At 39.9% G+C, this 60948-nt stretch overlaps 2 protein-coding genes across 2 annotated transcripts in view; one reads left to right on the top strand and one right to left on the bottom strand.

Moving 5' to 3' along the window:
- Positions 1-239: 239 nt before the first annotated feature.
- On the bottom strand, positions 240-42375 carry ccdc9 (coiled-coil domain containing 9). Its single transcript, XM_084716298.1, has 16 exons — positions 42284-42375; positions 37541-37595; positions 37224-37328; positions 34461-34610; positions 30864-31223; positions 30317-30400; positions 29009-29173; positions 28689-28870; positions 26728-26789; positions 24377-24421; positions 19834-19954; positions 18681-18831; positions 16621-17134; positions 14988-15164; positions 13400-13555; positions 240-898 (listed from the first exon to the last, which is right to left on the bottom strand). Exons 1-16 carry the CDS (start codon positions 42373-42375, stop codon positions 783-785), a joined length of 2535 nt encoding a protein of 844 aa, XP_084572424.1. The 3' UTR covers positions 240-782.
- Positions 42376-60560: 18185 nt separating this feature from the next.
- Positions 60561-60948, top strand: part of bbc3 (BCL2 binding component 3) — an 11585-nt gene continuing 11197 nt past the window's right edge. The window contains exon 1 of the mRNA XM_084717547.1: positions 60561-60919. The gene's annotated coding sequence lies outside the window, so the exon portion shown is untranslated. The remainder of the gene's footprint in view (positions 60920-60948) is intronic.

Below are 60948 nucleotides of genomic sequence, written 5' to 3'. Positions count from 1 at the left end.
TCCAACATGGCTTCACTGAAATGGACAGGAGGTCAAAAAAGAGGCTATTCTGGTGTATTTTCTATCTTTTATGGGTCCTAGACTGAGAAAAAGAAATTAAATAGCATTTAAACTGGCTTTAGATTATTGCATCTATCAGTGAGATGAAACCACAGTGGAAAAGACCTGCTGGTTTTGCCTGACTGGAGAATCATTTTTACATGAATAAGAGAATAAGAGCACGTTACCCTCTGCTCTTATTCTGAAGGAGAAGTTTCCGGCGCCGCTCCTCGCGCCTCTGTGCGACTTGACGCGGCTTCGGACGAGGAGGGGCTGAAAGTACGCAACACCCGACGATTGGGTCATAGTTTGAGAGAAACGTCCCGCAGCAGAAGATGGGAGAGATGCGGTCTTCATCTTCCTCGGATTCTCTCCTCCAGCATGAAAATCTGCTCAGCAGCTGCTCGCTGAGGCCATAAAACAGACATCAACACCAAAAGAAAAAAAAAAAAAAAAAAGATTTCCTACACAGATGAGTCACAGGCTGCAGCCATGAACTGCAGGCTGTGCATTGAGAGGGGATTTCTAACCTTCATTATGTGCTGTTAACGGGGGATGAAAAGAGGAGCTGGGGTCCATTCTTCTTCCTCCTGTCCTGCAGCAGCCAAGGTCAAAAGATTCAGACACAACAACAAGGCACTCTGGGTATTCAGTATGTGCACGGGGCAGAATGGTTTCATACTGCCTGGTGAGCAGGACATAAATTCATGTGTCTGAACAGAGCAGCAGCAGCAGCAGCGTTATCAGCACACATATTTCACAGGATGTAATCTGCACCTCAGCAGCAGGCAGTTTTTAATCCAACATGGATGCAGAAGAGCTTCAACCTGACAGAAGATTATTTTTATCTGTTTCACACCTACAGAAGAGAGAGAAAAAAACAGGTCTGCAGGTCTTCATTAGAGGAAAACATTTATTGGCTAAATGAGAGAAAAAAAAAACAACAAAAACTGATGTGTTCTTTACATTTCATGTGGGTACAAACATCAGGGCTCTTCTCTCTGACGGGACATTTATCTCATCAATGGCTTCGACGACATTAAAAAGCTACAATTTCTGATTCATGCTAGTCCTGATAATTTATGAAAACAGCTGCACAGCACTCCAAAAAAAGGCAAACCTTGTTAGTTCTCATGTATCAAACAGGAAGACGTCGTAGAAACAGATGTACATCGAAATATCTACCGCCTTTAAATACAATCAGTCATCGAAGCTCAGGAAAACAAAACATCCATATGCAATAAAAAGAAAACATAAAAACAAAAGATTTTTTCTCATAGCTCAGAGGCTACATTCTGCACAAACACCCGACTGTGGAATGTTCATTTTTCCCCATTTAAAAACTGTACATATTGCAGTTCCATTCAGCCCAAATGCATCATTTTTACTCCTCCGATAGAGAACACAAAAACATTAAAGCATCCCAGTTATCTGCGTGTTTTCAGACGCTGCAGGCGAGTCGCTACAGCCGACATGATTCTGCAGAAAAACAAAGCACTAAAACTCAAAAACAAACCAAACTAAAGCCCTTGGTCTGCTGAGGTATGAGTGAAGGGTTTCAATCCAAAGGAAACTGTCCATTAAAAAAAAAAAAACATCCCAAAGTCACTGACATAATAATTCATGTTTCTACACTTTAAACACATTAATGCACGTCTGTATTTTAAATATGGGACAATTATATCCTCCAGACACGTCTGCTGGAAGGTAACTTTGGTGTTTTTCAACCCTGTTTTCATGTCTAATTGACTGATGGTGACAACAACAGGTCCAGTATTGAGTGAGACAGCTGCAGGCTGCAGAAGTGAAAATGGGCTGCAAAGTAATCCTTTCAAGCAAATGTGAATCGTCAAAGCTTGTTCACTAAAAGTGCTTGTTTCTGCCACCGACAGGTTCAGATTGTTATTCTAAGCGTCTAATAGCAGTATGGAAAAGATCCCCACAGAGAGAGAGCTTATCGTTACAGTCGGATCCTTTTTGTTTAACCTGAAACAGCTGTTTTATCGCTCTTGCCAAAGCCACCAGACTCCATTTAAAGAAACGCTAATTTTAACATTGCAAAACACACTTTGTTCGGGCTCGACAGAAACAAAATAAAAGTCACCAAAACCATCTTGGTTCGTCTTTGCACTGTTCCAATAATTAACAGCTCTGATTAAATGAAAATAATCCCTTAATTCACAATTTTAGATGTAAAAATTAAGTGTATTTTATGATGATAAAATAACTTTCTGTAAATCTGTATCTGTAAGTCTGATGGTTTTAGTGACGGCGATAAAACAGCTGTTTCTGGTTAAACAAAAAGGACTTTACTCTTTAACAAAAAAGTCTAGCTCTGCTGAGATCCTTTGCATAATGTTGTCTAGGGCTGAATGATTTTGAGAAAATATCTAATTGTGATTATTTATTTTAGAGGTAAAGATAATTTTTACATCATTAGTCTTATTTTGGTTGAAAAATATGTTAAAAATCACTGTGGTTTTTCTTGCAGTAATCTGTACCAAATAATTTTTTTAAAGTCTGCAGAATCTAATTTGTTGGACAGGACATCTCTGCCTTGTGACATTTATTAATTAATTTAGCCTTTAACAAACACTGCACCTCCTGCGTAAAAACTGCAGAAAGCCATATTGCAATTTCAATAAAACTTCTAAAATAACAATCTGAGTTCGGCATGAAGAAAAAAAAAAAAAACATGGGAAAACAGGATTCAGGTTGAAAAATACCCAAGTCACCGTTTAACAGAAATGCACATATTTAAGATAAAACCACTAACATCTTCTTGAGTAGGCCGTTTTTTTTGTTCCTTTAAGTCATTTTGAAATGAGACCCTTTGATTTTAAAAAACAAACACTCCATTTAAGAGGCAGCGTGTCATCTTAAGAGGAGAGGGGAGCTCGAATCAGACGGATATGACAGGTTTCTCTGTAGAACTGATGATTCACAAGCCATCAGGATCACAAAATGACAGCACAGTCTGCAGCTCTGAAAATATCAAACCTTGTCTGATTATGAAGCAGAATTACATAAAACGGCAAACAGGCCGACTGATCTGAAGTACATAATTGGTGTTTTTTTTTTTTTTTTTTGACAGATATTTTGAGATGAGGAGGAGATGTGAAGAACGTCACATGGCGTTCTGTCAAAGTGCCCCCTGGAGCAGGACACCTGATCCTAGAAGTTAATCGGGGTGAGAGCGTCAGACAAACGGCTGCATGTGTGTTGACAAAGTCGTGCGGCAGCCATCGGACCCACATGATCACTGAAGTCAAGTTATTCTAAATACACACACACACACACACAGACACACAGCAGGCCTGCACAGCTGGCTCTGACGCAAAACATAAAATAAATTACACTTTAAAAAAAAACCCATCATGATCACCTGCAGTGCAGCTCATGTAAACAGTCGAGCTAAAGGATTCTTATTTCTGAACGATCTTTAGAGTTTCCACGTCTTTAAAAGGATGATATAAAAACAACAAAAAAAAACAGCCTCAGTAGGGTCTGATATGAAACAAACCAAGTAATTAAAAGCCACAAAATAAAACCAAACAGCAGGACAGGCTGGAGGGTGGAGTCCCATCTCTACATTATGGAGACTAATGGAGCTGAGATCACTGTGATGGTAAAGTCACAAAGATGGCCGCCAGAGTCCAGAGTGAGTTTGTTTAATCCAGTGTTGTTCTGTAGGAAAATGAAGTCTGAGGATGTAGACGTGTGGCTCACACTAACAGTCTTGTCTTCAACACTGGAGCTAATTAGACAAAAGGGAAAACAATTGATGTTAAAGGGGAACTAAAGGGGATTATACACATCGAATTCTGTTTCCTGGTGTTGGTGAGTACTACTTCATGTGAAAAAAAGTTGTATAAAAGACTTCTGTGTCTACTGCATAGACTGTATAATAAGTGGACGGAGCGTCTGGGTCTGAAAAACAAAGCAGATTCTTTCTAACGGCCAGCAGGGGGCGACTCCACTGATTGCAAAAATGAGTCTGGTTTTACGTAAGCTTATGAGAAAACGAGCCGACTTCACAGCTGTTTTATGACCTCGGTAAACAGTTTCCTCGTGAGTTTATGGTCTCAGTTCTTTGTTTCAAGTCTTCTTCAACACAGCGTGATGTTTTTTTTAAATTTATGGTCCCATTTAGAGGGCAGAGCAGGACATGCTTTAGGGCGGGGCTACCTTGTGGCCGACAAGTCGCTCAACTCCGGCAACGCTTATAGTTTGCTGAAAAACTTTATCTGTAGCATTTAGGCTCAGTGTCCTGAAGATGGCCAGAGTCGAAACGCATTGGTCTACAAATACTTCTTCAACGAACTAAAAGTGTTGCCAGTTTTCCTTTTGTTGAGCCCTTTTCCTGTTCTCTGTGCATCGTGTAAGAAGGTGAATTAGAGCCAGAAACACCCACTTGCTTGTTCAGTACTGACAAGTCGCTTCCTTGGCGTGTCCTCAGGCTCTTGTTCAGATCCAATCAGGGTGGAGGCGTAGCAATGCACATCCTCTCCAGCTCCACCCTCTTGTCTACTTTTGGCTAAAAGAAAAAAAACCAAAAAACTAAAACAATATGGCAACGGCCACGCTCTAAAATGATCATGATGCCACTGTGGCTCCGTCCACTATTTATTATACAGTCTACGGTCTCCAGAGGGAGCTGTACGAGGTCGGAAAAATGTCCCCAAGTGATTCCACCGGATAAAATCACAGAAATCAGCCACGTCTGTCCTGTTCTGAAGACAGCAGAGTGGACACTGACACCAAAAAGATGTGGACCTCCAAACTGCGTAGCTGAAAGCCTTCTAAAAAAACGGATATCCGGGCTGTTACGGCTTGGTGTTGTCATTTTTTTTTCCTACATACAAGTTCTTGGCCTTGCAAATCCAGGCAACAGACACCCTGCCTCTTTAACCGGGAGGGACTGAGCAGAGATCTGCCTGTAAGCAGTCAGCGCTGCAAATCATGTTATTGTTATTATCACCTAAAACACCTCGTATGGCTCACTGAGCTGTAATCACTGGCCTAGTTAATTTCACTAAAGCAGAAAACCTCGAGACTCCACTGTGAAAACAACATTTTGAAGCTTTTTCAATTTTTAAAACAGTGACTGACTTTTTTTTCTTTACAGAGTGAGAAAAAACATGGCATCCGAAAGTCTTAAAAACAGCTCAGAGAGAGAGAGCTGAAGAGAGGCCGGTCCATGGCGGGGATGAACAGTCCTCCATCTCCTCTTTGTGATATATATATATATATATATATATATTTTTTTTTTTTATTTCGATGTGTGATGGTCGCTGCAGTGATGAGTAGTGTGATGCTCTTCGTCCATCTCATCCTCTCCGTCATCCTCAGAAGTGAGTCTGTACCCGGCAGCTTCAGCCTGTAGATACAAACACAGGGGAGGAAGTGGTGGTGCAGGGGTCATACACACTGGCCAAGGACGTATCTGTGTGTGTGCGTGTGTGTGTCATTATGTTATCATAAATGTGCACATTAATGGAGCGAGTAGCCCAGAGGGAATCCGGCATAATTGCCGTAACTCTGCCTGTTCAGCTCCTCTGCTGCTGAGCAGGAGAAATGGTGACATGCAGAGTGCCTGATAATCAATACTGGATCATGCAGCTTTAACGGATGTGAACTAACACTTTCCTGATCTTTAAGTCACAGCCAACAATCTCACATCCTTATAATACAACATGTTCCAGTCAAACATACAAAACAGAAAGAAGATTTAATTTCCCCTGCTGGTTCAAGAACACGTAGCTTCCTGAAAAGATGAATATAGAGGAAGTTATGACGTGACATTAAAAGAATGTGACTTACGTTGAAAACATTAGTCAATGAATCAATAATCACCCTGGTGGGAATACATCTTAAACATGCAGGAAGTGAGTCTGAAGAAAGACAGTTGATTGTTGAGTCTAATTCTCAGTAATGACAACATGATGCTGAGACTCAACATCGTTCAGCAGACCAACCCAAACTGTCCCCAGAATCGCTTACTGCACCTTTAAAGCGCCGAACATGAACCACAACATCCCCACTTTGTGTCTGACAGGGATATCTGTTGCATGTTGCCACTCATCTCTCTCCTTCTACAGTCATTTCCTGTCTTCTCTGTAATCTCACTGTCCATTGAAGTCATAAAATGCCCCGCCAAATAAATAATTCATCAACATAACAGTAACTAACAACAGTTATATATTACTATTTAATTTTAACTGTAATTTTAACAGATGAACTGAGTCATTCATCGAGCTAAACTTAAATATTTGTTGCTTCCAGTTTCTCAAATGTGGTGTTTTTCTCCTTTTACCAGTGTTATGTCACTGCAAGTCTTCAGGATTTGGACTCTTGGTTGGACAAAATGAGCCATCAGGATTTAGGAAGTTGTGATGGACACTCTTTGGCATTTCTTTACACGAAGGAAAAGTTTTACATTTTTGAAAAACTGCTGACCAGAAGACGGATACCACTCCTGTCTGTCTGATTACGGCTGCAACTAAAGACTGTTTTCAATATCAATTAATCTGTTGATTGTTTTCTCAACTAATCGATTAGTTGGTTGGTCTAGAAAATGATCAGACTGACCCAAAGATCCTCAGCTCACTGTCATGGAGAACTTAAGAAACCAGGAAATATTCACATTTGAGATGCTTAGATCAAATAATTTTAACATTTTTTCTTATAAAATGACTCAAGATCAGTTATCAACATAGTTGGTAATTAATTGAATAGTCTGTCTGCTGAATATGAAGCTACAGCCAGCAGCCTCTTAGCTTAGTTTAGCAAAAGCTGGAACAGTCTGAACTTAATAAAATCCATCTACCAGCTCCTATAAAGTACCTAAAAGTACCTTGTACCTAAAAACATGTTCTCCTGTTTGTTTTCTCTGAGGTGTAAAAAAACAAACCAAACAAAATAATCTGGGGTTCCTGCCTCCTTCAAATGGACTGGATATTTACCATGTTTACAAGGAAAGTCCATTTTAAAATGGACATTTTCTCAAAGCTCAGAGTTCACGAGTTGTGGCATCTTTACTGATGTTTTTAGACATGGCGAAGGCTGTGGACGTTCATGTTTCCCTGGATGAAGTTAATATATTGTCATTTTAGTTGTATAGAGTTTGTCTTTTTCATGTTATGTTCAAAGCAAATGTTGATATTCTCATACAACCCCATCTTTTCATTAAGCTTTTGCAATCCCTGCATCATCACACATTTGCTCGCTTGCTAAATTGTTAGCTTCAGTGGCTTCTAGACGCCGGTTGTTTTGGCGTCCATGTTGGCGTTACATATCAACAACTTTCTTTTAACCAGTAGACCAAGTATGTCGTGTACATGTTATAACCACAAGCTCATGAGCTCCACTTGAAGGCAGTAAATGTGCCAGACTGTTTCTTGGTTGGGATCAGGAAGCTTCCTGTGAGGTCTCTGCTGCATCAGCCCCCTCCCATCATAGGAAGACTGCGACACTGACTGCAGTTTATTTTTAAATGTGTACATTTCAATTACCCTCATTATTTAAAACACTTTATGGTACCTTTCTCCTTTTAATATCCAGTTGAGACACTACACAGCTCTTTTTTCTGTTCCTACAGTCTCTCTAAGTTAATAGCTAAGAAAGCCTTTATGTGTAAAGTAGGGTTGGGTGATTGAATATATTGTCTATCAACGATGGGCTGAATCCATTGGCCGTTAGTTTTTTTTTGGCCAATTTTTGGGGTGATATTTGTCATTTTATTTTGCTAATGTAATGATCTGCAGAGTGACAGCCTCTGCTCTGCACCGCACTCTCATCCAGCGGTGCAGTTCACACCCACTCAACCGGCCATGAGCACACTGAGGTGGGTGAGGAGTGAGAGGAAAACAGCCTGCAGAGTCAGACTCTTTATACTCTTTTCATACGGTGAATTAAGGATTCAATTCAACCACACCAGAGTTGATGATTACTGGAAGAGTGGACAGATCAACAAAGACGGTTTTGGTGAGTTTTACATGTTTTTCTGTCATAATAATAACAATAAAATGACTTTTCCGAGGAGTTAACGAGACAGTTAAGCTTATCTTAGTTTGGTTAAAGAATAGTTTGGTTAAGGAATCCGAATTCAGAAGGTGTACAGGTGGATGTCCCCGTTTAAAAGGGAAAATGAGTGTGAGAGACAAAGATATCGCCAATCGCAGATTAATGGGCTGACGATGGTTGTTTGGAAAATGTTAAAATATCACGTCTAATATAATGGAATAATCTACACGAAAATATCTGATTCATATCATCTTTCCACTTGTTGAAAATTGCTCCTGTCTTCTTATTATGGCATCAGTTGAACATGTCCATATAAACACCTCTATAATTGTGTTTTATAACTGAATTACTTTAGGGTTAGGGTTAGGATTTTAGGGTTTTAGGGTTAGGGCACTTTATATTTTTCTGTCATATGAATGAACAATCCATTTTCATGCTCTATTTGAAGTATCAACTCTTGATTATTATTGTTTGATATTTGTTTTTTGTCACATTTAGTATCATTAGAACATATAATGATCTTGTTTTTTTTTTGTTTTATTCTGTTAAATGTTTTCTCTAATTATGCTCATACTGTATTATTGTCATTGAGGACCTTCCTGAAAATGAGATGGTCACCTAAAGTAGATATTCTCAATAACAAATTTCCAACTCATCGTTCACAATGCTTTCATTTTCTGAATTTGTCTTTAAGACTGTAAGATCACAGGAACAGATTTAGTGTTTTTTTTGTTTTTTTGTTTTTTTAATCGGGGCGTTTGCTGGTACTTGAGTGTTTCACGTCACTGATCTCCATCCACAGTCAGATCCTCCACTGTGGAGTCTCACAAACATCACAAGATTTAATTCAATCAGACTTCAAACGGTCTCCGTTCTGTCTGCCCTATCATCTGTCCAGCAGGCTGCGGCTCATTTCCTCTCAAAAGCCTTTTAAAAACTTAATTGTGCCTCTAATTTCCCTGGTTTCCTGATCTACACCCTGACACCAACACACACAATAACACTGACACACAATCACACCAGCAGCTGTGTCTGTGCAAACACACACAATGCCCACATGAGCTCATCTGACTTCTGCTGTTTATCACAAATGAGTCACCAGGAGGAGAAGTGTAAATGCAATCAGTGGCTTTTACACCACAGAATAAAAGAAGACAACAGCAATCTGTCCGTACAATGACAAGCTGCCATTTCCATGATCTACTGAACATCAGAAATTAATTAAAAATAATTTCAACATGTTTCAGCCATATTTTTTTTATAACACTAATATGGTAGAATCCACAGTAGATCAGTACATGGTGTGATAACCATCTATTTTCATTCTGGTATACAGCTGCAACCTCAGACTCAAATGGACTCAGTTTATAGTCCTGCACCTAACAATACTTTCATTATCAATTATCAATCAAAACAATCTCCCAAACCCCCTTATGTTATGTAACCAACAGTCCAAAACCCAAATATATTCAGTTTACTGTTATATGTTACAAGGAAAAACATCAGATCCTCATAACAGAAGCTGAACCACAGAGTGTTTTGGCCTTTCTGCTGCAAGATGAAACGATTAAAGAGACGTTTAAACCCTTCCAGCATCCTTTTGACCTTTTAACAGCAACCTAAATTAGACCGGAGTGGTCACTCCCTCACAAATTAGTCTACTGCATCTTCAACATCCCGAATGATCACATCTCATTTGTTTTTAAACTTTAATGAAGACATAAGGCTGAAATGTGTCAGCTTCATTTTAATTCTCTACTTCAGCGTTCAGGACAAGCATGGAACAGCACTGGGGGTATTTTTAAGCCAGATATATGGTTGCTTTTAACTGTGCGTTCACATGTCGGCTGCCTCGTGTATTCTGTCGAGTGGACCGCTGGCTGTGCACGTCCTTAGAGATTAAAGCTACACCTTTCCAAGAGGCAACGCGCACACGAATGGTAGGGTGTGTGTAGGGGCAGTATGGGAATGTAACAGGGGTCAGAGGGCATGTCGCAGTACCGTTTTAGAAAACCTTTTCTAACGTGATTAACAAGGGCAGGGACTTTCAAAAAAACACTTGGCACGTGATTGGTTGAGCCATTTATCATGTCTAACACGGGCTAACGTCAACCAATCAAATCAAACTCTTGCCAAAGTCTGTTGGGAGAAGATCGAAAACATCTTTTCTTTGCTCTTCACTTAATGAAAAAATACTCTCCAGTTCTCTGTAGCAAATGAAGATTTTTTTTAAGTCTGCAGAATCTGATTTGTAGGACAGGACACCTCTGCCTCATGTCATTCATTCATTTAAAAGTTTCTGACACACATTTTGCCTTCAATGAATACTGCACCTCCTCCATATTGCGATTTTGATAAAACTTCGATTAATCGTGCTGCCCCACATAGCTGCCAACAGTCCCTTCTAGGATTCTGATTGGCTGCACCACTTTTAGCGCAGACACAAATGGAAAATTTGTAACCTGGTAAGATGGATTCACGTGTGATCTTGTGATCTTGCAAATCCAGCTGCCTGGCAAGGTAACAGCGTGATATGAAAATGAACTAAATAGAAAACTCCTTGAGTATTGCCAGGTTAAATTGTTTACATCGGGCTGGGGTTGCAAAGTCTATGCATTTTCCTGCTTATTTCCCAATAATTGAAAATGCTTAAAATCAATTAATTGGTTAATCATTAATAATTACAATACAAAATGCACCTAAAAAAAATCTCCTCAATTGAATTGTTTCCTCATTTGCACATTTCAAATATCAAATGAGGTGCAATTACTGTTATTTCTAGACTATTGATTTATTGATTAGTACATTTTTAATTGGCCAAGTTCTTAACAGCGATTAATCAATCAGTGATTAATCATTAACATCCTTACATCATGCAAATTCATAAGTTATATATCGTCTGAGTTATCTAGTGGAATCCACCAGTAAGTACATACACCAGTATGTGAACAAATCTGTTCATGATGCAGCTGGTCCAGCCTTAAAGAGTCAGGAAAGACAAATTCTTGATTCTTGTCTTTTAGTTGTTTTTGGATTCTGGGATAAATCCTCACAACCACAGATCACCTTTCCATCTGATGTTTGTACAACGTGGATCTAAGCAGCACGTCAGATTTACTTCTAAATGGATTTTCATACGACAACAAGCCAAGATTCAAGATCCAAGGATTTATTGCCATATCAACCACAGCTGGCAACAAGTTGATCTAAAATGATGTGGTTTCCAAAACTTTGCCATTTGCCAGAGTGATAACACCACAGCCACAGGCTGAGTGGCTGTAAAGAGAGCATCTAATGACCGGGCTTCCTCCAGTCTGTGGTTCATTCTCACTTTTAAACCACTGTGTGCAGAAACAACCAATGGACAGACAGATCAAGTGCAGATGTAACTCAATGAGGCAGAAAAACACTGTTTCTAAGCAGATTGAGTGGCTCTTATTCCCACTGGTGGCTCCCGTACTGAAACTGTAGCTACACACTAATGAATCCTGGTACCAAGAAGAGGTGCTTTGGATCCAAGTGTTCACTGAGTAGAAACGTCATGTGGCATTATTTTCAGGAAGTGTTTGTTGGCTGAATCTACTGCGTCAACCTCAATAACAATAAAGGCTTTTTATGGGTTGGCATGAATAAAAAACAGCTTCACATCCATTAAGCATTTCATCAGGGGAGATAAAACACAGTCATGTTCAAACGGGACTGTAGCCAGGATTTTAGAAATACTTCCCCCTAGACATCATCACTAAAGTCTTCTTATTGCAACTATTTCTGTTTTTCTCGCCATATATATTCATTGAACGGCTAAAAACTATTTTCTGTAAATTTTATTTACCCATTACAGAGCCGTCTCCACACTACAGACACTCAAAGTGAATTAAAAAATAACAATATAAAAGATATAAGACCATATATGAGATTTTTATTGTTGGAATTAAGTTGCAATGTCCTTCATTAAAGGAGCAATATGTACCAACTGTGTGTCCAAAAATGAGTACAGCAGTTCAAATAGTGAGTTGGAGTCACAGATGGTATATTAAATAAACTTGAGGAAGCTCAGGCACTTATAGAGGTGATTTCCTTACTTTAAAAAATGTTGAAGTGCTTTCACTCCTTGTCCTAAAAATGCATCATTCTTCAGATCGATTCCCTGCTCTGAGGGACTTGATAAATACGGGTCCTGATTTATGAAACGCTCTCATTTGGCTCTGCTCGAAAACATTTTGCCATCCGTGTTGGCCGAGGCATCACCCTCCCAATCTGTGAACCGTGTCAAGCCCAGATTTGTTCAGGACATTTAAGAGTAATTTTTGCCAGCAAGCACATGATTCCTAAACATGAAAGGTTTATCTCATTAAGACCGAGATACAGTGATATATTAAGTAGCAGTTTGTGTAAAATGTCTTAAAATATACATATGTATATTTGGGGCTTTTATGGCTTTATTGGTAGGACAGCTGAAGACATGACAAAAAGGGAGGAGAGAGAGTGAGGGGACAACATGCAGCAAAAGGCTGCAGGCTGGGATCAAACCCTCGGCCACTGCAGAGGACTCAGTCTCAGTACATGGGGTGCATGCTCTACCATTCAAGCCACCAGGGCATCACTGTAAAACTTCTGATGTGCAATGATGCATCAAATAAGGTCTAACGGATTAAAAACACAGGGCAGTTATTTCCTCAATAGTAAAAATTCATTTTTTTTGTCATTGTCATTATCATTTGTCATTTAATTAACACACTTGCATTAATGGCAGGAAAACTGAAGGAGTGAGAATGAGAGGAGTTACACCAAGGTTTGGTAATGCAGGTAGCATCATGCTCTGCAGTGCTGCATGCATTTTCATCACAGCCACAAAAAGATAAAAACAAAAAGGGACACAGATGAAAACAGGAGTAGACGACAGATAGGGGCAGTATACACCACAGGGAGTAAATACAAGAGACCATTACAGGAGGTAGAGTTAGTACATTCAGTCCATTACAGAAGGAGCAGGAAGACAGCCAGGAAGAGTCTCAAACAGGAAGTGGGGTCCTGATTGGTTGGAGGGGCAGTCATGCTGTGACAGGCTCGTGTCAGATCCAAAAACCAGGCAAAATGCTGTGCTTGTGTGAGTGTATAAATATATCTTTGGATTTGTCATGCCACCAAACAGCTCCACCATGATTTATTTATGTGGAAGGAACACAAAAAAACAAAAGGCTGAGTGAGATGAAGAAATCAAACGTACAAAAGCAGAAAAATAAAAACAAAGAGCAAAGCGTGAGCGGACATTAGACGTGTGCAGCGGGTTTCTTAAAGTAAGTCACTGTCTCAAAGTCAGTGATATGGACCGCACCTGAGGACGTCTGCTCTGAGGTCTCCGCCGTCTCTGCTGTTGGAGAAGGGCCGGTCTCAGCGGGCGCCGTGTCGTCATCTTTCCCTCCTGCTGGTTCAGAGGAGCTCTGTTCGGCCTCCAGGATGGCCGGAGAGGGAGGGGAGTCCGGTCTGTCTGCTGTCAGAGAGAGAAAGGAAAGTGTCTGATCTATTCATCTGATCTCTTCAACAGTTTTCACCATCCAAAAACATGTCTGTTTTAAAAAACTAATGAATGTTTTGCTCAAAAGGAATTTTGGCTAAACTCGTTGTTCTGTTAACAGTGTGGCTCTGGGGATGGAAATGTTGGTTTGTTGCTGCAACGCTTTTGTCCAAACTTACAAAATCTCAACAACCATTGGATGAAGCGTCATGAAATTTTCTTCAGACATTCATGGTGCCTGGATGAGTGAGCCCACTGATTCTGGTGATCCCCAGACATTTCCTCTGTCTACCATGATGCCTGCACTTGTGGCTCAGAGTGAAATATCTTGACAACTAATATAAAACTTTGAAACACACTTTCATTTTCCCCTCAGGATGAATTATATTAACTTTGTTGATCCCCTGACCTTTCATGTAGTAACATTTAACAATAATTAATTCAGCCAATATTTTGGTTTATGACCAAAAAACCTGCCAAAAAGATGACATTTCCATCAGCCTTAGTTTTACTTCGTGTTTAGTGCTGATTATCCTACTAATTTAGCATTTAGCTACTCCTGAGGGAACTAATCTGTCTCTTCGACTGCTAAATGTTGAGTCTCTCTGATGCGCTTTTCTCTGAAAACAATGCCATGAGCACGGGGAGAATAAACCAAAACGGTAAACAACACAATAACAATACAGCCACTTTAACATTAGCATATGAGCGCTGTCATTGTCAGCATGTTATGCAGCTTTTCCATACACATGCGCTGGCTTGGCTTGACTCAGTTTGATTTACATCTCCATTACAACAGGGCTACCTGCTTGATATGCTCTTGTCTTGAATCAAGTGGTTGTAAAATAGTGGATAAATATGTTACATTTCCTATAACCTCTTCACAATAAAAGTCCCCTCTTATTTTGTCATTCAAAAGCTTTAATTATGAAGCAGCAAAATCAGGAAATGTGTTTTCCTCAGCACTAATTTAACACAACTCCTGAGCAGGTGAATGCGAACATGAAACAGTAAAATAAAGCAAGTACCTGAAAGTACAAACGGCTCAGTCAGAAGCTACAAAAGTACTGACAGCTGAAAACACAATGACTTTTTAAAAAACTCCTGTCTTTCTGCTGTCCTGCACAGACAGGAGAAGAGTCTCACAACACACTTGTTTGAGGGAGAAAAAGGAGGGTCATCATAGGACGAGACGTCTGCAACCTGCCTCTAAGCTCGTTTTGGCCTGACTCCAGAGACGGGCCATATCAGCTGCGCTTCGACACAGCGTTGTAAAGGTAATAAGAGGTTATAAGAGGTAATGGAAATATAATCAGCACAGAACGGTTTGACTTAGCATTTAGTTCAATGCACTACTGTGCTTTAGCGTCTTGTTTTTGTTTTGTTTAATTTCTAAGGTTTTGATTACCTTGTGACGGAGCAGCAGCTGTATCCTGGTCCGTCGTCACAGCCGCTTCACTGACCTCAGAGGGGGTGGGGTCAGATGGCGATGAAGTTGGGGAGTCTGCAGGAACAGACTCTGGTTCTGACACAATCACAGTTTCCTGGGGTTTAGTCTCTTCTGAGGCAGAGGAAACATCTACGGCTGAATATTGAAGTCGGAAAGAGGGGGGGAAGGCAGGGGAGGTGAAGATTGGGGGAGGAAAGGATAAAGGAAGCAGAGAGGAGAGAGAGAAGAGGCAGGGATGGAAAGAGTACAAGGCAGGGAAAAGAAAAAAGAAAGTCGACATGAGACAAGATAAAGCGCAAGGAAAGTCGAGCAGAGAACACGAGACAAGAAACCAAATCAAAGAGACAGAGAAGAGGAGAGCTTCATTTCAAACAGCATTTCTCCTCTCTGACCAACTTTCAATCCCGACATCGAGACAAATCCAGGAGACACATCAGAGGACAAACAGAGACAGAGCAGAGTGATAGAGAGGACTGATATCAACGAACAACAGAATATTTATCACTGGATTCTGACTTTGTTGCACTACTTATTGATAGTATTGATAGACTGTAATCAGACCAAAATTTATGTTCTAATTATGGATGTGCACTATTATTTATCTAGTCATTTAAACACTGCTACCTGCAAGCTGACACTAGAAATAATAGTAAAAAAATGAATGTTTTATTCATGCACAACACTGGTTACATGTTGTGTCTGAGATGTTATGCTGTCAAACGCCGCTAGCCAGGGCTGCAGGCTGGATTTAAACCAGTGAGGTGAAAATAGGACAAACATGACATGTAAGTCAGTGCAGTTTGGCTGCATTCTGATCCCAACAATTAAAATCAGGTTGTGTCACAATAAGCTGCCATGTAACCACTCAACTGGAGCGATGTGTGACCACAGGCTGCTGGTGTTAGCAATGCTAATGTTAGCCACACTCAGCAAACCAATATGACATCATTTACCGCCTGTTTTCTTACTTTTGCACTAGCTAACTGGTATAAATTTAAATTTCATTTTAAGGATGTTAATCATAGATTGATCACTATTAAGAATTCATCCAATTACAAATGCATTAATCTACAATTAATCAAAAGTATAGAAATGGCAATGCATACAATTAGCTTTTTTCCACCCAAACAATTTAAGTTCAAGTTCACTTGAAAGACATTTAAACCACGTCCTTAGCCTGAATCTTTACTGTAGATCCTTAGCTTGGAGCCATGTCCACTGCACACCGTCTGAACTGGGTGTGTGTCTGTGTGGTGTGACAGTGTGAACTTGGCATGTCGGCCCTTTAGTAGACTTTGATTACACCAGACAAGCAGTATGGATTCAATATGGAGATTCTGCAATGCTGTTTTCCTGTGAAACTCCTGGGTGAACTATCCCTTTAAGAGGCCCTGAATTACTTACACAACATTGTCACATGTGCATTATTAACATTATATCAATACTTCATTAAAATAAAATCCTCGAGCAAGACACTGAACCACAAATTACTTTAGGTAAAAACACCATATAAACTCAGTCATTCTGTATTTCATTCTATTGTAGTACTTTGAATTTGTTTGAAAAAGTTACACATCTGTACGTATCCTACCTGTGTCCTCCTCTTTCTGTGGTTCAGCTGGTTCACTAGAGCTGGCAGCTTGGCTCTCTGTCTTTTCCTCCTGCTGGTCCTTCTTTTGGGGTGGGCTGGCGTCCAAGCTGGGGGGTTTCAGTGGGCTCTCGCCTCCCATGCTGCTGCGGGGCGACAGCATCTCCATCTCCTCCCCCCAGTCTGACACGGGCTGGTGGCTGTCCAGCAGAGAGAAGGGGCTGAGGGGCTTGGTCCCCTCCGGTGACTCCTGCACTGCTGCCGGCGGGGGGATGTGGACCTTTGGCCGGGGGGTCCGCTGCTCTTTGGGGCTTCCTGCTGACGTTGGTCGAGAACGATGCGCGGGAGACGTAGAGGAGCTGTCTTTGCTCTTGGTGGATTTCTCTTTCCCCTTGTCTTTCTTCTCATCGTGTTCTGACTCGCTCCCTTCCTCCTCTGGTTCGGCATCTTCATCATCACTGGCATCCTCCCATTCCTCGTCATCCTCCTCCTCTCTGTCTTCGATTTTCTCCTCCACCTGAGAAAAGAAGAGCGGATTACTAGGAAAAGTCAACAGTTTGCAATCAAATACCTGCAATTACTGATTTTTTGTTCACTTGGGGGCAGTGAAACGAGCTTCTGATAAGGTGAACCTATTAGCCAACAGCTGCCTTTTTACACATTCAGCATTTACAGAGAAACATTCAAAGTTGTGTTTCTGGCCACCTGGCAAAGCCAACACATACTGTCTGTTAAAACTACTACAAGGGATTTTCTGTTATGAAACAGTATCAGTGTAACATTGATGCCTCTTTATGACCAACATGAGCAAACGAGACCATCAGTGAGACCATTTCTGTGCAGTTATTCTTGATGCCTGCTGCTGGATCTCCTCGAAACTAAATGAAACAATTTACAACACACAGACAGAAAGAGACTATTTTTACATTTTCACCTGAAAAAGTTAGATTAGCCAGTTAGAAAGAAGCAGCTTTAAGCAGCTTTAAGCTTTCAAGTTTGGTGTCTAACAACTTCTGACTGACTTTATAGAAGCTGAATACTCCATTATGTTCACCAGCTAGTAGCTAACTTTGTCTGTCTCCTGTTTGTTGCTGGGCAGGTGGAGTGCAGTGAGTTTTTAGAACTTTTTTTTAACAATATCTGAGTCATGAGATCAAACCAAAACAGTAAATTATCCAGAAAAACATAGACGTGATAATTCATCACCATGAGCGACTCACTCCACACACTACTAGGGATCCATATTTAATATAAAAACATTGATTCGAGCTGTTAGGTGAGTATCCTGAAGTGATTTTTAGGAACTGTTGGCTGATTGCTCTAGGCCCTTTAACAAAGCCTGCTAAAGTTGTGAATGTTGCATCATTATTTCACCTCATTGTCCAGTATACAATGTACAAAAACGGGACGGGGGGACATTGCTCTTCCGCCTTGAAGCCGGCAGCGGAGGCGGTGACAGAGCTGAATCAACAGCTGTATAAAATGGGGGAGGCTGCAGGACGGGACAGGTGTGAGACGTGTTAATGATTTAAAAATCACTGACTGCACAAACACAGTGTTTGCACCATGTTTGCATCACGTCGTATACAATGCACGTAAAACTTAATAAATGTGCACAGCAAGAAAAGCACCTTGACACTGAGTTTACCCGCCATGACTATTATTTAGAAAGGAATGTGGCTGCCTGACACGTATGTTATAAATCACACTAGATGCCGATGCTGTTATGCTACATATGTTTCCAGAACACCAGTATTTTATCTAAAATCACACATCAGGGCAGCATTATTCCAGCATTGTTTGGTTCAGAGTAAAATAGCAGTGCTTAGGTAATGACAGGTTTTCTTTACGGCAGTATTGTGGGATCTCTGTTCTAAAAGGGATTCTGTTTCTTTGGGTTAGTGCTCTAGATGCCTGAATTCTTGGCTGAGAGTTTCTGATATTTCTCTTAAAAAGAAAAGGAAACTAAATATAAACATGTCCAGTTAAGTTCCCTAGCTGATATCCACCTACTGCACATTACTAGTGAGGCTGCATTATTAATCCAGATGAAGCTCCTCTACCTTCTGTGTTGTCGGAGGTTTGGACTTTTCTTCCTCCTTCTCCTTCTCCTTTTCCTTCTCCTTCTTTTTGGGCATCTCCTCTCTCTTTGTCTTGTCCTCCTTTTCCTTTTCCTCCTCTTCTTTCTCTCCCTCCCAGCGGTTGTCATGCATGCTGTCAAAGACATCCAGATGTGTCAGGAGTTCAGTGCACATCAGCATTGGGAGCAGAAACCCTCAAACTCAAAAAAACTTAATATTCTGTAGTTTCCCCACATACTGATGCATTTTGAGATTTAAGAAATATAAATCAAGTAAGAACATGTTCCAAAAACACCAACATTTTAGCCAACATGATGCCAGAATAAACAGAAGAGTTTTTCTGTGTAATTGTAAGACTTGGGCACAGCACCTAAGTGTTTTTTCATACCGCCTAAAAGCCAAAGGAACAGGAAAAACTCTGCTGAGACACACTGTACTGTCATTTCTGGTCGCATTGCTTCTGCCCTCTCGCCGTCTGCGCTCTGGGTCAGAATTTCACCGTGGGCGGGGCTCAGGCAGACAGTACACAGACACAGCGACAGTGAACCAGGTGAAGAGAGGATAACGTGTAACTCTAGGCTAACACAGGTGTTTTTCCCAATGAATGCATAATTCCTGCCAGAAAGTTTGGGAGAATAAGTTCAAATGGACTCGTTTCAAAGCTGCACTCCACAGCTCTGGATTTGGGTTTAAGCCCAATGAGAGAGGAGAGTCCATTAATGTGAACGAAATGGTATGTCAACAGTTTAAAGACAGTGAGAGCGAAAAGTGGCAGCACAAGAAACCCATAAACCCAACTCTTCATACCCCTGTGCCAAGTGTTTCATACTTCTCTCATATTTATACACTGTTTTTCGTTGACAGAGCCTGAAAGTCCATTTTATGTATTGTTCTCGTTTTGTGGTTGGGTGGATGTGTTATTAGGGTGTACTTGCTTTATTATGCTATTATATTAGTATATCAGTGGAATAAAAAGGTCTTCAATTGACAATATTATTAATACCCAGAATCCTAACACATCAGGATGTTCTTCTAGACGGTTGGCTGTGATAAGCAAAATAAATACCTTCAACATGCTTCAAGTTCTACAGAAGACTCTGTTGCTGATAGAGGACGTACTGATGCTCAAACTTACCTGTAGCTCGGTTTCTGTCCTCGGCCTCTCCCTCTGCCCCGGTCTCCTCGGGGTCCCTGGGTCCTGCCCTGGGACAGGAAGTCGCCAAAGGTCGGACCTTTGGGAGGCCTCTTGCTGTCGTCTGGAAGAAATATTGATGGTGAAAGTCAGTCAATCATTTGTTTTGTAGTACCAGATCTAAATAAAGGTATGGTGAGTCAGAGAGAAGGGGGTGGGGAGGGCGCTGACAGAGGAGAAAAAGGGTGACTGATGAGTGTTTGTTGTTGTGACAGTTGCTTCTCAAATGATCAAGATCATACTGTATATCTTACAGCAAGTGACACCAATTTTAGGATCAATACTTAATGTTAAAAGACAAATACAGAACAATTTCTGCATTCAATTAATGTCATACAAATCATGTGCTGTACTGATCCAAGAGTGGAGTCCTCTAATAACTGTATTTAAGACATTTAAGAGTGTGGAAAAAGTTTTAACACTGACTTTTAAAAGTGTTGCCAGGCTGGCGGATCACACATGCAGCGTTGTTTAGTTCCAACAGCAATATTTAAATATCATTAATGCAACAAATATTAACAATATATTTATTTTGAGAGCATGTGTTGATGTCCTGTTCCTATTTTTATTTGTTAAAAAGTGGTTACGACTGATGGCAACCAAAGGCCAAGAACTGGTCACCAGTTTCTCACAGCGGTTGCTAACGGCAACCATTACTGTCGGGCCCTGCCATCCATTCTTTCAGCTGTTTCTCCCTTCCTGCTGTTCCAATCTCAGAGTTGATGTCTTACGTAACGTCAGTGTCAAGTCTTGTTTGACAGCGTCTGTCCTACAGTGTCAAACTGCTGCCGAGTCCATCTGATCTCTTGGAGGAGGTCAAACGTCTGTTAGCTAGTGGCTGATGGATGATGGCAAGTGGAAGAAAGACTACAGATTTTAAAGAAGGATAAATAGAGCTACAGACTGGTTCACATTATACTGTGTGCAACACAGAGGGAAACACTGCTGTTCAGTTAATCACTACAGCTTAAAGAAAATGCTAAAAGGCTGTAATTTCAGTATCGAAGGTCAAGTATACAACATGCTGTTAATTATATCAAATGAAAACATAAGCTCGGCAGATTCATCTGGTTACAGTGTTCATGTGGTTTAAGAAGTCAAAATTGTTTCAGACACAGTCAAAAAATGATAATCAAAAAGGAAACTTAACTGGCCAAAAAAAAATAATTAAACACAATGTAAGGTACAACTCCCCTGATGTTTTGAAAATTTTCCACAAATAATCTGTGAGCACCACATCAGGAGGCTGTATGTTCTATATGTGGTAATTTCTAACAAACCTTCTTCAAGTGATTACATATTTTTATTTCAGTCTTAATCAGTGTGTTACGGTGGGGAAGACCACTCGTTCTCTCCCCTGAATTCTTAATGGAGGAAAATGAGAGGACAAAATGAGGCAGAAATACTGAGAAAATGGTGGAAGATGAGAAAAAAAAAAGATGCTTGCATGAAAGGGATGTGGCAGAGGAAGGAAATGAGAGAGGAGGTGAAGAAAATAAAAAGGCAGTCAAAGTGAGAAACGGAACAGATGATGTAGGAAGGTCAGAAAGAGGGAGAGAAAAGTACAGAGGTGTGAAGGAAGGAAAAACCTGTCAAAGTTAAGGGAAGATGTGAGAGGAGGGAGGAGGAGAAAGTAAAGAGAGAGAGAGAAGGTCAGAGAGGGGAGGAGGATAATAGCATGAAGGGGGGGAGAGGAGGTGATAAAAAAGGTCAGAAAGAGAAAGATACAAGTACAAAAGAAATGAAGGGATCAGCAAGGAGAAAAGAAAAAAAACTGAGAGGATGATAATGAAGAGATTGAACAGAGCAGCTCGGGGCTGTGAAGAGGACACTCAAGTCATTCCAGAGATGAGAAATTAGACACACACACACACACACACACACACACACACACACACACAGACACACACACAGACACACACACAGACACACACACACACACACACACACACACACACACACACACAGAGCCAAAGCGAGCGCAGGCTTTAATGTGGGGCAGGTGTAATGCCATAATCTGTAATATACTCTCGAGTTAAAGTGAGACACAAAGAAACAGGAGTGAACAGCAGTTAGAAATAATTCTCAGCTTCTGTTTGAACCTTCTCGCAGCACAGCGCAGCCTGGGAGATTTGACTGATGACTGGTGAGTCAACTTTCCACTGGATCTCGGGCCAGAGAAAAGGCAAACATCACCCACGAGCTACTCCGAGAAGGCAGCACAAACGCAGAGAACTATTTACAATCGCTGTTTGACATCCTGAGGTTGGTGTGTGCGCAGTCAGAAGCTTTTTGAAGTGCTGCCAGCCTCGGGGAAAGATTAGCAAATCCTTACAGATGCTCACCCAATTCCAAAGCAAAACCCTGTGAAGGACTGGACTCGGTTTGAGGTCAAACCTCCTCTTTCACTATCTGTAGGGTTGATGTTTGTGATAAGTAGCAGTAAAAAGACTAAAAATTAGTTAAGGCCTGCATATATTACTGTGCAGAGCAAGACCCAAATCCAGGGTGCAGGTAATAGAAATCTACATTTAATTTCCACTGCATGGTACAGTTAGCCTCAACTCATCTCCATTTACTCTTCTCTGGGTTTTAATAGACTCACAAGTTAGATGCTTTGCTCAAGAGACTGAGGACATTCTCCAAGCTTTTGGTGCTACAACTGGGTGGAAAGAACTAGAGAGTTTAAAAAAAAAACATCCACTGCCGAGCCACCTAAGTCTTTGGGGTGGCCCTTCATACTGGGGCGGCGAAATGGCAAAGTTGTGGCTGTCATGTCCAGTAAGGCATGTCATTGAAAAAAACACAGGGACGTAAGTTTGTTATTGGGTCGTTCAAGCAACTACTTTGCATTTAGAAATCCCCAGACAATCGGTGGACAGCAAGATCTCCGATTGTCCAGCATTGGGAGACCAGGTTTTCCATTGTTAAAAGTTGTGAATAGCACCTGGCAGGTTTTTTTTTTGGTATCATCACAGTTGAGGTCCCAAATGAGCTGAGACGATACTAAACAGCCGAGTGCAAACACTACAGACCGCTGATTGGTAGAGCTGGGTATCAGTACTCCTTTCAGGTATCAACTGAAATAACCCAGCAGTATCAAAACTTCAAATAAACGATACCAGCATTCAATCCCTTTAGTATCCAGATGTAGAAAGAAATTCCTGTTTGTATGGTTTCAATGCAGTCGATCACTGCAAGTGTTTAATGCAATATGTGATTGGCCCACTACAGCTGCAGCTACAAACCATACAGTCTGTGGTGTGGTGAAGTTGAGTGCTGTGCATTTGACATTTGAAACTCTCACTGGTATCAATATCACTTCAGGGGTACTGGTATTGTGATTTTTTTTTTTACACAATTACCAAGTCCCACTGACTGTTCACAAGAGAATCATCACTAGAATATTCATTTGGGTGACACACATCCTGCACACTGCGACCCCAACTTTTTTATTCACAGTCACACTCTGGTCAGCTGACAAAGTGCAGATATTCCTCTGTTTGGTTGCAGAGGAAAAGATCCCTTCATTGCCCTTCAATTGACAGACCTACAACCAAGCACAGCAACAAAATGTGTAACATAGCTCTGAATGATCCATGCATGTTGGGGCAGTTTCAAGCAGGAAAAGAACGGGAGCCTGATCATAAAGTTTCTAATACAGCTAAACAGTACACCAAGATGTTTCTAAAAACATTTGAGGCAGGAAATACAGTCACAGATCTGGACCAGTGACATGCCTCTCTATTTATCCCCTCAGTCATCGAATCAAAACTGCCCAGCCTCAAATAAACAGTTGTGATTGGCCCAAGACATCCAGGACAGGTGAGTGGCCACTGGCCAGACACACCTGCCAAAGCAAATGAAACATGAGCTTTCAGATTTATCTGGTTTCCAGAGGAGGTTCCAGCTGCAGTGGAAAACAAAACTGAGACGAGGGCCGGGTACCAGAAACACGTCAAGCAGAGCTGAGCCATACCATCCAGTGGAAATACAGAATAAGGCTTTTAAGCTCTTAACAGAAACAGAAAACAGAAAACGGGCAAATTAGGAAGAAAAAAAAGAGGAATTATTGTCATTAAAAACATTCAGGTTCAAGGTTGGCTTGTGTTTAAAAGAGCATTTTGAATATTGACATGTTCTAATGTACCAATTTAAGAATGCAGCACATAACCATCATGGCTTAGTTGAAAAATAAAAGCAGTATTGGTGATCTTTAAGATGTTTTCATACTTTTAAAACCTTAAACGAAAACAGGTTAATTTGGGTTTTAAGTTTCTGATTCTTGCGCATGCCCACATGGTACATCGTTGATGAAAATGATAAACTACTGGGGGCTTCTGTGTGTGTGTGTTCTGGAGGCCGAGTCAGGTTTGTGAGTCAGGGCTGAGTTTGGTTTTGGGTGCAGCTGTTGTGCTTCAGACAGACACACAAATGGAACAAAAAACACACACAGTTTAATCTCAGTCCCATGCTGCGGTCTAACCTGAGGCCCTGCCCCGAGGCTCTGTACGAGAGTTACGCCCCCGGGCTGCAGAGAGGACACACATACACACACAAACACATTACTGTACGTCCACCACAAGCACGCACACACTCCTAGTCCACAAAATAAATCAAAGACATCATAACCATGTAAACATCATTAATCTTTCAACTGAACCAACACTTATTATCACCACTGAAGTAAATGCCTGTGAGACACTGAGATAAGAGATGTATTGTGGGTAAAGGCTGCTGAAATCTGTGAAACCACTTCTTGTTTTATCAAGTAAAGTCTAACTTTTAAATAACCTTATGTTTGAGTCATGGTCCACATAATACTTTTTATTTTTTTTTAATGTTTATGTCATAATTAATTTATTGCAAATGCTGACTAATCCTGCATTTGGAAATTTTAAATGGACATAAAACCATCTTCACTTTCATGCTGCACTAAAATAACAGCTTAATTAACACTTACATGTACAGGAAATATAAAAAGCACTCTAAACAAAAATGTTTTTGCACTTGAGCAAAATTGTAATACTATTACTTTATGTAGCCCCGGAAAGATAATATATTAGATTAAAAAGCTCATCAGGAAAACGAAGCCGTCTGGGGAATGGAGAGGTGCTGATGAGGTTTTTTTGACTGAGGCAACGTTTCATCCCGTCTACACTGAGTTTGTAAGTGTTGCAAATATATTTAAAAAAATTTAATAAATTTAGGAACTAACTAACTCACTCTAAACACCTTTGTTATTTTCATCTTTATTATCTTAGAGGTTTTAATCGGTCCAGACCACTGACGTCTATAAAGATGGACAACATTACAGCTCCCTGAAAGTGAAGCCAAAACATCAGGATCGCCTGGTGGCTGGCTGCAGTACAGGTCATAAACCCCACCCCCTCCATGTTAGCAGAGGGGACATGTGCCAAACTAAAAAAAAAATAAGTAGACATCAAATAAATGTTTCTCAAAGACAGTTATCGCACTGTGTCACACTAAGTGTTTGTTTTTCTGATCGGTTTGTTTTTAATTAGTTATTTGATGCTATAAAAAGGGGGGATTCACCTGATTGACAGTTGAGCTCTGATCACGATTGAGTCATTCGGCTGCAGGGCGGGACCTCGATACCGCAGCTCCAACCCTGATCACTACGACACAGACACTGGCTCCAAATGACAACACCAGCACAAGATGGCAGATGGGATATTTTGGCGTCAGTTTTGTGCAGTGGGAGGAAGTGGAGACGTGTCATCCATATTTATTTACAGTCAGTGGTCCAGACCAGGGGCAAAGTCGGGGATAAACCCAAGCAAACTCAGTTTATCCACCTCTTTGAAATGAGGCTGAGAGTTTACTCGTTTACCCACCTCTGTATTTGTCACTACGTCCCTGGTCCAGACTGACATGTGGTGTTTCATGATAATATCTAGTTGTGCTGCTTAAATGTGCACTTCAAGCACCAGGCAACCACTAGGAAGAAAGAGCATCATTAAAGATGCAAAGCCACTCAGACAGAGTTTGGCTGTTGTGACACTGTGCGCAGTCATGTCCTGGGATTACCACAGTCCCAAAGTAAATTACTTTATCATGTGGATGACTGAAATCACCAACATACAGGAGCAAAGACAAGCCATTAAGCTCCCTTGCTGACACTGTAAGGAGACAACTTCTTTTTACTTTCAAGGCCTTTATTTTCAAATCCAGAACTACTGTCACTCAGAACTACTACTTTTGTTACAGCCTCACATTTCCTTCCTTGACTTTCAAATTCAAATCAGTAACTTTAATTATCCCCAGGATAGCTGTTTATAATGTGTATATGGCTGAGAGGAACAGGTGCAAACATCTTAGTAAAACATAGCTAAAATATGTTATATATTGTAATATATGTTTTGCTAAAATGTTTATCCATTCTAAAAAAAAAAAAAAAAATTCTTGGGTTCTTGGGTGGATTTTTGGCTCCAGGTGAAGATAAATCATAAATTTTAAAGACATAACTTTGGGCTTTGCTGCCTTCACTGACAGAGAGTCAGTCAGCACCCATAAAGTAGAGCCGAGGTCCTTCTGAAGGCTCCGCTCAGATCAGAACGACCGTGGCTTAAGAGGTTGATGTGGACTCCGGGGAAATACAGCAAGCATTTACATAACGAGCTTAATCAACTCTCATTTACATAACGGCCTTAATTAGCTGGAGGAGGGAGATGCTGTTGTGTCCTATGATGTGTGTGCATGTGTGCAACAGCGACGTGTTGGTGTGACACGGGATGGAGGGGCTGTCCCGCCAGCTGTTGTGTAACCACAGCAACAGCAGAGTGTGTGTGTGTGTGTGTGTGTGAGTGCACTTGCCTCTCCTGCTGCCTTGCTCGGGTGTGTTGCCCTCTGCAGCCACATATGGGTCCTCCTTGAACCTGTGAAAGAAGCCGCAGGGTCAGACACACATACACACACGCGCGCCAAGCATCAGCGTGTCTTTGTCATCACGCCACTCTGAGTGCCTGTCAGCTGGAATAAAAATGACGACAAGCACTTTCTCTCCTAACATGTCCCCTGTCTTTGTTTGATGAGGACCTCAGTGGAGACTTGATAGACTGTATTTTCAGTGTTAAGGTTTAGCTTGTTGAGCTCACTGGTTTAGTGCTGGATCACAGCCAGGTTTACTGACATTATTCCAGCTGTATCCAATTTAAATCTCTGCTAGACCTGAGATAAGAGCTGACACAGTGCCTGAACAGTGGCAAACCACAGAGACTGAACATGTCAAAAATTGGCAGTTAGAGGAAGACTGGCCCATTTGGTAGCTAAAATATGCAAACCAATTTTACGTCTTCACACTGTTCGCATAAATTTGATTTCAAACCTTTTTCCACATCACACCTGTGAAATCATAAATATACTTTCCCCAGGGACTTGGAACCTTTAGAGGAACTCAGTTTTCAACTGAGGTGGTTCCAGGGTTGGTTCAGAGCTGGAGCCTAATTTAGAACCAGTTCTTTGTGTTTCGACAGCCAGCGAACTGGCTGTCAGACCTTAAAACTGTAGCCAGAGTGGCACCAACTCTCTGCTGGACCCTGAGAGTAAGAACTGCTACATCAGTGGCTGGGGGCGGGATTATCATGAGCAACCAAAAGGAAACATCCACCAGTGTGGCTGAGATTTTCAGCTTTCAGTTAATACAGCGCATTACCGCCACCTACTGTGTCTGAGTGTTGCTGGGAAACCAGAGGTGTGTACAGTTATGAATGACTTAGCTCTCTAGTCTGTGGAAAAGCAAGCCGGTTCTTCGATGGTCCTCAAGTTGAACCAAGTGTGAACCAACACTGGCACCAGCACCAAACTAGCATTACATTCTTGTTGGTCAAAAAAGGGTTTCCACTGCAGGGACCAGGGCATAAATTAAGTTCTGGGATGTTATTTTACCCCCTTAAAAACTCCCTGCTCAAAGAATAGTACTTCCCAAAGGTAGAGAAACTTCAGGGGTGTGGTTTGCCCCACATTTCTGACTGGTTGTGTACTTGCAGCATTTTATTTCAACCACCATCTTTAAAAATTCACAGCCACAAACCAGTTTGTTTTTTTTCTTCATTTTGCTTTGACACCATCAACATTGACAAATAATGATGAATAATGTCAAATACTGATGCCCGTCTGTCACTGTCATTGTAAAGTTGTGCACAAAAACTGACATGTAAAAACAGCCTTTCCTTTTTCATATGTCAGTGAACTAAACTGCCTAATCTTTGTGGAAACACAGACAACAATGGGATGAAGGAACCCTTTAATTTCTTAAATCAGTTCCGGGGACTTAAAGTTCTGGGTACCTTTGGGTGCAAACACAGCTTATCTGACCCTCAATATATTTTTGATGTGTGTTTTGGTACAAAATGGTCTCATATTGTTGAAATGTTCTCTTATGGAAGTAGGTTCACACGAATCTTAATTAGTAGAAATTAGAAAGTAAAAATTTACTCTCCTTTTGTGACTTAAAGTGTGAATTCTGGTTTTGTTAATTAGTTGTCATGATGCTGTTTACATCGTCTGTTGGCTAAATTTCCCTTTGAGATACATGAAAAACATTATTTGTAGCTCCAGATCAAATAAATACTGTACTCAGTAAAACTTAAGGGAAGTGCTAGAAGCCAAATGGTGAGAGAATTCACCATTTACGCAATACGCAAATTCAGGCATGAAGAAAACAGAAAAGAGGCTTCGATCAGCAGCAACTCTTGACAACACGTTTTAAGCTTTGCAGTTCAGTGTTTCCTTAATGGAAATAAATAAATAACTGAAGATCCCTCCCCCCTTCTCACATGTTCTCCGTCTTCTGTGCATCCCACTCTCGTCTCCACTGGCCTGTGGCGTTGCGATGGCGTGCTAGTCTCTCCTCGTCGATCTGCTCTCGCTCCTTCTTCCAGCGCAGGTACTCTGCTCTCTCCCGGCCGGTCATGGACATGGTCATGTCCACAGAGCCTTTTGGACCAGGCCTTCGACTCTACAGGAACAGGAAGGGTCACAAAGTGAAATCCACGGTGAAAGATATTAATAACGCTACAGTAGGAGGTTGTTAATAGCACTGCCGGAAAAAGACTAATTCTTAAAACCCCTTTATGTAAAGAATGACATGACTTACGGTCCACTCTTTCTCCAGTTCTGCTCCTGTCTTCACGTTGTCAAAGTCCAGCCCTCCCCAGTTTCGTACATGTCTCCTGCTGCCCTCCTTGCGGTCTGTGTCTGGTGCTGGGCCTGAACGTCTCGGGTCGTCCAGGAAGTTACGGATCGGCTTGTCTCCATCCGGCTACAGAGAAGGAAATGTAAATCTGATGCTCAAGTCAAGTTTGACGTTTCCTCTACGTTTCTGCAGAGCACAGCTTGCTTTTATGTAAAACACAATTCTAAAGGCCCGAACCACACCAAGAAAGATAACTATAACAATAACTTTAACAATAAGGATGTGAGCATCCACACTGATGTACAATAATAACTACAGCTGTGTCTGCAGCTTAGGCAAATGGATTCTGTTACTGAACCTGTTACTGCTGTATGTTGCAGAGACGAGAAAAAAAAGAAAGTTTATGGATGGACTCACGAAATTCTTTAAAGATTATAGTAGTTGGGAGAAGCCAAAACTCTGCTCCGAACATCATCATCTTTAAATCATGATTTCATATGAGTCAACATAAATCTGATGGTATCCTGGCGACAGAAAATGAGGACATCTGTAGGGACCAAATGAACTACAGAGATCCCACCTGTGCCAAAGACTGTTGGACAGTATGGCTAAGGCAAAATTAAATTTTTATTGTGTAATTTGCAGCCTAATATTCTGTTGTAAAGTGGATGTATGCCACAATATTTTATGCATTTTGATTGGCTGCCAGTGTTTTATAGTTATCATCCACCACTGTAGCTGTCGATATAGTTGTTGTGTGGACAATTTTTGAAACAAAAAAACTAGATTAATCAGTTCAAGTCTTTTTTTTTTTCCTAAAAAAAAAAAAAAAAGTCAAAATTCTCCTCAGCTTCTTAAGTGTGAATTTGAGACATTTGAGGACATCAAAAACCACATATTCATAGTTATCATTATGGGTGTCATTCTTGGTGTGGATGATATATGATTACGATATATTTTTTATTCTAAAAAGAAAAAAAAAGATGGCAAAGAAGAACAGAAGGAATTTAACCTGGGACAAAGAAGGGACAGATCACTACAAAATGATGCTCTGAGAGGAAAAAAAAAAGGCAAAATATGAGCTGCACTGATCAATAAATTAATGAAAGCCTATTGACAAATCAACAAACATGAGTCTGAGAAAACTGATGGAAGGAATCTTTGTCGTCTCTTAAATGGTCTTAAGAGAAATCCAATGATCTATAAACACGTGCCATCTGACGGGCTGAAAATCTATAAAATACTGTTTAAAAACATCGACTCTCGTACCCGCTGTCCTCTCTCATACTCTGCTATTCTCTCCATTTCTTCATTCATCTTCTCGATGTTCTGCCGCCTCTTCTCCTCCCACTCCTGTCCAAAAAACAGCAACACAGGACAGCAATCATTAGTGACAGATTACAATTTATTATCTTAGAAACACAAGATGGGGACATTGGCATTCAGACAGAAAACACTCGTGCATTCAAGGGTAATTTCTGTATTTTTCAAACTGCATCCTATTTAGCCTAGGAGGATTACGTTCTAGCTCAGTTTCTCTTCTGCTGGCTGCAGCACTCTCCCCAAAAACTGGAACAATTTCAAAAACTGTTGGTCCCATTAGTCACTTAGTCACAAAACCATGGGAAAATAGGGTCAAGGTTGAAAAATACCAAAGTTACCCTTTAAAACAGACAGAATTTAACAACTCAGGAAAAATCACAGAAGCAGGTATGTTAGATTTTGTTTGTCTGAACACACTCTTAATCATAATCCACCGCTTCACATCAATCGATAAAAGTTTCACAGCTTATGAACACAAGTTCATCAAGCTCACCTTGGATTTCCTGTCTATGCCACCTGGTGTCCCACCTCCGCCTCCGCCTCCTCCACCTCCACCTCCTTCCCCTCCTCTTCCTCTCCTCCCTCCTCTACGTCCCTGTCCTCCAGACTCCCCGGGTTCTCCATCTCTGGGTGTCCTGGGTTCCCGCTCTCTCCTGTCCTGGCGGCCTCCTCCTCCTCCTCCTCCTCTCTGACCTCCACGACCTAATCGTCCCGATCCCGTCCTCCTGGGGGGGCTGTGGCCGTCGCTTGGCCCTCTGTAACCCTCGCTTGGCCCCCCATGGCCGTCGCTGCCCTCTGATGTCTTCCGGCCACGAGGCGTCCCCGGTTTCCAGTCGTTCACGACTCTTTTCTCCTGCAGGAAACACAAACAGTGAGTAAAGTACGGACAGAACTTCTAAATCACTGAGGATCATACTTTAATTATTTCAGCCATAACTTGATGGTAAGAAACTTCTGAATGTATGAAAATTTAAATTTCACAATTATTGTGACCGAAATTATCATGGCTATCAGCATTATATCTCTTAAAATGTGCTGAAAATGTTCAAGAAGTACTGAAATCATTTCACCAAGTTTTTTTTATCTGAAATGGCATCCTGTCCTTTGCAATGTTGATGTTTTCATTAACGCAAAACAAACATTGTGCCTGTGTCTGGGGGACTGTTGCCAATTTTGGTTGATGCTGACAGTATTTACTGGGAGTTTATTAAAGCTCAGTAATCAAACACAGTTCAAATGATAATTTAAATTTGAAATAGTAATACATTTCTGGAATTTTTCATGTATTATAGTGAATCCTGTCATTGCTAATCCTTACAGAGAGAAGATGATTAAGATAAAAATAAAATCCTTCTACCAATGAAAAATAAGTATGTGTTATTGTATTTAAACAATATGATTATATGTTTTTTTCTTTTGAAATACTGCATCATTGCAACCAATTCACACTAACAATAAACCACAGTGTAAATTCACTTTTGAAGCTGGTTGGTTGGTTCCACTGCTCTGCACTGATGCTTATTTTCAGTCTGACAGATTGTGAATCATTGAATGTGAAGGTCATTTTCTATTCTACTATTACTCAAGAGTACTTTGGATATCAAGCACCTCTTCCACTGAGGTTTTGTGGATGCTCACTCGACTACCATTATATTCGTCCGGTAATAAAGTGGTAAAGATTTTTCAGTTCTGAAAAAACAGTAGCCAGTTGGCCAATGGGGGAAAAATAATTTCCTGTCCTGAATTTAACCCCTGTACTTTTAATTTAAACAGACTCGATCTGTAAAACTGATTCCATATAAAGAGTAAAAAAGACTAATCAGGGTCTGGATTATGCAAAACTACAACATGATGAACTCAGAGAGTCAGTTCTTTAAGCACAGGGATCAGAGATCTGTTGTCAAGCTGCAGAAAAGGTTTAACAGACTAATTAACCACATTTGACCTTTTGACCCTGAATCAATATCCATTCAGACAGATGCACATGTGGAGCAGACGCCACCGTGTTCTTTGTCTTTTAACCTTTGCAGGTTGAACATCAGGGGTCTGCAGTCATCAGAAGTGTTTTTGAGGCAATCTGGACCTCCGCAGGAGCCGACGGTTCAGACACCGTCCCTCTGCGACCTGATTAACACCAACTTCATCTGTCCTGCTGCGGCCCACAGGAGGCCGATTAGAAATAACAAGTACTATGGTCATCATTCAACTGAGTGCTGTAGCTGACAGTTAGAGTAGCTGTAATCTTTATTTTTATGGCACCAATGTATCAAAATAAAGTGGTAACCACATCTTTCCTGTTTGGTTCACTCTCACTGCTCTCACAGTGTCTAACTTTTGACTATCTGGTGAAAATAATGGAGCACTTAGCTGCTAAAGTGCTAGATTTCCCCTCAGGAGTTGGTTGAAAGTTGGACTGACAGACATTCATCAAGTGGACACAAACACGACTCATAATGAATGATCACGTTGCTTTGTAACTGCTGGATGTGTAAATTAACAACTGCAAACTAAGCAGTAAACCCCATATCTGAACATTTCTTGCTTTGAAACAGCAGTGAGCAAGAGCAGTCTCAAAAACACGGATTCAGTCGGGCTGAGTATATGATGTCATAAACATAAGGAACCAATCTAAACCCCAGGGCTGAAAGCAGCCTGTGTGAAACAGGACTAAAAGATTAGAAGAGGAAGATGATAATCAGCCAGGTTAATGCAAAACACCTGCGTTGATGTACAGAGGCTTTAACACAGAGCTAGAAGAAGGGCAGTGTGAATCATATAGCCCTGTGCTTAGCTTAACCCTGGGTTAACAAACGTGTGAGTGAAAAGGGGCTAAGTTATCCCAGGTTAACTCTTAGTCCAGGGTTAAGGATAGCCCTGAGATAAAAATATTCAGTGTGAAAAGTCCTTATGTTGAAATTGTTTTGGACACTGAACTAATTTCTCAGACTGTGCAAAGAACCTTTGAGAAGCCACCATCAACACACTCCAGCTGCACTCCTTTTTTCCAGTTTAAATGGAGACTAATGGTATGACCCACATGTTCAGTATGTGTTTACATGGTGCTGGGTGACTGTTATGTATTTGCATAACTCATCCAACATGATAACAGATGCAACAGACTGAAATGGACTGCATACTGAACATAAAGGTTTGGATAAACTCACAGAGCGATGACAGAGCTTGTTTTCCAGGACGTTTGTGTATTTTAACATGTTGACTGAAGTTCAGTCTGCAGAAGAATCTGCTGCTTTAACAGGTACAGAACATCTCAGCTCTGTTCCAATACAACTGCCAGAAACGTTTGCCAAATCAAATCTTTGCAGAAGCTACATGGATAACTGAAGGGAACACACACTAATAAGAAAACTCTCATCTCATAAACTCTCATTAGGTTAACTATGTTATGATTTAATTTTACGCCAACAGCCTGATTGTTTTAATGCTATTTCTCCATGTTGTATTTTTTTCTACATACACTATAGAATTTATGCTTTCAATATACCTGCTTTACAGCAAAACTGAAAAATCACTTTTCTTTCCTTTTTTTTGCATCAGTGTAACAAAGTGTTTTATGTATGCAGATATAAATATATCTCAGGTTATACCACATGCAACTGCCAGCCTATACGTGTAACACCAGCGTGGACACAAGGAGTGGGCAGAGGGACTGATGCAAGGCATGATGGGTAGACCAGACAGGCAGGTGTGCGGTGGGTAAACTGATCACAGTAATGAGAAGCTGTCAGAGTTTATAGGCTGCGTCCTCTGTCTGCAGGATCATCATGAAATAAAGAGGTTACCTTTTCTACAGCCAACAAAACATCACCAGATGATGGAAAGCTTGAACGCTTCACTGTACACTGATATTCATTCTTTAGTTTTAAGGGATCAATGTGTGCGTCTGTGCAATTGTGGTGAGGTGAATCTGCCAATAAATTGCACTTAAGGGAGCTTCAGTGTGCAGACGTTCATTCATGTTTTCATTGCTGTCTTCGATTGGCCCAGCACCTGCCTCAAACGATGTTTTGGATTAATATGCATTGTTGAATGTACTGATTTTAAAAACATTAGGATCCATGTCACGTCTTACCCCTGTCGATTTCGAAAGGTCGACTGTGACGGTGAAGTTTTCTTTCTCCGTCTTCCTCCTGTCTGCCTCTGGCTCATGGGGGCGGGGCTTCCTTGGTGTTGTCACAGCAATGCCCTCCTGCTCCGCTTTCTTCTTGTCTTCCTCTATTTCCTGTAGACATTGAGTGACAGAGAGTGAGGGAAATGAGTATTCTCATAACGCACAATTAAAAAAAATAAAATAAAAAAAGAATAAGCATGCTGCTGATGGACAAGATTCTCCCACAATGCAGTGCACAAAGGATATGAAGGAGCTGTAAACTTTTTTTAACAATATGGGGATGGTGGTAGACCATCTTTGTGACCACTCCATAACACACAATAAAAATTACATCCCTGACAAAACATTTCTGACTCCTGTTTGTAAAGTCAGCAGCATTAGCAGTGTCACTCTGAAATCACAGACTGATTAAAATGTATCAGCACACATACTGTAACATTTCCAGTTTGTAAAAATCTTATGTTGATTTTATAGGTAGGTATACTAATTGCAGAAAGAGTCCAGACCATTAATATATGGTATGTATTGTATACATTGAGTATGCAATTTGGAATTAGGAGACACTGAATCCATATTTTGTAAGACAGCGAACGTATCACTTTGTTGCACTCAAACCATAAACATGACATAATGTCAGGTCTATGACTCGCTAAGAGCCACACAGAGTGATGGCTTGTCCCTTGCAGGTTGAAGAAAAAAGGTACTTTTTTAAGGACCTTAGTGAATACAAATGTAATATAATTTACAATTTAAAACTAATTTTAAAAACTTAAACCTGGAAAGTCAAACACCTGTTCAAACATTTTTGACTTTCTGGCTTTACATGAAAGTTTTGACGTGGTAAGATCTGATGAGGAATCATTAGTGACGCACTGATACAACATTTTTTCTCCTGATATCTCACCTCAGAGCCTCTGATATTAGTTAGTATGCAAGAAACTGCAATCGCAAGAAATACAAAAGCTTTTTGATTACAGTGTAAAGCTGAGTTCTTGCCTACATTTTCCTCATATGACAGAGGACTGTCACTTCAACAGTATCGGCTGTTTGCAGTGTGTCTTAGAGATGGTTCTGCTGTAAAAAGCACAACGTAAATTCAGATAATTCATTCATTTGTTCACTCACTCATTAAGCCCATAAATGCCTGTAAGACATATCTGGGAAATGCAGCGCTCTCAGTGGACTTTTTAATTCTGCCACCTGTGTTTTAAGTAGTGTGTCTGTTGAGGAGATCAGATAGGAGTCAAACCCACAGCTGCTGCAGAGGGCCTGCAGTCCCAGCACATGGGCTGAATGAGAGACAGACAGGCATGTCTCTAAATCATCACGCTCATATAATTTTGAAGTTGAGGCTTGTGGTTGGAAAATGTACCGCACAACAAATCGCAACTTGTTAATCAAACGTTTTTTATTAGAATCAAAATCAATATAACAGCCTGATAAAAGAAGCCGGGCAGACTTCAATGGGTAGTCATCTGTTTGGCCGGCAGCCGGCGCTTATGGAAAGATCTTTCCACATCCCTCAGCTGCAATAAAGTAAATGAAGAGTTGGTGTGGTGTTGCAATACTTATACCAGAGTCTGGGTGAATACTCTTCTCTGGTTGGCCAGCAGGTGTGCGTCAAAACCACTTAATGCACACGTAGTTCGGCTCAAGTTTAATCGTTTAATAGGAAATTCATCTGCTACCCAACGTGTATCCATAGCAACATTAAAGAGCACAGCTGTCAAAGCTCACATCTCTTTTTAGCGAGCAAGCCAACAGCTGATTGCTTCAGTTTTCCTAAATGAGGACGTCCTAACCTGCTCTGTGCGTCAGCACACAGGCTGAGAGACATGCAGCTTGCCTGAAAAATCGCCTGCCCTGGTTCTATTTCAACCAAGTTTCACACAACTCCGACCTATTTTATCTGCTCAAAAACAATGTGACATGCTTGACTCATCAAAGCAGTCGAAAGGGAGGACGAGACACTAATTAACATGGCAGCCACTTTAGAGGAATTTCATCGTAAAGAACGTGGTTTGAAAAGAAAAGGGGAACTTTTGGGAGTAACAAGTGAGTAAACTTACTCGGCTGATTTAACTGATTTTCTAAATTACGTTAGTTATGAATAAATAACTCAGACACACTAATTTACTCATCTACAGAGGGAGGAGTCTCAAGTGCGCAGCTGCAACATCACTCATATGTGGACAGTTGTTCACTCGCATCACTCCTGTTTTAAGAAGCGGTGTTACTTGTTATCAACTGTGGCAAGCCAGCTGAGTTTGGTTGTAAGAGGAACAAGAATTATTCCTTATCATGAAAACAGTAAGCCTTTGCTTCATAACTTTAGATCTTGAGTGCAAAACCTTCACCAAATAAATCTGTGAGTGCTTTTATTTCATATTGTTGACAAATGACCACGGTATAAACAAGATAATAAACTTGTAGGTGTGTGTTAAACAATTTGAAGTCACTTCACATCCAATTGTTTAACTCACACTTACCCTTTGACTACCACTTACTTAAACTCAACACCCATTATGATATAGGAAAAATATTATGTCTAATGACATAATATCTATTTCTCCATAAAGTGTGTTTATTGTGAAACAGTTTCAGACTTTTTGAAGGACTTGCTGGTAAAACTGATGACAATTATCTTTCAGTGTCCTGGATCTTTAAGTTGACCAGTTAATACGAAAATACATTCTGTGTGCATAAAACCTAGCACATCCATACCTGGTACCTCTTGACCAGAGCTTCATTCTTCTTCCTCAGAGCTTCAATTCGTCTGTCCAACTCTGCATCTTTCTCCTCCTTGGTCTTGAGATCCACCGCTGAAGACTGGCACAGAGAGGAGGAAGAGGAGGAGAGCAATGAGCACAAGGCCAATCTATCCTTAATGACACAATCTTACAGAAAACGATGGACCAAATAAATTACTGGAAAAATACAAATATAATATTGTCCATGTCTAATCACTCAACTGGTTATATAACTTCACCCAAACCTACAACACTGTATTAACAGTGTTCTGTTTTTCATGTCTTACTCACCATAGCTGTCTCTGACTTGTCTTCACATACACCGGTGGATGACTGCCTGTTCCTCCTGTGGTGAGGAAGATGAAGAGTCAAGAATTAGTCTATTAGTTACTTTACGTAAGACTGACAAATTGCAAAAAAAAAACAAACTGTGCTTTTCACTTGGACGTTTCAGCGTCACTGTGCAGAACGGTACATGTACAGAAGGCTGTTTTCATATTCACCTGCTCTGCGTTAGCATATATCTGAGTTTGAGACACACACCTCCAAGCATTACAGAGTGACATTACAGCCAGTTTGGAAGCAGAGCATCGGTGCTATATTCAACTTACACATGTGCAATGTGGAAACTTGAAGTCCAGTGTCCATTTCACATTCTTCTATTCTAAAAAGTTCATCAAGCCTGTAGTTTATGAACACCTGAGACTCAGAAAGGCTCAGACGTATTGAGCAAAGATGGATGATTTAATATTCCACAGCTCTGACTGAACCAAGTCTAAATGACATCAGTGTTACAACAAAAACAAAGAACCGTTCTCAGTTCTGAAATGATCACTTATTTTTTTTTCTAAAGTTCATTAAAAAAAACCTCAAATATACTTCTGCCATTATAAAGCATTGTGTCTAAGAATTTGAACTAAGTGCGTTGACATAATCTGTCAAATTAGATATTATCAGAGACAATATTTATCGGCTATAGTGAGGAGTGTACAATTAATTCCAGTATTATCAAAATCTGAGTATGGCCAACTGCAATATCCAAGTCACAGAACCAGAACGAAATCACAATTTTTTGATAAAGGAAAAATGTACGAGAAAACAGCATTTGGATGAGGCACTACAGTGCTGCAGAGATACTCTGGCCCTATTTTGATTGAAAAACATTTTAAAATGACTACGGTGTGAATTTTTTTTTTGCAGATCTACCAAACAAAGAGTTCTTCAAGACAGTGGTATCTGATTTGTAGGACAGGACATCTCTGCCTCATGACATTCACCAATTGAAAAGTTTTTTGACACACATTTCATCTTTACCCTTCTGCAAATTGGAAATCGCAGAAAGCCATATTGTGATTTGATAAATTGTGTAGCCCTACCACAAATCATATCGCACTTAAAATTAAAGTCCAAAACACTATATGACTTTTTTTACTATATCATGCAGCCCCAGCTATAATTTCAATACTGGATTAATAAATAATAATATACTTTTCCCATTATCGGCCAATGATTTATTATACATCCCTAGCAAACTGGACCTTTAAGGCAGAGAAGTTTTTTAATAAGGTAACTGAATCTTTGTAGTAACACAAATTATTATTCCAGGCAGAGTCTTTTATTTGTCTTAAAAACATGTCAGAAGATCAACTTCAAATCTGATTAAAAATCTAGTTATTTACCTGCTAAAAACACCCTAAATATTTGTTGGCTACACACAACAAATGTGACTTTGCGCACTCTTCTATTCCTGCGCAAAAACGATAATAATTCATAACTGAATCACTTTGCTCCTGTCTGAGGGGTCCACCAGGTCTCACCCCTCTTCACTGCCTGTGAGTGGAGTGATCAAGGTTAAAGATAATCACAGGTGAGGTTACAGCCAGGTGTGTGTGTGTGTGTGTGTGTGTGTGTGTGTGTGTGTGTGTGTAACACAAGAACCCAAATGAATAAATCCTTCATGCGTTTCCAAAGCTTCAGTAAGCGTATTAGAACTGCACTCAGGATGTAAATACAAGTTACCTGACTGAGTCACAGCAGCCACCATGATACACACACACAGTTCAGGACGTCCATCACATTAACCTCACTGTTCACGGTTAGGTCGGTGTGTTTGTGTGACTCTGGTGTGGAGTAATGTAATGGAGTAATGTAAGCACACTGAGCCATGTCTGATAGCAGGCGCTGAACCCCCCCACGATGGAAACACACCTCACACACCGACGACACACAGCTAAACACCGCAGTAACCGTTCACACGCGTTTAACTCACAGTTTATTTATATTACCTGTTTCAGAAGGACTTGTAACGAGTGTAAAGAGCAGTGTTTGGACTCGTAGTTCTCTGCCAATTCCTGCACCTCAGTGTGTCCTCATTATTCGGCTTCCTGTTGGCTGCGGCTAACTTCCTGCCAAATAATGACCCGCGCTTGGTGGTTTTAAAGACACAGCGCTGCTCTTGACTTACAAGTGGAAATCTTCGCGTAACTACCTTTCTAATAGTTACTAATGCCGCTCAAAGTCGAGGTTTAATAACTGTTTTACAGATTTGGTTAACAACGACGCACATAATCGAAACCAATTTATGTTACATAGCTAAAGTTTTACAGGAATATAGTTCCGGTACTGACCGCGAGAGGGCGCCAAAGGCCAGCGAACGAACTTGACCTGATAACCCAGCGGTGGTGAGGCCAAATCCTGCCGCCACACTCTTAAAGGTGTACACACACACACACACACACACACACTCATGCAGTTGGGAAATAACTGAATGCATTGTTTTAATTTTCTAATTTTGCTCTGTCTGTTTCACGTCAAATGCAGTCTCTGTGTATGGAAGCCCATTACTACCAATGTGATTAAAAAACATCCTGTAAGTCATTATGGTGAGAAACGGTGTCTTTTTTAAGTTTATTGATATCTTTTAGTCTTTATACACATAATAATACTCAACAATGTTCAGTTCTGATAAACAAAAACAAATATAATAAGATTAAATATAAATAAAATTATTATAAGATGTAATAAGACAACAACAGGAAAAATAAATAAATGCCTAAATATAAAAACAGGAAATAATAAATCAAATAACTAAATTCATAAATAAACAGTGAAACAATAATATAAAGGACTACACACCAAAGGCACTTGGGTAGCACACAATGTTTATTAAAGGAAATAAATTAGATTACATTAAATTCAATTAAATTCAATTTTGCAAAATTAAATTACGTTAAATTTAAATTAAATTGGAATGTAACTATGTACATTTACTCAAGCAAACAAGTGCATTTTTTTAGGTACTTGTACATTATTTGAGTATTTCCATTTTATGCTACTTTATGTTTATGCTTGGAGGTAAATATTTTACTTTTTACTCCGCTACATTTATTTAACAGGTGTAGCTGAGACTGCATTTACACTGTTGATACAAAATGCTCATCCACTAATAAATTACATAGGCTAATCTACCCAGCAGTAAAGCGATTAAAATTAGCTCCAACTTCACCAACTGCAACACTGAAGTGATGAAACAGATTCATGTGTCACTAATTTTAATCCATTAATCTGAAATGAGTCATTCTGCATGATGAGTGCTTTCACTCTCTGTACTTTAAGTATATTTTGATGCTGTTTAAAATACTTTTCTGCTGTTATGTTGTCATGGAGTTTGAACGCAGGGCTTTTACTTGTGACGAGTATTATTTTTTTTATTACAGTATAATATTATTTTTACACTGTAGCATTACTACCTTTACTTTAGAACTTAATTAGAAGATCTGAATACTTCTTCCACCACTGGTTACTTGTTACCAGTTACTGTCTTTTTTCCTACAAAATGTCTGCTGTGAGAGAGGCCTATGGACTTTTAATTTAATTTAAATGTTTAATATTTGATGTTTTCTCTCAAAGTTAGCTTTAAGTCAATTAAAAAGAAAACTATAGCAAAAACCAGTGAAATGCATCATCAGAGCTTAACATACAGTGCTGCATTTAGGTACAGGGCAGTCTTATATAAAAGATATTCAAATAGATTAGATCATTATTATTATTGTTATTAGACAGACTTTGCTGGTAGTAGTTTGCATAATACTAAACATTCATTTGAATTCAGGACATTTATCTGCGGCATCCTTCCAATAAATACAAACACAGAGATTGTAGTTAGATTATAACACTCAAGATAACTGGATCAGCCACTTTTACCATGACTAAGCTTATTTCAATAAACTCTCTCACCTTTCAGTGCGATGACACACCTGTTTAGATCAGGTGAGTCTAATTACTGTGGACAGAATAACACACAGGTGAGATCAGGCCGATTGTCCTGTTTGGCAGCAACAGACACGACTGAGGCAGATAGTTGTGATCAGCCGTCCTCCTTCACGGGCTGTTTGGAGGATTCTAAATAAAGATGATGTCATGTGGGGAGTAAAATATTGATTAGCAATGAAGTGAACAAAATAAAAAAGTTTTGTTATAAAAGAAGCTGCTGTATTTCTGCCTCTGCAGCTTTAAAATACCAAGTTCTCTCTAATTCACATAAACATACTGTAACATGCTTACTCTGTCCACACACACACACACACACACACACACACACACACACACACACACACACACACACACACACACACACAGATGACAGACTATCCCGTGGCCCAGTTTCAGTGGACAGTCAAAACAAACAGCTTCACTGTTGTTAGGCAGCACACACACACACAGACACACACAGTAATGACCATGCAGGATTTGTTAATCACTTGATAAGATCGTGCAACCTGAGCTGAGTGTGTGTGCCTTCATATCACCGACACACACACACACACACACACACACACACACACACACACACAGAGGAGAGCAGCTGCCAAATTAAAGACGGAGACAGGTGGAGACAGGTGGAGAGGGACACAGACAGCAGCAGCATCAGTTACACTGTTAACACTGATGTCACAGAGGGAAACAGGGTTCCATTCAGCACACCACAATTTAGATTTTAGCGCAGTTGAGCAGCGGTTAGCACTGTCGCCTCACAACGACAAGGTCATGGGTTCAAGTCCTGGCGTGGGTGGGGCCTCTCTGTGTGGAGATGTATGTCCTCCTTGTGCTCCGGCGTCCTCCACCATCATAACATGTACATGAGGTCAGTCCTCAGGTGAGTCTGACCACAAAAATACCAAAAGTGTTCTTATCAAACCTGACGCACAGAACAGGACACATTGCTGAGTTCATGAAAACGGATCCAGTTAAGTGACTTGACTTGACCTGAACACTTGTGATATGAACACAAACCAGGTTGAGTTATGTAATGTTTTGTTGCTTTATGTCACAGTGGGTTAAATAACCTCACATGACATTGTATCGTGTGTCCTCACATGACACTGCATACTGTACTGCATGATATAGCACAATGCTGTGCAGTGTCATGTGAGGTCAAATCCTCCCAGGTTATATCACACTGTGGTGTTTTGCAGAGGTGGAAGTAACTAATTACAACCACTCTGATTAAGTCTATTTGGGGGAACTTGTACTTTTATGGGTAAATTTTCAAGTGCAATTTGAATTAATATCCAAACCTTGCATCTGCATTTTTGTAGCCAAAAAATGATCTGATTGCGAATGACCCGACGAGAACCGTCACATACAGTCGCAGAAAAAAAGCAAAATAAAAAGCGTCAGCAGGAACTGGGGGTAATAGGCTGAAGAAAGCCCTCTACAGTTGATTGATTGATTGCAATTGATGATGCATTAAAGGACTAATCCAAAAAATACTACCTTATTTATCACCTCTACTGTGCCTCTGAGATTTTATTCATAATACCTGTTCTCAGGGCTGGATGACTGTAAATGTGCTCACAGTAAATAGCATTCCTGGAAAGACAGCTTTGCATATTTGTAAAATGTATATTTAAATCTTTGTTTTTTGTTATTTTTATACTTTTGTTACTCTACTTTTATTCATCTTTTCTTATTTTATCCTGTTTTTTTTTTCTCTGTACTCAGGTCTCACTTGTAAATGAGATCTCAATCTGAATGTGGCTCCCTGATAAAGTTTATATATCAAACATCAGTGGTTAAAAGTAACCACAGCGTAATAGTCTGACTAGTTTTTGAAGAATACTTTGCATTTTTTTGAACACCAGTGTTTTTACTTGTAGCTGAATAGTATTTCACTAATGTAACAGTATGAATGAAAGAATGAATGAATGACTATTTAAAAAAAAAAATTGCTTCCGGCTTCACAGGTTGGTTTTAAAAAAAATCCATCACATTAAATTACAGCACACAGAACATGCACAGTGCAGAGAACAATAACAGGCTCCAGTCTGAATCATGTTAGCAAGTTTAGCAGGTTATTGCATTTGGTATGGAATTGTTTTTTTTATATATTCTTTAAATATTCTTCTCTGCTGCAGCTGTGTAAAGTCTAGTTTTATGGGGGTGCACAGGAAATACAAAACAACCCTTATCACAGCCCTTCTTTTTCCCTGTACCTCCCCAAAATAACTTAAATACAGATTTTTCCATTACATGACCCAGATGGAGAGCAGAACAGCATAGTTACTAATATGTAATGACTCGATCATTATATTTTATAAGTTTAGTCCTTATTAACACTCACTATATAAGTCACACACACTCACACTTTGTTGAGAGGACACATATCTCAGTTCATCTGACCAGCTTCTTAAAAACTCTTTACTGAAGCATTCACATTGTTGTGCTGCTGATTTATTAATTGTGATTCGTTATGTCAGCCTGTGATAGAGGTCAGTACGCTAGATTAACGATGGTTTCATTATCTCGGGGCTCCACACTCGCTGGTTTGGAACGGCGGCCCGGTGCAGAGTCCTGGATCTTTCAGCTGGAGGTTGGCTGGATGCAGAGGGGAACTCAGCGATGAGCTCATTGTTGTGAAAGCCAAACAACAGGCTCCCCGGGGATAACATGAGAACCCCTGAGGCTCTGATCACGGAGAGAGGAAAGTGACGATGGTTTCTCTTGTTGATACTAACAACCAGCGCTCGGGGGTTTACACGGCAGTGACTGCACACAGTGTCTCTGGGCAGAATTCACAGCTGAACTATGAAGTAAAGTCACCAACTTTCCTCTAAGAAATCTGGGAAATACCAAACTTTTTTCCACCACTTGTGTCCGGTTTGGACAAAATCATTATTATGTATTTGCACTTATGTCACACATAATTTCTCAGTGAGACACAACGGAATATCATGGCTGTGACCTTTGCACATTTATCTGAAATCCCAGAAGTGGATCCAAAGATGATGTGGATTCTTTAAAATCTAAAGTAGGATAAAACTGGTTCACCAGATTGGCTGATGATCAGTTGGATCCTCCTAATGAACATATAAGATATAAACAATAACAGGCGCACGTGACCACACAGAGTTTCCTGTGAGTTACTGAGACATCAGAACACGACAATAATCTACAATTAGAATATAAAATTAGCTCTGAATGTATACTTGTATACTTGTTTTTGCTCACATTTTTCAGGAGTTGAATTTAAATGAAATAAACATTTTTCCCCCGGCTGGCAATCACTCCTCATGCCTGAACCTAACCAAGCCAACCAAATGTTCCAACTAGTGCCAGCCAGTCAGAGGCAGAGTAACGCAGGTCATGATCTTTTTTCCTCCTGGGAAAAAAATGTTAACTGTAGCCCTCTGTGAAATAGTGTCCTTTTATTGTCGCCAGTCCAAGACACACCTGTGCAATTATCCCTTTATATGACATCCCTATCCGGTGCATGCATTATCTCGACAAATTGCTCACTAACACGGATTTAAACACATTTATGAACAAAATTTGCAAGAAATAAACTTTTTTATGTGTACAAAAGAAGTCTTAGATCTTTTTCTTTAACTGATGAAAAATGGGAGCCAAAACAAAAGCGTTGCATTTCTATTTTTGTGAGGTGTGCACACACAGGAATTAAAATAACAGCCAAAAACAAGAAGCTGAACAAGTAAAATTAAAGAGTAGACACTATTATGTACACAAGCAAGTGAAAAATGCATCAATCAACAACAGCATAAATAAAAACTCTAAATAAAAACTACAAATGGTGCAAAGAAATGCATATTGAATGGATATACATGGAGTAGATGATTATGTGCAGGATTTATTTTGACAGTGACACAATTATATTAACATATTAAAAATAGGAGGCTGCATGTGAACTGTAGAAACTGTTGTTGTGTCTGGTTGTTTTGTGCTCTGTAGCGCCCACTAGAGGTGAGAGACTCTGGCTGTGTTAAAGTCCTGGATGGAAGGCAGGTTGAGACCAGTGATTTTCTCTGCAGTCCTGAATGTTTGTTGGTCTGTTCCTGTCCTGTTTGGTGGCCGATCCAAACCCCTCAGTGACGACTGAACCCAGAACAGACTGGATTACTGCAGAGGAGAACTGGATCGGCACCTTCTGAGGCAGGTTGAACTTCCTGACCTCATGCAAGAGGTACGAGATGCTGCTTAGTGTGAGGTCATGTGGTCATCTTCTCATCAATGTGATCAGCACCTGATCTGTGGCGCGTTCACCTGACAGACCTTGTTGGTTGTCAAAATATCATATCCAACCTGCAAAAGGGTTACTTTTACTAACATCACATACATATTTTACTGAACATGTTAAAATTACACAAAACAAAGGTAAAATATATAAGCAATAAAAACAAAAAATGAGATCATCAGCAAAATGTAAGTAACAACTGTGCAACTAATGTTCAAAAGGGATAAGAAGAAGTTGAAAACTTTTCCAGTCCGTCTTATTCATCGTACAGTAATAACGGAATATATTTTAATTTATTACCATCAATGTTCAATCATGCGTTGATACAAAAAAAACTGAGTTGCAGAAATTTAGTTTACTGCATTCTGATGACTTTCAAAGAATGAAAATAAAATAATGAAACAAAGCAACTTTTTAACGTTGAATAATTTTAAATTCTCTTTTAATTTTCATGGAAGAATACAGACTAATTCATCTTGCTAGTGTGAGCTTCCACAATTGTCTGGAATAAACTAATATTCATCAGTTTTCTTTCATTCATTTATTCTTCAGAAAGAAAATTGGTGCAGGAGATGTTCTTGCTAGGACGTCTGTATTCTTGTCCGTCTGGAAACAGCAGACTTTTATAGTCTTATAGGGTTTATACATGTTTAACAGTGTCAGAAACAGGATGTGATAATTAATAAGAAGGAAAAAAAAAGCTGAAGCTCTGTCAGAAATCTGGGGTAATACAGGAGAATTGCGATCCTGGGAGAAAACAGGGAGAGGGCAATGAAAAACAAGAGTCTCCTGGGAAAATCTGGACGTGTGATTGATGTCATGTTAGAGTTTTCTCAAACTGTTTCAACAACCACTTCGTCATCAAAACCCCACAAATCTCTTGCATAATGAAGCTCTGCGCTCAAAACTGTTTTCTCTTCTCAAAACCGATTGTTTCCACCAAAATGACACAGCTGTCATATGAACATCTCTCAGAGCACCAGTTTCAACACCAGTGTGATCATTTTAAAACATTGCCATGTTTGTTTTGGTCTCATGAGGCCATGTGACATATTCAAATAAAAAACAAAGAAAAAAGAAAGAAAAAACTGTTTCAAACGTGGTTCCCTTTTCCAACCTGATATGAGACTTAACTGTCAACTTGTTAAACTTCATTTCCATATTGAGTGGAGTGGGTGGATTCAAAGGTCTGGACCCAGAATATCCCTTTTTCTTGTTTCTCTACTGTGAATTTACATATATATATATATATACATATATATATATATACATATATACATATATATATACATATATAAAGCATTGACATAATCATTATATCAGAATATATCATCCACAAAACTCACAGTTCTTACACTGATACGTAAAATGAGAAACGCTGCAGTAAGAAAATGTTTTGTCTTTCTGGGGATGTAATGTGCATAAATATGACTGAGTACATGGTCAACTAAAGCCACACAGATTTCATGAGAAATATCTGCTCATCTTCCTCCTCCTCTTCTTCTCTCTCTTCTTCTTCATTCCTTACACTGCTCCATTTTTATCGGCAGATATCACCTCAGGTATCTTTTAGGTTCTGACACTAAGGCTGCACAATTAATTGAAATTTTATCCATATCACAACAAGGCTTTCTGCCATTTTCAAATCGCAGGAGGTGGAATATTTGTTAAAGGCAAAATGTGTCTAAAAATCTTTCAAATTAATGAGGCAGAGGTGTCCTGGACTACAAATCAGATTCTACAGGCTTTAAAAACATCTTCATCTGGTACAGATTCCTGTAAAAAAAAATCACATGATAGTCATTTTAATGTTTTTCAATCAAAATGAGTATAATGATGTAAAATTATCATTATCTCTGATATCGCAAATCATATTGCAATTGCAGTATCAGTCAAAATTATCGCAATTCCATATTTCTTCAAAATCGTTCAGCCCTATCTCACACATGATTGGAGTGTTTTGCTGAGTTTAACAGGTGAGACCAACTCCTACACTGGTACTTTTACTGTAATTAATTTGCCAAAAAGAGACAAAGTGTCTATAGATATCACGATAATATCGTCATCATGAATTCTTCTGGGCACGATAATCATGACAGCCCTGAATCACATCATTAAACACAGACGCAAATATTTTTTAAAATACTGAGATATATTTGTGAATATATATCTTCATGTAAATGAATAAAAAGGTCACATCTTTCCTGCAGGAGAAATGAAGTCATGTGTGAACAGACTTGATGTGCTGCAGATGCACATTCCTCCACTGTGTTGACTCGACTTATCATAACAGGGATTTGGTGAGCTGTCAGAGACTGAGCATGGCACAGCAGTGCACACACTCATGCACACACACACACACACACACACACACACACACACACACACACACACACACACACACACACCAGGTCCATCTGTCCTACTCTGTTTGAGCTGCACATGGATGAGGTAATGGTGCTGCTCTTCAGAAGCCTGACACCTTCTCTCCCTCCTCATAAACCGTCCATCAGTCTGCTCACATTTCTTCTTCCTCTCAACACAACAATGGGTTTGTTTTCTCAATTTCTATCCGTCGCTTTCTGCCCATTGTTTTCTTTCTTTCTTTCTGTCTCTGTGAAGCAGCACTGAGCTGTCAGACAAGTCGGCTGGAAGGTTTAGATGTTTCTGATTCTGTAAAGAAGGGGGGAATTGCACTTTTCCTTTATTAATTAAATTAAAGCTTTAAGATAATGCATGTCAGCTGCACAATTTGGTTAAGTGTTGTTATTTGCATCATTGTGTAGTCTTTTACTTCTCCTACAAAGTGACATTAGGTCATCTGCTTAGATATTAATATTTGATTTTCTTTCAAACTTTGTTATTACAGATTAAAAAAAAGATGAAATAAGATAAGAGAAGCCCTTACTGATCTCTAGAGTGGAAATTCAGATGTTGCAGCAGAGCGAAAGCTGGAAGAAGAACAAACAGAACAGTTTAAAAAAAATAACTTGAGATATATAAAAACAAAATAAAATCTAAATAAAATAGAAACTATTCAACAGCAGTTCGACTCAAAATACAAGAATAACAGTGGTGTGATTAATTTTATCGGCCTACACCAGAATAATATACAATAATATACATAATGGATTATGAGGCAGTGGACCGCTGGGCACAGACACTATACACAATATATATCACATTAAAGCAGTTTCACCTGGGGACCAGGTCGCTGTATGATCTCCAGTATATTTAATGACACTAACAAAAAGTTTGCAAGGTTCCAACAAGAAGGTTCTTGTCTCCCGGGGACTTGGAAAACATAGATAGCGGACGCTGTTGATGGTAGGACTTATAGCTGCAGAGTGCATCCGGTGAGTCAGACTTTTTTCTCATTAACTTCTATTCAGTCAGACTTCTTTTTGTAATTAGTGGAGCCGCCCCCTGCTGGACATGGGAAAGAATGCAGGTTTAAAGGGATAGTTCACCCAGTCATTATCTACTCACCCTCATGAGTTTTAGTCCACAAAACACTGCTGGAGTGTCACAGGAAAACGTTGTTGCAGAATCACCCAGACACTGTAAGTGAATGGTGACCAGTTTTCAAACATAAAAAAACAACAGAATAAAAACAGAAAATGACTCCATACTGCTCGTCTGGTGTAATCCAGGTCTCCTAAAGTTGACTACAAAATGTTATTTACACCATGTTTTTATCCTGAATCTTCACTGTAGATCCTTGGCTTGGAGTCACGTGAACACATGTGCACACTGTCTGAACTGTGTGTGTGGTGTGATGGGGTGCAAAAGGCATGCTGGGACTTTAGGAGACTTGGATTACATCAGACAAGCAGCATGGAGGCATTTTAGGTTTTCTTTTCAGTTGTCTTGTTTCCCCTGTTGCTCTGTTGTCACTCGTTTATTCACTTAACAGAACCTTTCACAGTAAAATTCCACTTCCTGTTAATTTGTTACAGGTCAACGGAAACTGCAAAGGATGACAAAATAAAGCTCAGAGGTCAAGTCATACAAAATATTCAACAATATTCCTTGACCTTATATTTAAATATTCTCTCACTGTGCTCAACAAGTAATACAATTTAACAGTAAACAAACTTAATAAATGATAAATGATGCCTACAAGTCATGTCGACTTGAGTGTGAGTAGATAATGACTGAATTTTCATTTTTCGGTGAACTATCCCTTTAAGACACTTTCGCTTTGGTTTCACTCTTCAGACCCGGAAGCTATATTCATGCACTTCTACCGCGGATGTAGGGAAGTAAATAAATTTAAACTAAACTTAACTTTACTTAAAATTATCAAGGAAATTCCAACTTTTATATTTATTTTGGCAAAGATATCTGACACTTTTTGTTAAAATATGTGTTTACTTCTCACAACAAAAATCTGCAGTACATTCAGTTGAAAAAGTTAGCATACATGACGACAACGAACAAAGCTCATAAATGCATAAATAAATATTGTCTTGTTGAATTTTTAAGTGCATTAAACTAAAGATGAGATAAAGCATAGAGCTGTTCGCCACATTTGTGTGGCAGAGAAAATGTTAGGTGTAATTTTGAAACCAGCAGCAGCTTCTTTTCATTTTATCACTGGTTGCTAAAACACCCGACACAAAGCATCTTTATCGTCCCATCAGCAGCCTGCTAAAATTACAGCGTACATCTGATAAGGTAACAGTGAGCTTTGGATTGCTTTACCTTCACCTGTTAACAGGTAGCTTTGCCATCAGGCTTCTTCTGCTGCAGCTCTGACATCACCTGATGACAGAGGTGAGAGGTTTGCCCTCCGCCGTCTCTGCTGCACCTCCTGCGGTGCCTCTTTAGCGGATAATTATCACAACAACAGTGGGAGCTAATTTGTGAAATGCAGGTGAGAAAAGAGAGGGAGGGAAAGATGGTAAACAAATGAAGATACTAGAGAAAGGAGAGATAAGCTGTTGGTTTTGAATAACAGGAGAACTGAAAATACACAAGACAAAAGACACATAATGAAACCATTCGACTGTGTGTGTGTGTGTGTGTGTGTGTGTGTGTGTGTGTGTGTGTATTTGAAGATTTGTGTGCAAAGATAAGAAGGAAGGATGCAAATCACTCCAGCAAACGCAGCAACCTGCAAGTGCAATATTTTGCACTAAAGCATGTTTATTAATCTCTTTTGACCTGTAACACAGAACCATCTGAGAAGTCATCATTAGAAAATGTTTGGAGAAGGCCGGGCACTTTCAAAAACCCTTGGTAGGTGTGCTCTTGTTCTGATATAACTGATGCTATCACGGTTGTTTTTCGCACCTAAAACCACGCCTGCAGCGGCCAGCAGTCCCTCCATGGACGCTGATTGGCTGCACCACTTTTGGTGCGGGCACAAACAGATAACTGAAAACCTGGCGAGATGCATTCTCTATAACAGAGGGCACTTTTGTGTTGTTTTTCAAACATGAGGAGAGGAAAAGACAGACAAGTAAAATCATAAAATAACTAAAAACAACTGTGACAAAATGGCTAATAAGAGTTGATAAATCACTAAATGCAAAACCTAGAAAAGTAGATTTATTGTAATAAGCCACAGCCACTTTAATTGACCATGAGAAAAATTCATGCATTGACTGAATCGTGCAGCCATTTACAAAATATTAACTTTTCACATTTGTGGTGAGAAGAAGAAGAAGAGAAAGAGGAAGAAGAAGAAGATGAAGAAAAGGAAGAGGAAGAGGAAGAAACAACATCAATTCAGGGTTCCAAGCAGTGAGTGAAGACATGTCTGACTGGAGTTAATCATCTCCTCTGACCGTCATTCTACTGAAAACAAGAAAACAGCCGGAGCTCAGATCTCCTCTGTGACACCACAATCCTCAAAATCTGTTTTGATTAAAAAACAGATCTGCATCTGGATCTGTTTTAGACAACAATGCAGACTTTTTGATACCACCTAAATCGTAATTTCAGAGCTCTGGACAAAGATTAATCAGACAGAATTTCCAAAAGTTTGCAAACAAGGACCCTGGATGGAGGGAGCGGGCTGGTCTGTGGAGGAGGTGAGGGTGAAACGGATGATGTCATTGTAGCAACCCAAACACTGGCTCAGCTTTCAGTTGTGAGGACACATGCTGAGGCCTTCTGTTTTGGTTACTGCAGGACAAATATCAGCCACACACACACACACACACACACACACACACTGGCGGGGATTTCTCCTCCATGTCAGAGGACGTCTCTGTCCTGTAAGGTTCTCATCATGTCTTCCACCTGCTACCAGATTCATCTGCAGAGAGACGTTTGAACCTTTGAGGTTTTGCCTCGGTCAGCCCTGACCTTTCCACTGTGAGGAAAAGAGCAGGTGGGAGGTTTAGTGATGTTTAATACCGTAGAATTAAAGAATAAACTTCTAACGCCTGAACGTGCCGCTGTCATCAAACTGATTTCCACTGTTGGTGGATTGGGACATTTTTATTTTGAAAAGGTCAACTTTTAGGGAACCAAGAAAAACAAAGTGGCCCAGTCAGTTTTGAGCCTACAACCACACATTTCTCAGTTTCTTTAATTAGTTTTGAGAAGACCCAACCACTGTTTTCCTCAAACCACAGAGGAGATAATAACCCCTGCAGTTAAAGTTGGACGCAAGTCACAAGGTTTTCATGTGATGAGAGGAGTGATGTAGGTGCAGGGATGGTTTTAGTGGTGGTAAGATTAACTAACCAGAGTGAAAAGTAGCAGCGCGGTCAGCTATTAAACAGCCCCTAAAAGCAGGAGATATTTGACTCGGTAGAGTCATGACAGCAGCTTTAGGTCAGAGGTCAAAGGTCAGCCTCATGAACAAAGAGAGCTGCACACACATCTGGTCGGTTGACTGTTACTGTTCCACATTTACAGTTTGGTTTTCTTCATACAGTCTGCATTACCAAAATGCATCTGGGCCAAACAGTTACAGGTTTTTTTTATAATTGCTTGCACACTAAATAAAAAAAAACACACAGTTAGTGAAACCTGACACTCAAAGAGCAAAACCTCCAGCCAGATCTGCACAACTACAAGCACATTCTCACTCATTCTCACTTCTTGCTAAACACTAAACACGGTGTTTTTCAAATCACTAAACACACTTCTCTTCATTAGACACAGACATCTAATATCATGGCACCACTACACACAGCGCACCCAAATACACACACACACACACACACACACACACACAAGTAGCAGAACAACTCGGATCTTTTGCAAAATGAAACACTTCAAAACTATACAAAAATTAGTAAAAACCCAACTTTGTCACGATGAGATCACATGAGGAGTGTGTGTCGTATGGTGACAAAGTTGGGCTTTTTGGAAAGGAGGTGTTCTGCTACTTGTGTGTGTGGTTGTGTACATTGTGTGTAGTGTTTTGACAAAATGAGCCCTGTTTTCAAAATCATGCTCAAGCAATCATAAAAAACTGTAAATCAATTGATTATAGGTGTTGTATTTTGAAAGGCAGTGTTTTGAAAGAGCAAAGAAGTGATACTGTGTTAGATTTTTGTGTCTAATGTAGAGAAGTGTGTTTGGTGATTTGAAAAACACTGTGTGTAGTGTTTTGCAAGTTGAAGTTTTATCCCTTGAACGTCAGGTTTCACTAAAAGCGTGTTAGTTTTACTTTTAGTGTGTAAGCAATCGTAAAAACTGTAAGCATGATGTTTGAAGGTTTTGAAATGAGTCATTTGATCACAAAACTACACACAATTCATAAAACCACACACACAAGCAGCAGAGCACCTCAGAGCATTTGCAAAATGAAACGCTTCATTGGAAACTGCACAATAATTTATAAAAACCCAACTTTGTCACCATGCGACACACACACGTTTCACTTGAACCACTGATACGCTGCTTTGCTCAATCTGAAACACTGTACTACACACTGATGAAAATATGTATTATTTATCCTTTCTCACATTGTAAATACATCCGTGCATTTCCACAGGTTGCATATTGGACTGAAAGTCCACTGTGTGCAGTATTTTGCAAAAAGCGAGGCTGAAAATGTGTTTATGGTTGTGCAGATCTGGGCTGAGGTTTTGCTCCCTGAGTGTCAGGTTTCACTGTGTGTTATTTTAAAATTAAGTGTGTAAGCCAATGTAAAAAAAAATTGCAATATTGGAAATGAAAATTGGTATAATTACATCACTATTGTTCTGTGTACTATCATCCTTTTTTGTCTGTTCATTAAGATGCCTGCAGAACTGGGATTGCAAACAGCTATGTATATTATTTCATTTTATTGTAAATAGTCTGCCAATATCTTCTATATATCTATATATATTTCAGTATTCGCCATCATTCTGTTTTGAATGTGTGAATACAGTGTGTTAGCATTTGAAAAACATGCTGCACAAATACTGTGTTCTGCAGGTGGTGGAGTCTGAATGAGAAGAGTTCATGGATTTTACAAAATGTGGTCACTGAAGTGAAAATTTAAAAAAAAAAATTCGCATTTAGCTCCACATAGACCTTTGTTTTGCTGGCTGTGTGAAGAGTTTTGACAATGTGTCTTCAGTTTTGACCAATGAATGTTGGTGAGTCATCATAATATTGAGGGGAACTTTTGGAGGTGTTGATGACTCGTCATTACAAACACTGGGGGAGACAAATTTCCATTTTTCTGATATTATGGCCACTTGACTGAAGGGCTGAGAGAGAGGGGGACAAAATTGACCTGGTTTTACTGCAGAAATGGGACACAAGGCGACAGATCTCATTTACATGCTTATCACAGCTTCAGAGGTATAGATGACCTGTCAGAGAGAGGGGAGCACAGAGTGTGTGTGTGTGTGTGTGTGTGTGTGTGTGTGTGTGTGTGTGTGTGTGTGTGTGTGTGTGTGTGTGGGTGTGTGTGCATGCTTGTGTATGTGCAGTTGAACACAGAAACAGGGTCAGAGATCTGTGTGTTCACCTTATCTGGTGCCGTCATGTCTCTCTAGTTGCATGACTGCGCTCATGTTACAATGTGTGTAAACCCCCAACACACACACACACACACAGCAACCAAAAACCTGGCAGGTGACATCAGCACAGGTGGCATCAGTCATGGATTGGCATCAGCAGGTGTTTTTTTTTTTACCAATGCAAGAGGAGCAAAACTATTTTACAAAATAAAATCAGATTTTCAGAAACATTTTGATGCTACACTGACTTATAACAGGGAGAATGATGCCTCTGTCAGCCCACTCTGTGCCCTGTAAGTCTGTTCTCACACTATGTAACTTTGGTTGACGTATCCAGTTGTAATGTATTGCTTTACGGCACTAAATACTCATTTATGCTTAATGTTAGATATGAATATGGATATGGACGGAGCCTTCTGTCCATAATCTGCGTTCATTTTGTCCATTTTTGTGCACGTTAATGCACGTTAGTTATGCTCAAAAGCAGTCCCAACGTCGTGGTGCTCAGTGTGTCCAATACTTCAAGTCAGTCACAGTCACAGGACACGTGTTCATGAAGTCCACATGTCACGCTCATAACGTATTAAACCATCGTCTGCAACACTGCCTCTACTTTTGCCTCATTTCTCAAGAGGAACACTATTGCAAACTCCTCCAGCGTCGCCATGTTTGCTGCTGTTAAAGCCCTTGACTTGCTCTTCTTCTGTGGATGAACTTTGGACTCTGAGCGGTGCCCTCTTGTCAAGCATGCAGTGAGGTAATGAAGAGTGCAGGAGTTAGTTGGAAAATACCAAGAACTCAATAACTAGGCCTAAAAAAGAGGTCAACAAAGTAGAACTATACTCAAAATAAGTGTGTGAACAATATTACCACTTCTGGCTGTTACTCTGAGTGACCTTGGCCGTCACACCTCTAGTGGATGTGTTGCTCAACATCTATGACAATGTAAAGGATGCGTGGAAGTATCTGTGAGTATGTATGATGGTTATAACGTTTCAAAGGGATCATCAACGAGTAGGTGTGCATTAAATGCTTTGAAGGCACAACGTGAAGACAAAGAACCACCCAACACGAAGTTCTTGCCTCCACAAAATAACCTCAAACTGTTTTATGCACTCCTACAAGTTTATTATCCTGCTTATACCACGGTCATTTGCTAGCAACACGAAATGAAAGCATCCTCAGATTTTTGGTGAAAGTTTTGCACTCAAAGTTGAAAGTTATGAAGCAAGAGCTTACGACAACGAATAATTCAGATCCGTTTTACCACCAAACTCAGCTGGTTTACTGCAGTTGATGAGGAGCAACACCGCGTCCAGACCAGAGGCCATGCAAGCAAACCAGTGTACACATTTACGAGCAATGTCGCAGTGGCACATTTGAGATTCCTCCTTCTGTAGATGACTTATTTATTCAAAACTAATGTAATTTTCTTAAATCAGTCTTGCTTCTGTATAGTTGGAGAACAGTTTACTTAGTTCCCAAAAGTTCATTTTTTCCATCCAAAGCCACAATCAATACATTTTAAAGTAGCATCAACTTTAATTTATGGATCTAATAATCTTTTGACTTATTATTATAAGTAATTGATGGTATTCACAATAAAAAGATGCAATTATATAACAAAAGCACCCAAACAGGATTCAGACTCACATTATCTTTCATTATCTAGTTTCTACAAGATAACTGTTGACCACATGTCACACAAAGTCTGTCTGTCTGTCTGCGTCAAAGCTGGCAGAGGATGTTCGCCCGGGCATGTACCTGAGAAGGGACCCACCCCCCCGCCACCTCCACAAACAAAGGAGTGTGCACCAATCTGCTGCAGGAGGAGGTGGGGTTGGGGGGTCTCGAGACAAGCTGCCATTTCCAGCCGATTAAACAGCCTCCGACCCCGCAGCTCGGCTGAGCCGCCACTGTCTCATGCCCTGCAGCTGAGGGGTGTGTCAGGAAACAATGATCTGAGGGTCAGGGGTCGACATGACGGGGGTGTCTGAAGTCATTTGGGATGCTAATGTTATGCAGGGTGCTCTGGGTGTAAAGGCTCAAACAATTAGACTGCTGTTTTGACTTACAACTTTTACTGCAGGTTTCTCTCATTAAAAATCACTGTTACGAGCAGGTGTGTTGCAGCCTGAACAACAAGAAGTGTCAAAGTGAGATTAAAAATAAGCAAATTAAAGTAAAAAGAGATGCACATAAGTAGCTACAGACAGATTCTTAGAGGTGCCTTTTAAAATGTGCCTCTGAATGCATCAAGTGTGCAGACAGTTTAATGGCTGACTGAATATTTGGATTAAACGATCTGTCATAAATGGATTCCAGTGCTAACAAAACATTCACTAATCCTGGATTATACTTTCAAATGTTTGGGTTTAGGAAATCTATCCTAAATGTCATCAAAAGGATTTCTATTGAAGATTTAAATGCAGAGAGTCCGTTTGCATTTCAAAGAAACTCTGGTTGTATATCCATTACCGTGATAAACACACACAGACGTGTTTGGTGTTTTTCTGAAGGTGGAAACAAATCTGCATTGCTAATCATTTTTGAATCAGTCCACTGTTGGACATGATGACATCCAGGACAAAAAAATTAGTCTTACTGACTAACAAAATCATGCATAATGGCAAAAATGTGACAGAGAAAACATTTTATTTTACCGGGCAGATGGAGCTCTGTTCTCATTAATGTCTGCAAAAATAAAATCCTTTTCAGTGGAGCACATGTGCAAACTAGAGCAGGGAGAATTGAATATTCATTGTAAAGTTGATGCTTAAGAAGTTTTCTCATTAAAATAGTTTTATTTTTTCTAGCGCTTTTTAATAATGCAAGACAATCTGCTGGATAACAGTCGTGTGGCACCACAACATCTGTGCAGCTACAACAAATGTGCTCACTGGACTGGATTAAATGTACTTCTTAAAATGCACAATCTTTATGTGCACTTTAATGAAGTGCTCCCCTGTGAAGCCCAAATAGTCTGCAGTCGACTTGTTTAACTCCTTACTGCTGATATTAAAGCGACAGTTCACCCCAAAATCAAAACACCTTATTACATGGCTCTGTTAAAATACCGGATTATGATTGGTCAATCACAGCATTCTAAGGTCTGTTATTTCTGTGTACCAGACTGTAGCTATGAAGAACAGACTGCTGCTATGAACACAGTTCTGGAGGAGCAATAAAATAATTGTGTCAATTTATCGATTTCTTTGGTAAGCAGCTATGCAATAAGCGGAATAATGTACAGTGAGCAGGTCGTTATTGCAAATTATCACATAGCTTTGTTAAATACTCAATTCTGATTGGTCAATTGCAGCATTCAAAGTTCTGTTATTTCTGTATAACAGACTGTTGCTATGAAGAACAAACTGTTGCTATGGACACAGGTCTGATCATAGACTGTGGAGGAACAATAAAATCATCTAAAATCACTAAACTCATTCTAAAATTAACATTTTGTGTCCAATTATTTATTTATTTTGGTAGGATGATTAAAGGTCGCTTCATTTCCTGTTGGTGTCCTGCATCACCTTGTCGGGGTTTATTTCACAATAATGACTTGGTCACTGTATATTCTAAAATATGTTATTTTCGTAGAGTGTATGCATGTGTTTGCTTGCATAAAGTGGAAAAAATTACTTTAAAGGTAATCGTCTCAGATGCAGAAAGAACAGGAGGGGTGAAGCAACATTTCTTTATATGCAAAAGAATATGTGCATTTTAAAATTCCAAGTTGACCTTTGACATTAAAAATATACCAAAACTAGTTCACGGAGTTCCAACCAGGGTTGTTTAGCTGCCTGGCCATAAATATTTCTTAAGGAGCCTGATGGGATGATTTTTTTTCCAGGATACTGTACAGTGAGCAGGTCACTATTGCAAAATAAAATCATAAAATCAATTTAAAAATAATGTTTTGTGTTACATAAATGTGAGAGAGACACATATATAGGTTTTTTTTTCAGCAAGTAAACATGAAAAGTAGGCTAATGCACAGTGAGCAGGTCATTATTGCATCATCATGTCGGGATTTATTTCACAATAATGGCCTGCTCACTCTACATTATCCCTCACATAAAACACAACACCCCACCGTAAAGCTGGGAGGTCCTGAATCACCGTCCGTACTTTACTCAGTAATTTTATGAAAATATAATGCAACAACAAACCCTCAAGACAAAATAAATAATCCACCGTGGTGAACACACTCAGCCAAGAGGCCTCTGCAGCAGAAACAATGGAGGTTTATCCTCCTGTGCATGACTCACATGCAAAACTAAATCACAACTGTCAGAAGTGATTACAGGTTGTAATGGTTTCAACACTCTCGCTGCACTTAGAGTGAATGTGTTACAACAAACAGATCCGCTCAGCTCAGATCCACACACACACACACACACACACACACACACACACACACACACACACACACACAAGAGCACATTGTGTTGGTTTACAGCTGCTGCAGATGTGTCAAGCTGAGGAGGAAATTAGGGGAAAGCCAGCTGGGGGGTGAGGATAGGGGGCAGTGTGTCTGTGTTTGTGTGTGTGTGTAGGTGGGGGGATGTTTTGTTTTGTTGATTCTTGTGTGGAGTTATCACATGATGAGGAAGTGTCTTTTGTCGTGAGATGAGAGATAAAGAGTTAAAGGAGGGAAAATACAGGATGTGAGGAGCACTGACTGTTACATGGTTCAGCCCTTGATGGACAGTTTGATAATAAAGTGTTCTGGCCTGCGCTGATACGTACAGACATGGAAATAACAAACACACCACTACTACAGAGTTCATATAAGTTTTTGTTATATAATGCTGCAGGAATAAAAATAAAAACAGCAGAGAAAAAAGAGAGACAAAAACACAGAGAGGTGAGAGAGAGGGAAAGGGAAACAGCAGCATCCTGTCGAGGAGCATGTCAGCACTTGTTGAGGAGGAGCAGAGAGGCGTGGTGACGGAAGACGATGATCAAGACAAAACAATGGTGCGACCTTCAAAATAAAAGCATTGTAAGTGGATCCGAGAAGGCCCGTAGATGGAGAGAACTTTGAACGGATGATTAATTGCTGCATTTTTTATGAGGTGAAAAAAAAAATCTGTTTTGTTTGTACAAAGGATTTTTACACACCAGAACACACACAAGTACAAATACATATGGTCCTATGTGAAACTGTTGATGAACATTTTTAAATCTCCGGTATATGTCTACATGATGCACTAGTAATATTAATTTCTTCCTGTCATATGCTCATATTTTACACCAATTCACACTATTTTCTGTCCTCATACATATTTTAGCTCATTTTAGTACATTTGAATATTTCTCTGTCAATAAATAAATGAATTAAAAATATTTTTAATAGATTTTTTATTATGTATTTTTTTATTCTTTCTTTTCCAATAAAGATTTTTTTTCTCTTTATTTATATCTACATATTGACGAATTATGCATCCTATCACACTATTTTGATTTAAGAACTAAGATGCTGAAAGGCTGTAAAATCTCTGTTAAACTTAAACATTTTGACCAGAACAAACATATTAAGGTAGGGCTGGACAAAAGAAGCAATACTGATATCATGAGACCAGCTATCCAGCAGGTCCTTACCCTCTTAGTCATTATAACCACATTACTGATGGTTATTTATCAAAAACCTAATTTGTTAATATTTTGTTAAAGCACCAACAGTCAGTCTTACAATACTGTCGCAGTATCGATAAATATCGAGGAATTTGGTCAATAAAAATAACAGGATATTTAGTTATATATTGCTCAGTACAGTGAAGGTTGAGGTAGATTTTATTTTGAAGTTGACACCGGATGTGATGCTGTCTCTGACAGAAACTGTCTTAAAGCTCCGCGGAGTGACACCCGCTCAGAGAGAACCAGAGGAACAGACTGAGAACACAACATACAGACAGCTGCTCCGTTATTCTTCATGTCGTCCGTCGGTACTTTATCTTTGATGGGTTAATCTGCGACAGAAATACAAACCGATCGTTTATCGAGACAATCCAAACCGGGAAACTTGAGATGGAATGACACAGTTATTTCCTCCTCCGAGTGGACTTTTTAAACACCGTCTTGTCTCGTGATCGTTCACCGGTGGTCGCATCAGCTGCTTGTTTGGTCTCATTTCATCACCCATGTCCACCGGTTACCGTCGCTTTGTGACCCGCAGACAGCCTCACCACGGAGCCTCACATAGACCAAGTAAGAGCTTTCATGTGGAGAAGATGTGT

Source organism: Lutjanus erythropterus, chromosome 4, assembly GCF_056507025.1.
Source record: "Lutjanus erythropterus isolate fLutEry1 chromosome 4, fLutEry1.hap2, whole genome shotgun sequence".
Classification (NCBI taxonomy): domain Eukaryota; kingdom Metazoa; phylum Chordata; class Actinopteri; order Lutjaniformes; family Lutjanidae; genus Lutjanus; species Lutjanus erythropterus.
The sequence above is the reverse complement of the archived record's forward strand: the minus strand, read 5'-3'. Positions and strand labels throughout refer to the sequence as shown.

Bases quoted from the DNA above. Each gene is read 5' to 3' on its own strand.
- ccdc9 (XM_084716298.1), bottom strand. From the start codon at position 42,375: ATGGTGGAGGACGCCGGAGCACAAGGAGGACATACATCTCCACACAGA. The intron at 31,224-34,460 runs GTAAGACGTGAC...TGTTTCCTGCAG, and splicing joins ACCTTTCGAAATCGACAGGG to GAGAAAAGAGTCGTGAACGA. The intron at 17,135-18,680 runs GTAGAGGAGCTT...TTCTTTTCTCAG, and splicing joins AACCTCCGACAACACAGAAG to GTGGAGGAGAAAATCGAAGA.